Raw genomic sequence first — 72,089 nt, 5'->3', positions numbered from 1 at the left:
ATATTTCTGCATTGTCATGTGCATTTATTTATTCATTTTTTGAACGGCAAACATTAATAATAGGGAAAATTTTATATAGAGCCGAGGCTCTAAACAATCAAATTAGAGCCTACATCAAAAAATTTACTAGAAGAGGTTGTTTTGATGTCCAAATATCTTCAAATCGATCATCTCGACATCAAGATGCATGGACATAACGCCGGCTCTATGCAGAGGGAAAAAAAAATTGCGATGTGCATCTTATCTCTCTCTGTATTTGCATCTCTCTCAATGGGTGATACTCTCTCTCTCTGTATTTGCATCTCTCTCAATGGGTGATACTGACACATCATCTCTTTGAGTTCCTGTTAATGCAATTGAACGGCAAAGGGACCTGGTCGCAATGGCTTTTGCTTGGTGGGCCAATTCTTGATTTATTTCTTGTGTTTGGTAGATGGATAGGGTTTCTATGAGTGGGCTTACTCATCAATCATTTACATGAATGCGGTCACTCTTCAAAACTATTGTAAAAGTATAGAACGGGACCATGTACCTTTTGTACAAAGTGGTCTCAATTAATCTTGACCTTTGGATGTGAAACTAGGTGGTTGTATTTATTCCGTTGACCAAGCACAATGTCTAAAAGTAATTTTTTCAAACTTTGTGACACATTCAAGCTATCAAATTTCACATTAGATAGTTATATACAATTGTGATTTTTTTGCGCAGTTGGTAAATGATCACATTATATACAATTCTAAATCTATTTTAAAGATAGATTTTATATTCAAAATTTTAAAGAATTAACATTTCTAACATGATGTGCGAGTTTTTGAATTTTTTGTTTAAGAAAAATTACTTAAAACCCCCAATTTCAACTTTTTAAACATCCTAAAAAAAAATTTTGGTAATAAGAGCTTGCATTCATCTGAATAATTTTTTGAGTAATTGGGCATTCTCTGACGGGATGCGTAAAATAAGGACAAGGACAATGATGGGATGCATAAAAGATGGGCAAGGGCAAGGGCAAATTCCCAAGTTTCTTTCCAAATCCATAACATTTTCTAAATCCATAACATCGACATTTTGATTGATCGTATCCCAACCGGTCTTTTAGATCCTAGAACTTTTTTTAGATCCTACAACTGGGAGATAGCAATCTCATATACATATTTTTCCATGTAGGTGTGGGTTGGGTCGCACAGATACATTCCCCATCATTCACAGCACATAGCAACCAGGTCCTAGCAGCACATAGCAACCAGGTCCACTAAAAATCCCAAAAATTGCACCCAAGTCCAGATTTCACTCAGGACACTGCCTCTCTCTCTCACACATCATTCACAGCACCGAACAACCCCCCCCCACTCATTTCCCCCAAGTCCAGTCTTCTCTCTCTCACACCATTCATAGCACCCAGCGACCAGGTCCACTAAACTCCCCAAAAATCTCATCAAAGCACACTCACACTCACACAAGCACAGTGCAATCGATGTAAACAGCAACACAAAGCAAATAACACAGATTAAACACTCCGGACGAAGATCACAGATATGAAACAAATAATATCTCAATAGCTCCAAAATATAATGAAATTCTCTACAACTCTGTAATAAACTACCAGCTCCATAACGATGTCTATGTAGTAATCAATCATCATAACAAAGCCCATAACCTACCTACAACAGCAGAGAAATCAAATGTATGGTACCCCGTCTGTACATCAAAAAGAAGATACAAAACAAAGAACCAAATAGACACAGAATTTTAGAGAGTGAGAGAGAGAATCAAGGGTAGCCCTTGTATTGGGGGTAACCATTATCGGCCCTGTTGTTCCTGAAAGCGCAGCAGCCTATGGAGTAAACGATGATGAGGAAGACGAGGAAGATTATGTTAACAATTGCCACCTTTCTCCAGTCACTTTTAAGGTTGGCTAAGACACCAGCCTTGCAAGATTCGCAGTTGAAACATAGAGTGGTGGGTTCATTGTTCCATAGATTGCAATCTCCGAGTGGAGCTGCTGATGTTGTTGTCCAGTTGGTGGGGCTAACATATGTGAAGTTGCAGCTTGTTGGGGGCTTGCAGCAACCAGACTGTGTACACAACAAAAGGAGAACACTTGTTAGATTTGAAGTAGAAATTATTTCTCATATCCACAGAGAGAGAGATCGATTAGATGATGAATGACAGTTTTATTAGGGAAAAAGAGCAATAAAGAACCACTGACTCCTCAGAGAGAGAGAGAGAGAGAGCGCAATAAAGAAAGGCTTCTCAGACAGAGAGAGAGATCAATTACAGGTTGAATGAGCAATTTTATTGGGGAAAACAAAATTAAAGAAACCCAATTTCTCAAAGGGAATTTTCAGAGAGAGAGAGAGAGAGAGAGAGAGAAAGTGAGTGATAAATTGCTGGTTGAATGCGCAGTTCTATTGGGAAAAACCAAAATAGAAGGGAACCCAAGTTCTCAGGGAGAGAGGAGGAGGAGAGGGGGGGGGGGGGGGGGGGGAGCGAGCAGAGAGAGAGAGATCAATTGCTGGTTGAATGGGCAGTTCTATTGGGAAAAACATAATTGTAGGAACCTAATTTCTGAGAGAGAGAGAGAGAGAGAGAGAAACATCTATTTTAAAAGAACAAAATTTAAGAAACCCAATTTTACACACACGGATCAATAGCAGACTAAAAACGAAATAACGAAAGAAACCAGAATAAAAGAAAAAAAAACAAAACCCTGTTTCAGGAGAGAGAGAGAGAGAGAGAGAGAGAGAGAGAGAGAGAGAGAGAGAGAGAGAGAGTAAACTAAGACAAATAAAAGAGCACAATAGACAAAGACCAAAGATAGAAGGGGCGAAAGGAGGGACAGTCGTTGAGAAAGTGAACCATCTTTAGGGAAAATCATGAGACATTTTCTTTCGAAAAGGAAAAACGGCATGAATGAATCATGAGATATCAACGGTCAATAAACCAAAACACTAAGAGCCCAAATACACAAAGATGATCTCTGATGAAGTATAGGCGGCATGAAATTAGGAAAAAAAACCAACCTTTTCTTGATTGAAAAGAAAAAAACACTTGGTAAGATCACAAAAAGATAATAAATCGAAACCTTTTTTTCTTGTTGAAATGAAATTAATTTTCCAAGATGAAAGAACCTGATTACCTAGTATCGGATACATGGAAAACCTCCCAAACCTTTTAGATGGGTGGTTCCATGCAGATGGTTAAAGATTGGGGAAAATCCCCTTAGTAAATAACTACCCATGAAATAACACAGGTATTAAAAACAAAAAACAAAAAAATCACGAAAACCCACAATCAATTGCAATGCATTTTTTTTTTACAGAGAGAGAGAGAGAGTTCATGTCACAAGCCCAAGCAAATCTTAGGAAGAAGTTAAAAACCCGATCACAAAATAGTGGTCAAAACCCTAAAAAGGGACTTCCCAAGAGAAAAATAGAAAAGGAAAAAAAAAAAAATGGAAGCCCAAAACTAAACCAGGAAATTCTGCAAATTTAGTACAATATGAGAGAGAGAGAGAGAGAGAGAGAGAGAGAGAGAGAGAGAGAGAGAGAGAGTTTCATATAGAGAGAAAAAATTAAAACAACCCAAAATCAAAAAATTCATCAGACCCTAAAATCAAACCATAAAAAAAAAAAAATCCAAGTCTAAGCCACCGAGAAATTCATCGAACCCTAGAATCAAACACATGAAACTCAAACCCCCAGATCCAACCCACCAAATCAATAAACCCCCAAAATTAGAAACCAAATGAGTCATAATTTCCATGAAAAGTTGAAAACAAACCTGAATCGGAGAGAGATGCTTAGCATAGAAAATGGCTTCAGGCTCGTTCTTTTCATCCTCTGCAAGGCTCTTGCAAACCTTCGCATCACTCAAGCAACTCTTGATCTTGTTCCAGTTCTTGGTATTGCTCACTCTCTTCTGCAACCAATTCGAGTAATCTCCAAGCTTATACTCCTTGTAACCTTTCCCTGAAACCACTTCTCCTACGCCTTTGTTTGTCACCACGAAAGCGAAAATGGTGAAGCAAAAGAGGAGAACGATGAGCAAGAACATAACCAGAAGATAGAACCACAGAAGCCATGTGACTTTACAGCAAGATCCAACAAGACCAGCAAGAGAAACCACCATGAGAAAAACTCCCAAAGCTATGATAGGGCCATCCAAAAACTTTTCACAGTCAGTGCTAGCCCTGTGGCTAAGCCATATCCCACCCCCAAGAATGGGGATTGAGAGGAGGAAGGTGATGAAGTTCAGGATCCCAATCAGGTTATTGCTCAAACGAAACATGGTGAAGAGATGGTGAGAGAAAGATCGGTTTGATCAGGGAGTTAGAGAGAGAAAGATGGTGTGATGAAGGATTGGGGAGAAATGAAGATATGGGTTTTGATGATAACGGGACTGGTAAGAGGTTTAAATACAGGAAAACCGAAGAAACAGAGTTGGAAGTCTATCTTCTAGAGAGAGAAAGAGAGACGATGAAGGAAATGGAGACTGGAAGGGTGTTTATAACGGGAGGACAACGCGGTCAGTTGACAATGGGAGTTTCAGAGCACGTTCCCAATAACTGAGCTACTCATTAATTGATAGTTTTTGTTTACCCCTAACGATTTTCTGAATGCCTACCGGACCCTTTATTACCCTTAATTACGAAAAAAAATGCATATTTAAGGTACACTTCCAAAATCCTTCAAAAAATGGCTGTTGTGATGTTAGAAAAAATATCAAATTGATCATCTTGACGTCTAGATGTATAGACATAGAAAAAAATAGATTTTAATCTTAAAAATAATATATCTTGTAACATTATTTGGAAGGACTTTCATGTGTTTAAGATCTACATGTTTTGAATCGTTTTTGGAATTCAAAATTTTATAATTAGAGATAAAAATAAATTATCATGCTATCCTAAAGATTTTTAATTTCAAAATTACATCTTAAGACAAAGGTTGAGTTATACTTTAATTTAATCATTGAAGGTTGCAACCTTATGCAAACCACAACCATTTTTATTTAGAAAAATAAATTCCTTAAATAATACTATATTTTGTGGAATTTAAAAACGTTTATCATATTTCACACATACAATATGCGTGCTCCCCCTTACAAAACACCAATTTAGAAAGATAATTTTAGTCTAAAATTTTGGGAACCACAATAAGATCTATCAATTACCATTTTTAAAAGGAAAAATCTCAAATTTTTAGTTTATAGCACTTAAACAAGCGCTTTAAAAATTGGATGATCTATATTCAATCTTCAGGCATTATTTTTTATTTTTTAGTACATAGAGAGTTTATTTTGAAAACGTTTTTATTGAGATTAGTTTCGAAATTTGAGATATAAAAGGTATTCCCAACATGTGTTATACTTGAGGTGTAAATGATAGTATACTCCCATCAAAGTGGGAAATCTTTTAACTTTCATATATGTCTTTTATTTTTTTCTAAATCCAGTCAAGATCAAATTTAGGATGTCTATTCTATTCATTATTACACATCTAAAAAAAAACCAGAAAAGTTATTTGAAAGAAATAATATGACAAAATAGCCCCTAAAAATAGAAGTAAACTTTGGTCAATTTATTTTTAAACAAAGTATACAAAAAGACCGTTTACTTTTAATACAAGGAGATCATAATCTCTCCCATCTGTCAAATTTCAGATCAGGTGGTTTATTAGTATGTCATTGACTATACTCACATTTCAAATAAGATTTTCTCGCACTTTATGACACACCTCAAGCAATTTAATTGATATCTAATGACTTGTAGTAACTAGGACCCCTTTGGAACAAAGATAAATGGCTACATAGTATACAATCTTTTTTTTTATTGACAAAAATAATGATATTTTCAAGTTGATATTTGATTTTGGACACTGGAGTACATAGAAACTTCAAATCAATTCATAAATAAGATTATAATGGGAAATTTAAGTATGACACCAATAGACAATAAAATGAGAGAGAATAGACTTTAGGTGAGCTGATCATGTTTGGTGCCGACCAAGTACAACACAATAAAAAAAATTTGAAACTTTGTGACACTTTTAAACTATTAAATTTTACATCGGATGATTGTAAATAATTGTGACCTACCTGTATCAAAAGTAAATGTATTCATTATATACCATCTCCTAAAATAACCCTAATGAATTTTCTAACCTAATAAATAAACTTGTTCAACATATTGGCCTTGGATAAATAGGATGACAAAGGAAAGGAGAGGCAATATTTAAAAATTATTATGTGGGGAAAGAAGGGTATTGTGACTATTGTCAGATTTAGTAAGGACTAAGGAATATATTTTTGAGACAAATATCGTGAGTCACCGTCAAGAGAGAGAAAGCCACAGAGTGAGAGAGAGAGAGAGGATAATTTTGTTGGGATGGAGCAGCAGCGGAGCGTAAGGGCAGCTACGCTCGTTCAACACGCGGTTGCGTGCCGGATCCATGCGAATGTTGATCGCCGCCATCCTTTTCTTATAAATGGAAAAAGATCGTATAGAGCCGACGCTCTAAACAATCAAATTGGAGTCTACATTAAAAATTTTACTAAAAAAAGTTATTTTTGATGTTAAATATTTTTAAATTAATCATATTTCCATCTAAATACATGGACATAAAAAAAAAAGATTTCAAGTTTTAAAAGTAATGCATCTTGAAACGCATTTTTTGACTGTCAATTTTTTAGATTAGATTTTTAAGTTTTTATTGATCCGCACGATCTAGGGTATTTTTTAAATTATAAAAATTATAATTAAAGATGAAAACATATTTTACTGTTACAAAACTTTCCAATATTGAAACCACATTTGACGATACTATTTGAAAACACTTGGCTCCATACAAACTGCACCCTGTACAAATATCGGTACTTCTTAGTTTTAACCCTTATAGAATGCATTAAATGTAATTAGTGACACCATAATATGCCCAAGAACACCAGCAATTAAAATTGGACGTTAACCATTCAATGGACACTCGGTATTCATTAAAACCTCATTTGGTATCTCAAAGTTTGGAAACGTAACTTCTTGAACCCCGGTGGACTACTTTCAAAAAAATAATCTACGTCAGCTCTATATACTTGAAAAAATAATATTGCGAAATTATTTTAAAAATAATCACCTAAGTATTCTTATAGTTGCTTCCTTGAATTTCAGATTGAAAAAATAATAACATGTTACACAAATAAATTATTGGAAGCAATAATAAATTGATGCTGCCCAATAAAAAACTCTTCTAGAAAGGATACCAGCTTTTGAAGCCTTCCTCATATGCAAGCGCGTGTGAGTCAAACGAGGCCAAAGTCGCTTACACTATATCCCATATGATAATGGGAAAATTACTAAAACCTCCCTATCTGACTCAGCTTTTATATCCCATATAATAATGGAAAAATTACTAAAACCCCCTCTTTGACTCAGCTTTCTTTAACATCCTCCCTTAAAAAACTTTTGGAAAAATTACTAAAACCCATTGTTTTAAAAAACGTCCGGTTCGACTCGAAAATCGTAAAAAATGGATCGAATCGGTTAAAAAATCGGAAATCGTTCGGTTCTAGAGAGAACCGGACGATTCTGCACAGTGACTCACCGAGTCACTGTGAGGAATCGGCGAGTCCGTGAAGAACACGGGTTGCACAGTGTTCTTCACGGGATTCTTTGAAATTTGTCATTTTTTGATCATTTTTCTTGTTTTTTTTGGCATGTGATCTAATTTGCAGGCTGTAAACAGCTTTATTCAGCTTTTTCAAGGATTAAATGGTTGAAAAATTTGGTGTTTTTGCATCACGAAACTTGCTTTTCTAGGGTTTCCGCCTTTTCTGAAAGTTTCATGCCAAATAGGGCATGAATCTTTCAAAATTTGTAGGCATTTTGATCGTAAAGCCGTGAATCAAAACCTTTTGTTATTAATTTGTGATATTCGTTGAAAAAAACAGAGTTTTTTGGAGATTGAAGGCTTCGGTTCACAAAATCAGGTAAAAAGTTTGGGTTTTTTTTTTTTCCGCCATTTGATTTATTTCACGGCATATTTTGAACATAATGAGTTCAATAATTAGGGTTTTAATCTTTATTGTGTCTAGTATGATTTAAAATTTTCAATTTTACGTAATCTGGTCAATTACAGCATGAAATTTGAGATGAACACTGAGATGTCTGCGGAACAAAAATTCCGCTGTTTTTTTTTTTTTTTTCCGCCTTTTGATTTTGTTTTCATGATATAATAGAAATAATGTGTTAAAAATTTAGGGTTTTGATTCCTTATATTGTTGTTTATCAGAAAATATACTCAATTGGATGTTATTTATTCACTTAGAGGTGGATTTTTGAGTTAAAATCGCTTATGTAAAATGGCTCTGTGAAGAACAGAATTTTTTTTTTTTTTTTTTTTTTTTTTTTTTTTTTTTTTTTTTTTTTTTTTTTTTTTTTTTTTTATAATCCATGATCAAATGTTTTGTAATACTTGATCGATTTTTTTCTAATCCATGATCGAATTGTTTTTTTTTTTTTTTTTGTAATCCATGATCGAATTTTTTGTTCTTTTTTTTTTTTTGTAACCCATGATAGAATTTTTTGTAATCCATGATCGAATTTTTTGTAATCCATGATCGAAATGTTTGTTTTTTTTTCTTGTAATCCATGATCGAATTTTATTTTTTATTTTTTATTTTTGTAACCCATGATAGAATTTTTTGTAATCCATGATCGAATGTTTTGTAATCCATGATCGAAATGTTTGTTTTTTTTTTTTGTAATCCATGATCGAAATGTCTGTTTTTTTTTTTGTAATCCATGGTCGAATTTTTTGTTTTTTTTTTTTATGTAACACATGATAGAGTTTTTTGTAATCCATGATTGAATTTTTTGTAATCCATGATCTAATTGTTTTTTTCTTTTTTTGTAATCCACTATCAAATTTTTTGTTTTTTTTTGTTTTTTTTTTGTAATCCATGATTGAATTTTATGTAATCCATGATAGAATTTTTTGTAATCCATGATAGAATTTTCTGTAATCCATGATCGACTTTTTTGTAATCCATGATCGAAATGTTTGTTTTTTTTTCTTGTAATCCATGATCGAATTTTTTGTTTTTTTTTTTTTTTGTAACCCATGATTGAATTTTTTGTAATCCATGATCGAATTGTTTTTTTCTGTTCTTGTAATCCACGATCGAATTTTATGTTTTTTTATGTTTTTTTTTTTTTGTAATCCATGATCGAATTTTATGTAATCCATGATCGAATTTTATGTAATCCATGATCAAATTTTTTGAAATCCATGATCGAATTTTTTGTAATCCATGATCGAATTTTTTGTAATCCATGATTGAATTTTTTGAAAATTTGTGTTTTTTTTTTTTAATCCATGATCGAATTTTTTTTTGTAATCCATGATCGAATTTTTTGAAAATTTGTGATTTTTTTTTTTTAATCCATGATCAAACTTTTTGAAAATTTGTTAATTTTTTTTTTTAATCCATGATCGAATTTTTTTTTGTAATCCATGATCGAATTTTTTGAAAATTTGCTATACTTTTTTTTTTTATTTCTTTTTATCCATGATCGAATATTTTGAAAAATGATGATTTTCCGAAAAGATGTGAAAATCGTGATAAAGTTTTGATTATCATGATGTATTAAACCCAATTTTTAATTTTTATTGTTTGAGTTTGCTGTAATTTTTTTTTTTTTTTTCCATGATCGAATTTTTTGAAAAATGATGATTTTCCGAAAAGATGTGAAAATCGTGACAAGGTTTTAATTATCATGAGGTATTAAACCATATTTTAAATTTTTATGTTAAAGTTTTTGTTGAAAAAATTGTATGTTGATGGATTATTTATGCACAAAAATGCATGTTATTATATTTTTAATGCAAAACTGTATTTTTTTTATCTGTTGTTCATGGATTTTTTAGTTAGAATGACTGATGTTAGCTGGCTCTTTGAAGAATTGTTTTATTATTAATTTTTTAATGCAAAAAATGTATGTTCTTGATAATTGAGTTGTAGCCATGTTTGGAGCTTGCATTTTGTATTATATTATTTTGAATGTTTGTAATTGATATGTAAGAAAATATTATTAATAACAAATAACAACGAATATGACTACATGAACTACCGCAACATATTATCACTACACATGGTGATTATTTTTTTTTTTGAACTGTCAGGTTAATTTTATACTTTTTACATCTTAAAACAGTTGAATCATGTCAAGATCTGCAGAAGACCCTGCATGGCAACATCGGGTCAGACTTGATCCCAACAAGAAAGACAAAATTATTTGTAATTACTGTCAAAGAGTGATAAGTAGTGGGGTACATAGGTTCAAGCAACACTTGGCAGTGGTTAAGGGAGAAGTTTCTGCATGCACTAGTGTCCCTAGTAATGTAAAAAAACAGATGGTGGCAATTCTTAATGCTAAAAAAGGTAAAAAAATTGCCAAACATAGGATGAATGAGGAGATAGCTAGTTTATATACACCATCAAGCAGGAATGATACAGAAGAGCAATATAATAATGACCTAGAAGAGCAATAGAATAATGAGCTGGATATGGCCACAATATTGAGTTTACATGAACAATATCAGAGGGAACGTGGGTTTAGAATGCCCGGTAGGTCTAGCTCAGACATGCATGGTGGGCCTAGCTCCGATATACATGGTGGGTCTAGTTCAGATATGTATGACGGGCCCAGCTCAAATATGTATGGAGGGGTTGGTGGCAACATGTATCAAGGAGAATCAGTTGTTGAAGAAATTGTTTCTAGGTTACCTAGGAGTGCCAGTATTGCAGGTCATGGTCGTAAAGACCCATTTCTCTCAAAGCCTAAGTCACAACAGATGACCCTAAAAGGTATGGTTAAAGGTACAAGAAACATGTTAGGGAGATATGTTGGTAAATGGTTCTACGATAAAGGGATTTCCTTTGATGCAGCCAATAGCCCATATTTTCCACCTATGATTAGTGCAATCCAGAGAGTCGGGCCCGGGGTAAAACCCCCCACGGCATATGAGCTCAATGGGCCAATATTAGATGAAGAGGTAGAGGAAGTTAAAAAGTGGATTGAAGAATATAAACAGAGTTGGCCAAGGACAGGAATTACTCTCATGAGTGATGGTTGGTTGAATAAAGTTAGCAAAAATGAGTTTTTAAACTTCTTGGCCTATTCCCCAAAAGGTACAGCTTCTTTGTCTAGCAAAGACGTATCAGGTACGAAGAAGGATGCAAACTTCTATGTACGACTATATGATCAGATAGTGGAGGAGGTGGGAGATAAGCATGTAGTCCAGTTTATTACGGACAATGCGCGTGCATGTGTTTCTGCGGGCAGCAAGTTGATGGATAAGATGAAGCATCTAGTATGGACCTCGTGTGCTGCACACAGCATCGATCTTATGTTAGAGGAGATCGGTGAGATCAAAATTGTGAAGGAGACTCTAGATGAAGCAAGGTTGGTGTCGAGATTTATATACAACCACTCTAAAATTTTATTTCTGTTTAGAGAACACTCTAAGAAAAAAGAGATAATCAGGTCTGCCATAACCCGCTTTGCGACCGATTACTTAGCTGTGGATTCCATTCGAGAATTTGAAGGTGCATTAAAGAGATTGTTTACTTGTGAAGAGTGGTTAAATGACCGCCTCTCGAAGTCCAGTACCGGTATAAAAGTGGATAACATAATCTCAAATAGGCTGTTCTGGTCTCGATGTTCCAGTGTTGTAGAGGCCACTGCCCCTTTGGTCACGGTGTTAAGAATGGTGGATGCTGATAAGAAAGCTACCATGGGTATCCTTTATGAAGGTATTGAGAGGGCGAAATCAGCTATTGGGGAGAAGTGTAATTTTGCTAGCAAAGTGATCGAGATTATAGAAAAGAGGTGGAACACCAAATTTGGACGTCTAATTCATTATGCTGGTAAATATATATTTATATCATTACAATGTTTCAGTTTAAATCATTTTTTTATGAAATTGTAAATGACATTTTTCTACCTATATATTTTTTAGGTTACTACTTCAACCCAAAATTTTTCTATTTGACACCTGAACAACCCCACAAGATTATGGAAGGGGTCAGATACATTATTGCAAGGTTAGAGAGAAGCCATCGAAACCAAGTAGCAGCAATACAAGAGGTATTATTTAATGTTTGGGTAAGAACTTCATTGAGTTGTTATATTTGTGAGGAATAATGCATTAAAACGTAATATATTTGTTTTAGCTTGCTATGTATAGGGATGCTATATGATCCTTCGGAACTAGACTTGCCAGAAATTCTCGAACTATGATGGATCCAGGTTATCCCCTCGCTAATATTTTGTTCATTCATATATTTAATCTTATGAATTGTTCTTGCCCTTACAATGCTTTTTACATTTTAATCCAGCTGAATGGTGGGAGATATATGGTACTGATGCACCTCACCTAAAGAGGATAGCAATCAAGGTGCTCTCCCAGACATGTTCTGCTACTAGTTGTGAGCGCAACTGGAGTACGTTCCAATGGTTGCACACTACTAGGAGGAATCGACTCGCTTCTGAGAAGCTTCATAAACTAGTCTACGTTCATTATAATTTAAACCTCAGAAAGCGACAAATAAGAAGGAAGCTTGAAGACTATGGGTCGATAGACTTAGACACAATATTTGTCACAGACACAGCAGACCAATGGGTAGTAGAAAAGGAGGAGCCAGTGTTGCACAAGAGAGCGTTCCTTAAGGCTATTGGTGATGAAGATATTGAAGAAAGTGATGAGTAGCATGAAAGAGGAAGCAGCCAGCCAATGTATCCACAATATGTCGGTGATATTGCACCTAATGAGGGAGAGTGGGAAGGGAGTCCAAAAGAAAATGAGAGAGATGATGATTCTGAGGCCACCCTATCCAAGCCATATTATTCACATATCGAGTCCCAACAGCAACAGTGTAGGGATGAGCACGACAGTGCAGGTGAGCATGAAGGATAGACAAGCTTCGGGGATTTTGGATTGGGAACACAACAAAACACTAACACTCAGGGATTTGGATCGTATGTTACTAATTTTATACTTTGTTGTAGTCCATGTATGTTGATATACTTATTTCATGATAATTCTATGTTTATCCTTTTGTGTGATGTAAATTAAATGCTGAATGGCGGTTCATGCAGGGAAAGAACATATCAATATTCGCATATTCATTCAAAAACATGAAAATTCTTAATGGAGTACCCTCATTTCTTATTGAATTCCTAAAAAACAATATTTATAATGAATTTTAATAATTTTTTCGGATTTTTTTGAAGCTTTATTCTGACCGATTCACCCGATTCCAGATCCGGATCGCCGATTCGCCGATCCGAATCGATTTTTTGGAAGCCCGATCCGGATCACCGATCCGTTTTTTAAACCATTGCTAAAACCCCATCTTTGACTCAGCTTTCTTTAACATCCTCCCTTAAAAACCTTTCTTAAACACTAAAAAACACCAATGTTGTTACATTCCCCCCCTCCCCCCTCATCAAAGATTTAATAAAATTACGATTAAAATTACCCTCTCTTGCTTTCTACCCATGTTTTCATATCATGAAATCCATGTGTTGGACCGGTTTGACGCATTTTGGTATCGGTTCAATACACAATTGTTGTATTGGCGTGAGCTTACTTTTCAGTCTGTCTATCGGATCATTGCTTTAAAATCAATATGTCGGACCAGTCTGACACATTTTTTGTGTCGGTCAGGCACATTTTTTTTTGCTAGACCAGCATGGGTTCTTTTTTTAGTCCTACAAAAAAAAAACGTGTTGTAAATAGGGCTCAAATAGAGCATTTGGCTCCAAAAATAGTACCTATTTATATTGGTAAGTAATTGGAAAAGAAAACAATGTTGGGTATTTTTAGTGTTTTAAAAAGTTGGGAGCAGGAGGGAAGGGGGAGCGTAGCGGGTATTACGAAAGTTGAGTTAAAGGGAGTTTTAATAATTTTTCCTATAATAATTCATCCATACACTTGCAATATTGTTTAAGATTTTTCCCTTACTGCTATAGTACAACAATGCGATCTTATATAATGAATATAAAAATCCAAATATGGGATTGTTTTTACATAGAGGTCATAATTATTCTTATCTCTTAAATTTCAAAATATGTGGTTGTAAGAGTGTCATTGAATAGACACAAAGATCTAAAAAAACAAAACTCTTAGACTCCATAACTCATTTCAAGCCATCTAACTTGACATTTAATGAGTGGAAATGATTGTGACCTCCATGTACAAAAGATAAATGGTCTCTTTGTAGACAAGGGGAAAGTTTGTATACTTTCTCTACCATATAAAAGATATATACCTCACATCTATCCAGCCGTCCAATTTAAATCAAGTGAGCCACTAACCGTTTGATCTAGATCTGACGCCTTAGAGTATTTTATTTTAATTTTTTTTTACAAATTATATGAGTATGAGATTTGGTATGTGCCATCATCTCAATGGTGCACATCTAAAAACAATATTACAAAAATATTTTTGATAAAATATAACAATCAATATAACCCTGAAACTTTTAGGGGCATTTAGGTCATTTTATTTTATTGATAATATTTATTTGTATTTTTAGCAAGTGCGAGTTTAAGAGAAGAGTAGACATCCAAAATTTGGTGTCAAAAAATTTCGAAAAAAATAGTAAAAAAAGAAATAGTTTAGAGGCATGACATTGTTATTGGGACCTTCTCAGCTATCCACTAAAAATAGAGGGTTGGATAGGGGGGAAGTATATAAGTTTTATATAGTAGAAGAAGTATAGAAATCCTGTAGACAATCCCCTAATAATTCTCAAAAATTGGAAAAATTAAGAGAAAACATTTAGTCCTCAAGCTATATTTTGCCAGGTAAAGCCTAGCCAACCGATGTGGATATGCTTATCTTCATAGAAAGCAGACTCAGTTTACTTCCTTTTAAGATTAGGAGTCAAACATGGAGTTGTTATTTGTTGAGACTTAAAGGCAAACATCGAGGTGATGTATAGCATGAGTTTGAGGCCTCCATGTTGCTCCTTGATCGCATTGGAAGGTGACAAAATGGTGTACATCATATATATCTATAAAATCTTGAAATATAGAAAATAGATAATCCAAATATTATATTACAAGATATTTAGGATTTGAAATCATTTTTCCCCCTTATTTAAACATCACAAGATTGATATATTCCCTCTGAGGTTTTTTACCATCATAACAACTTTTTTAGATGAATTTTTGAAGTGCACCTTACTTGCAGTATGGGGTTGATGCTTTCGATAAACTTTTTCCAAAAAGACATTTTTCCTAAAAGAGAAAAAAAAATAAAGAACTTTACGTACTTCTTTGTGAGATTTCAAAGCAAACATGCATGTGTTATATGACATCATTTTAAGGTTCCCACATGGCTCCTATTGGACGGTGGAGATTGTATGTGTTATTCGATTTTTATCCGAGCATTGGACAGATGATATTGAACCTGGTGCAAATGAGAAGGTACCCCAATTAAATATTAGGAATGGCCTTGTGTTCATGGAGGCTTAAAGGGTACGCACACTTCCGATTGAACACAACCTTATTCAAGGGCTGTAAAGCTATTTTATTTTTAAATTTTTAGTACTTGTTTTATAATTTTTATTGAGATAAAAATGGGATAGTATATTATGAGCTGTTTATCACTATTACAAGGAGGTCATTAACACCATGGCCATTAAATATCAAATTGAATGGCTTGGGGTGTGTTTTGAAGTTTGAGAACTTTTTTTTGAATTCTAACTCTAGTCAAAGACATACCAACAACCATCCAATTTAAAATTTGATGGACAAGATTGATTGTGTATACTTTTCCAATAAAAATTGTGGATAAATAAATAAAGCAAAGAAAATTGTTTCAGCTGGCTGGACAGCATTACTACATATGCGGTCCAAAAGTGTAATTTGAAAGATGGATGCAATTAGATGTTCCATCTAAAAACAATGGAAACTAACGGTTCAAATATTTTCTTAGTATATTATTTCCAGTTTTTAAAATTTACTTATTTTTTCATATTCGTGATCTTCATATTAGACATTACATGTCTTTAAAATTAAGTAAAAAAACCCATCTCAAAAATATATTTATTAATATGCGCAAATTTCTACATATGTAGGCTTGGCCGCATAGAAACCGAGTCCATAAATCAATACAAGACCACAATAGTACAAAATTTGTTTCGAACAAAAAACAAAAAAAGTTGAACAAAATTTCTTTGAAAGTTGAAACATTGATGAGTATTTTGGTCATTTTTTTGTTCAAAATATTGTTTATTATTTTATTTGTTGTGCCTATCAAAATAGATTTAGGCCCCAAATAATTGGTAAAATAAAAATAAAACAATAAAATTACAAGTGAATTTTTATCCCAAGGATTGGAACATTCACGGGTACTTTCCTTAAATATTAAATGAGTGCACTTACATAAGCTCATTGGTTCACAATTCATAAGGATTTTCTTTGGGCACCCCAGACCAGCCCAGCCCCTAAAAAAAGGGCGTACGGGATGGTAATTGGGTTGGGTTGATCGAACAAGAATTTGGATTTGGGACCAAATATTGGACCTGGTGGTCAAGTCGGGTTTGGTCCAGGTCTAAATAACTTGATCCTGGCCTAGGTCAAGTCCAAATGCATGAACCCTATGTGGGTCAGGTCTAGGTATGGATCCATCTTAAAGCATATTGGGTCAGGTCAAGCTGACCCAACCCAATAGATTGGGGTAAGCACAATGATCTAGACATGATCTGGGTCTAGCAAGGACTTAGTCAGCTTGAATCTAGGTTGAGGTCGTCTCATAACCAACTCGATTCACTAACACCCATACTAGGCCCTAGGCCACAAAAATATGGCCTGCGGGCTAGAGAAGGCCTAACGACCATGACTGGAGTTCCAAGCCGGGGCAAAGCTAGCCCTCTAAAGACCCATGCTAGGCCCCGGCCAGGACTAGCCCGGCCCATTTTCGGCTCCTTCCCACCCTCAATGGCGGTAGGTTTGTTCTATTGAATTTACAGAAACCACTATCATACATACGAAATATGGATATAGGTAAGAATGAAGGTTCTGTAAGGCCTAGGCTTTATGAAAACCAAATAAAACTTCACCTCAAATCCTCAATCTCAAAAGCACTATCGGTGTCGAAGGAAAATATCCATGATAACTTTAAAATCAATTTCCGACACTAAAAATAAAATTTATACTCAAAAAATCTACAGCTATCGTCGATATGTGATATTTATTTTTAAACAAAATAGATAGTTTAGAAGATTTGTTGTAATATATACATTATTTTTAAAATTTAAAATTCTAATTTTTTTTCACAACCATAATAATATTTCAAGTGGATCATTAATTTAAAAGTAAAAATTTGAGCGAATGAGATGAAGGTTTACTTATTTTAATAAAACTGCAGCCCCATCAAACTATTTTCCCTTAGCTATTCCTCGTAAGACCTAACCTATGCCATCGTCTAGTGGAAATATAGAACCTTTCCAAGGTCCACGTGTCGTGCGTTACAACGGTTGCACCTACCAGAACAGAAGATGAGGCCTGAGGTTCCTCAGATTCTTTAGCCATAACTTTGTTGAAAAGGTTGACGATGCTGACTGATCAAAATCCATCTTCTCAAAAAACCTGGCAAGGTTTATATGGTACAGATTGTTTTTTAAAAAAATAACATTTTAAATATAAAAAAATTATTTTATATTTTTCACGTTCATGTTCCCCTTAACCTAGATAGTGAGCCTTTAAAATTTTAGTTTGAAAGTCTATTTCTTTGATCGTTTTATACTACGAGTCGGCTGACTCATGGAAACCCATCCTTCTTATTTTTTTTTGTCGCATATGCTACTATTAGGAGGCAGAAATACAACGAAAATGGGCCAAGTGTAAGCAGCAGCACTGCGTTGCTGCTAATGGAAACCGCGTGGCCGATTTCATACAACTTCGTACCGGATCAAGCTACAACAAGACGGTGATATGCAATGAAGCTTCGTAGCAAATTGCACGACGATTCTATGCAAATAAGGCTGGCAATGGGCTACGTGGCCCGGCCGGGCTCTGTTGGTGGCCATATATAATTAGTGCTTGGGCCATAAATTGTGGTTGGTGGCCATATATAATTAGTGCTTGGGCCATAAATTGTGGCCCGAGGTTTGGACTTGGGGCAAGGCCATGACAGGCCCACCTGGCTCAGCACTGCCCTTTTTCACTTTTCGGTTTTGCTTTTTTTCTTGAAGTGTATTAGGCTAAGCTCAACTCGGATCCAGGCTGGGCTTGGGCTAGGCTTCTTTGTCCCGATCAAGGCTGGACCGAGGCTAACCTAGGTTAGGCTTTTTTGGCCCTATTAGGCCCGGGCTGGGCTAGGGCAGGCCGGACTGGGCAGCCCTACATGCAAATTGCCTTTCATTGCTTCTCAAAGAGTTAAGGGAGCATTTTCTCCATTTACTCCCTTTAGTGAAACCCGTGCCTTACAATGCACAACCATATTGTGGTTCACCAATCCTGATTCGAGTAATAGAGAAAATATTAAAAAAAAAATGATGGGATCGCTTACTTATGGTATTTGATCCAGATTAGGTGATTCCAATCCATATTTTTAAAATCCAATCTCACCAATTTTGTTTGCCCTCAAATTCTTCTAAACCTCGACGCTAACCTAAAAGATTAAAAAAATAAATGCACTTGGTATGTGCCCAAAAAAAAGTAATGCTTAAGATTGAAAAGAGACTATCCAATCTTTGGCAATCAAAATCATAACATTTGAGGACTCAAAATCTAGTTTCTTTATTTGTTTAAAAGTAATTATCTAGTGATTCCTAGGCGTATTATAGACTGGGGAAGTTGATGTATAGATGCTCCCACGAGAGCATGCTACATACAATCCAAACAAAAAAATGGTCTCTATCAGTGTTTGCAAAATATGGTTAACCAGACATCGGTCTGGAAGCGGTTTAATTGGCCTAACCGATAAACCGATCGATTCAACTGCTTTAACTAGACAAGTCCCCGACAGTCAAAAAAGTATTGAAAAAAAAGAAAAAAATACAAAGAATTGTACTAAAATATGAAAATCATAGAAAGAATGATTAAAACAAAACACATTCAAATGAAGTCAAAAATTAATGAAAAAAATGGATTTTATATTTCCCAATAGCAATTTTTAAAATTTTCTAAAAAAAGATGGGAAAATATAAAAGTGAGTATTAATGACCAAATCAATTTTTAACTTTTACCATAATGTAAAGCATATTTAAAAATGCATTACAAATCAAATTTCTTATTTTTTGAGAATTTATATATATATATATATATATATATATATATATATATATATATATATATATATATATATATATATATATATATATATATATATATTATTTTATTATTTTTATTTTATTAATATTATTATTATTTTTTTAAATACAGATTGATCACCCTAACCGCTCAAAAACTGGTTAGTTTCGATCTAACAAGGCAATTAGCGGTTAGATCGGGCGATTTTGCAAACAACGATCTCTATATATATTAAAACAAGGAGTCAATTTGTTTCCTTCACAAAAGGAAAAAAAGTCTTCACAAGAGAACCTACCTCAGATGATCCTATGGGACTATCTAATCTATGTAGGGATTTCCTCCCCATAATATAAGATAGAAGGGCCAAAATGCTCTTCCACCTATTTGTTTTTTGAGTATTTCTTAGTTTCTTTTTATTTTATTTATTCTTTTCAGCGTGAAAGGGTATACACATACAACGATAAATTTGGGTTGGCAATATATGAAGAAGGTTGAAAACTTCAAATAAATGTAACTGCAATTTTTAGGGAGTCCAAATATTTTCATGTGGAAGGAAATTCCAAACCTGTTTCAATCCACGAGATTCTTCAATGTTAAACTCTGATAGCATCTCTATGTGTTTTGCTCATGGGTAAGGTTTGTATGAGGCGTCACCTTATACTACAAAAGTAAGGCGAACATTTTAATTTTGTTGAAAGATGTAGCTTTGGTGCCGGAAATCTTATGATGACTTAAAAATCCATGTTCAACTCTAATTATGAAATTTGAGATTCAAAAAATTATGCAGATTAAACAGATCTATAAACACATCAAAATCTTAAAAATAGACAGTCCAAATAGCTTATACAAGATGAACTATTTTTAAGACTTGAATTTTTTTTCTTATATCTCAAGGTATCGTGGTGCATGTTGTTCGTAGATGATATAACTTTGATTAATGAGACTTGAAATGGAGTCAACACAAAGTAAGAACTTTGGAGGGATACTCTAGAATCGAAAAGCTTTAAAATTAGTTGGACTAAGATAGAGTATATGGAGTGCAAGTTTAGTAATAATAAGAGTAGAGATGAGGAAGTAGTTAAAATTGATGGTCATGACTTAAAAAAAAAGATCGCAATTTCGATATCTAGGGTCGATAATCTAAGAAAATTGACAGATCGATGAAGCACACAGAATTAGAGCTAGATAGGCGAAGTGGAGATGTGAAAGTGGAATTTTATATGATTGACACATACCAATGATGCTAAAAGGCAAGTTCTATAAGACAACAGTGAGACCAGCTTTGCTCTATGGGCAGAATGTTAGGCAAACAAAAAAAATATACTCATAGAATGAGTATAGCGGAGATGAAGATGTTGAGATGGATGAGTGGCAAGACCAGAAGGGATAAAATTCAAAATGAATCTATTCGAGAGAATTTAAGTGTGGCACCAATAGACAATAGAATGAGAGATAATAGACTTAGGTGGGCTGGCCATGTGTGGCCGACCAAGTACAACACCTGTTAGGAGGTACGAGTTAGTTCAAGTGGAAGGACATAAAATAATAAGGGGTAGACTCAAAAGGATGTGGTTGGAAGTAGTCTAAAAAGATATGGAAATTTATAGCCTCATTGAGGATATGACTTTTAATAGAGCAGAATAGAAAACCAAGATCCTTATAAACCCAATTAATTGGAAAAAGGCTAAAATTATAATGTTGATATCTCAAGGTTGATTCAATTGGAAGGTTTTCTAACTCTAGAGCACCCTTTGCTATTGGATTTTTGAGGGGCACCTTATTTCTAAATAAGGTTGCAACCTTATACAAACTTTTTTTCTTTTCTCATTAGGATTATATTAAGGGTGAGGTTTCCATAACGTCGCAACCGTAAACAATCCAATTAAGGCGCACCTCTAAATTTTATCATCAATATAAATTTGGTATGCAAAATTCTTAGCATGGCTTGAGAATCTATTGTTATCTGCACCTTTAATTCTACATTTTAAGATTGCAACCTTATATAAACTTTTTCCTTCTATTAATTAGGATTCAATTTTCTCTAGTATGTACAATCCCCATTCTTCATTGTTGAAAATATAATTATTATTTACATGAAAATGGCAGTCGTTGTCAAGATAACACGCCATCTTGCATGGTTTAATACCAGCAAGGTATTTAAAATCATGATTGTTCTAACCGATTGAACTTGTTAAAATTGTTAAAGCGCATTTCCTAGAAAGTATATTAGTTTTTATGTTATTTTATCATGAGTGATGTAGTAAGGTTGCACTTGTAAGTTTGTGTAGTAGGAAGTTGTAAAACTACTAAGTGGTTAATAATTATTCTTGCAAGTGGGTAATTATTGTAGGAAATATAATTGTAAAAACCTCTATTTAAAGAGAGGCTTGTGGTGAGAAAATTGGATCACATGAAGGTTAATATTGGGTGTCAAATTTGTAATGCCTGTGTACCTTGGGGCAAATATGTTAAAGTTAATATTGTATATCAAGATTGTAATGTTTTTGTGTACCCCATATTTTTCTTTAATGAATATTTTTCTTCCACCTCTTTTTTTTTTTTGTTCTTCTTTTTATTTGCTTGTGAATCTTGGACTAGTGTAACATTGTACACTAATTAAAAAGTGGATTGTTCGGGAGTTGTGGCATCCATCTTTATCTACATGGTATCAGAGCTACAAGGGTGGTGGTGATGTTGTCTTGACTCCCTTGGTGAAGAAGATTAATTTTTTTTTAAGATGAATTCGGGTGGAATGATGAATGATTTTAGCATTGAGTTGCTCAACCAATCAAACTACAAGATATGGAAGTCATGTACGGATACTTACCTTGTTGGTGAAGACTTATGAGAAGTTGTAGGTGGAAATAATAAGGATGCTCTTACACCAAAAAATACTGATACATTCAAAAAATGGAGGGTAACAAATGGAAAGGCTGAGTCTATCTTGAAGAGATCTATTTCTCATAATCTATTTATTCATATTGTGAACTTCAAATCGGCTTGTGATATTTGGATTACTCTTGAATGGTTATTCAATAAGAAAGATGTGGCTCGATTGCAATTGTTGGAGAATGAGTTAGATCTTTTCATTTCCCAATTCTTCTTGAAGATCAAGAATATTTGTTCGGAGATTTCTCTTCTTGATATGGAGTAAATGAAGCGGCACATCATTCGTGGTTTAAAAAAGGAATATATTCCCAATGTTACGTCTATTCAAGGGCAGGATATGCAGCCCTACTTGATGGAATTTGATAATCTCTTTGGTAGCTTGCTGAATTGCCAGATTTTTAATTTCGGAAAATGATAGAGATGATCGTGTATGCATAGTCTTCTTTCTAGAAAATCACTTTAAGAGGGAATGCTAAAATTGTTAAAGTGTATTTTCTATAAAATATATTAGTTTTTATATTATTTTATCGTGATATAATACGGTTGTACTTGTAAGTTTGTGTAGTAGGAAGTTGTAAAACTACTAGGTTAGTAGTTAGTGTTGCAAGTAGGTGGTGGTTGTAGTAAATATGGTTGTAAAAACCTCTATTTAAAGAAAAGTATGTGGCGAAAAAATTGGGTAACATGTTGAAAGTTAATAAATATTGAGTGTCAAGATTGTAATACCTTTGTATACCCTAGGGCACATATGTTAAGGTAATCTTGGGTGTCAAGATTGTAATGCCTTGGTGTATCTCATATTTTTCTTTAATGAATGTTTTTCTGCCACCTCTTCTTGATTGTTCTTCTTCTTTTTATTTTCTTGTGAGTCTTGGGCTAGTGTTCTGGTGTTGTGGCATCCGTCTTTCTCTGCAACAAACTAGTGTCATGTCAGTCTAGTTGAAAGAAAAAATAAAGTTTAATTGGAAACCCCAAAAACCAATATTTGACTTATTTTGATTCGTCGGACCAACCGGTGTCATGTCAATCCGGTCGAAAGAAAAAATAAGGTTTAGTTGGAAACCAATATTTTACTTATTTTGATTCGTTGGACCAACCGATTTTGATCGGTCGGACCAATTAAACAAATTTGGGCAATTGTTATTGTAATGTATTTTACATTACTAAACCAGTATTCCTATTTTTTATTTTATAAAATTTCGGTCCAAATCCAATAGTTGAAGCAAATTTGAAAACCAATTCCCTCATAAAGATAGTAGCAAGCCCAATCGTAACAGCGTTACCAAAAAGGAAAGCTTGCTCTATGCCACTGGGGATGGGAAATTTACATATGCCATCCCTCCGCTCTCTCAACCGTCCGATCCAAATAGATGGCTTAAATGGCCGTAATCACAATATCACGCTTAAGCATTAGTTTATTTTTATAAAAATCATATTGATACCAAATTTTGGGCATTCCATCCTCTCATAGAGTCACACCTACAAAAAATATTTAAAAGATATTTTTTAAAAAATAAAATGACCAAAAATCCCTAACCGTTTTAAGGATATTTTTTATATTTTCTCATAGATGTGCCCAATTGAGATGATGACACACATCAAATTTCATGTTCGTATAATTTGTAGCAAGGTTTTTTTTAAAAAATTATCATCCCAAAAACTGAGTTGGATCGATGGATTGGCGATCCAGATCGGAGAATCAATCGGATTGGCCGGTTTCAGCCTCAATTTTTTTTTAAACATTTCTAAAAAATTTTAAAAATCGAGTTCTTTAGGTTTTCCAAAAAAAATTGGGTAATTGCATTATGGATTTTACTAGTTTATCAAAAATATATAAATATTGAGAACCACCGTCATGTCTGAGTTTTTGTTGACCATTATATTCATTTTGTAATCAAAATAAAATTGAAAATGCAACTTATTGCAGTAAAATAGATATTTTTAACTCATTATTTTTTATTTTTATAATCTTCAATGGTACTTGTGGTTGTAAAGATAGGGGTCTTACCAACTCATTTTTTTTTTTTGCCCCTTTTCCTTAAAATAATTTATTAAATTAATTATATTTTTCTATTGTACATTTATCAGTGTATTACTGCATCCATTTATATTTAATTTCGGGCTTTTAAGAGAAAAACCTTAGAAGCTAATTATTTTTTAATGAAAATGAGCTCGTTAAGAATTTATTTTTCATTTTGGCTCTACTAATTATAATAATTTAGATCCAACCTCAAAGATGCACCATTACAACAATTTATTGCGTTTTTCTTATGTTTCATCGAAAAATAGCCCCCTTTTTTTTTTTTTCACATTCACATAGATATCGAAAGAAATGGCACCCAATATGGGCAATTCCCCCAAAAAATAGAGGGAGTGATTTATCGATGATCAAAGTTGGGCTAAGAGAGAAAATATGAAGCATTTGTTGTAGAAGATCATTCTATATAGCCAAGACTTTGCATGCTCCTATCGAGATGTCTTGGTTCTAAATTCTCTCTCCCCTTCTTACTTCTCTCTCTACAAAACCCATTTCTCACAAACCTCAAATTCTTATAGAAACTTTATATTTCAAACAATCCAAATGTGAAAATCCATAACTTAAAGAACTTTGTATAGTAGTGATTGTGAATATGGCCTGATCCTATAGAATCTGGAAGGGCCTTGACAATTTATTATTGGGATCGACGATTTTTAAAATCATGATTGATAGAAAAATTAAAAATAAAATATTTAAGACGTCAATTCTATATCAAACGGTGAGAAGCTCACTTGTGACATTATAACTAAAGTTGTTCCAGCTATCCAAATATTATATCTAATGTTGTCCCAACTATCCATTCAAACTTGGACAACTCCGAGAAAGTGGCATATAAATTATCTATGCGTAGTGGTATATAAAAAGCTTTCTCTTACTTAAAATAATGTGTTATATAAGATAATGGCCCCAAGGCTTCATAATGGATTTGCATTTTAAAATTGAGAGTGCATAAGAAATGAGTAGTAATCATCAAATATAAAATTTAAAAAGTTCATATAAAGCCTCAACCTTATTCTATTAAACCAAGGTGCACGTTAAAACTCCTCAGAAATGGTTCTTTTGATGTTAGAGAACTCTCAAATTGATCATCTAGATCTCAAGATACAGGAATATGAAACAAAAAAATATCCATTTATAAAAAAAAATGCATCTTGTAACACACTATAGACTTTCTATTTTCAAAATTTTAAATTGATAATAGATTTGCAGGAGCTGCACTATTTTGAAAGCTTTAATGTCAAAATCAGGTATAGCAATAGATTATCATGCCATTGCAAGACTTTCTAACACCGAAGTTGCATCTTTCAACATAATTTTGAGGCAATGGCTTATACAAACCCCACCCACATAAAATACCAGATATGATAACGACCATTATCTTCAAAAAATGGCATTCTACCTCCCTTGTTTTGCCTTTTCTCTCGCATGTGCATTTCCACGAGTTTCTGTTATAACAAAACGTAACAATCACATGGAGACAACGGCTATCTTTCGTCACAAGCAAACTTAATCACTGAAATCAACTACAAAGCTGAATCCATGGCTTATTCATAAGTTTCCATGGTTATTCAGAGGTTTCCAATGCATCTGCCAGTTTAGAGTCGCAAATTTCAAAATTCAAGAAATGAGAAGTGTCCTGAAGAACCAAACAAGTTTCTCTCTGCTTACAGGGGACCAGGAAAAGATCCATTCTCTCTCTGCTCGTTCCATCTCTCAACCTGCAGAACACAAGTATTGGATTAGTAATCCTTAACTTGGAGCCTCATATAACTCACATAAATTATTAAGGGATTGTTAACTATCGTACCATTTTCCTATTGTACAAGAGGGTCATAACATTCCTAACCATCAGATTTCAAATCACATGGCTAAGGTTGTCACAAATTTCAGGAAAATTTTGGTGGACCTTGAGCGTTGTCAACAGTGCATCCCCAGCTATTTCAAATTCACATCAAATGGCTAAGGGCAGTTGTGACCTTCTTAATTTTAAAAGTAAACAGTCTGATTGTATAGTTTTCCAGTTATTAATTAGGAGTACCATTATAAATAAAAGTAATGGCTTAATATGATGAAATTGACATGATAAAAAACTTGAAAAGAAAACATATTGCTGACACCCCAATAAAACTTAGAAAGTTCCATCACATGAAAATGATGCATAAGACCTTAGTCAATGTGCCTAAAATTGACTTCTAAAATTGAAGTTGATGCATTAACTAAAGGCAAAGTATACAATGGGGGTGTTTACATTCTATACAAAATGGTCACAAGCACTCCGAGCCATCAGATGTGAAATCACGCAGCTACGGGTATACACTAATGACCGTCCAAGAAAACTCTCCTCAGACTTTGTAAACACACCCCAGTCGTCCAATTATTACATTTGATAGCTTCAAGTGTTTGTGACCTTTGTTCAACAAAGCAATGATCTCATTATATGTAATCCTTCAACCAAATACCATCTCATTTCGTAATATTTTCCAGCACCAACTCGCATGAGATTCAGGAGTATCTTTTTCTCATTTTTCGCAGCTTTTCAATAGTAATCCTAAAATCAGACTGTCTCATCCAAGAAAGGGCAACCTGACCTAGCTCTTTTGATAATTGAAATCTAAGGTCATTCTAGATGGCCTTGACTACCCTTTAGCTATGCAATTGCCAAGGTTCCTATATGAAACACACATAACAAAGACTCCTCAAAACACATGGATCGCGCAGACTTTGCACACCTGATGTTGAATTTGTAATCTCATCATAGTCTGACCTAATCCAATTTCCAAAGAAATTTTTTAAAAAAATTGTAGATATTTTACGTTTTCCTTCTCAAAAATTAATATGGTGAAGAGCTCTACCTGCTCATGCTATAATCCTTTTCCTTTTCAAAATCTTCATTAATTATTTCACAAGTCAAATCTAGCAAATGACAAAGCTCTAACATTGGTAAACAACAGCACTGAACAATATAATTGTTTAGGCCTTGCTGGCATTTTCTTAGTGAAATTCAATTTAGACAAATATTCAGCAGATTTCACTCAATATTCAGACCATTTTGAACCATTTACAATTCATATTGACTGGATAAGATGAAAAACACAAGAGCCAATTTCTTATCTAGTTCACAGCCCATTTAACTAAAACAACCTAGTTCAGTGAGCAAGGCAATTTGGTGATGTATACAAATTTAATGTCATTATTTATATGCACAAAACTAAAAATAAAAAATAAATAAAAATCCAATAAGGAAAACCCTAACCTAGACACAAGACCAATGCCCAAAGACTTGGACCAATCAAGACAAGATCAAATTGATCTAGCTCTATGGATCACTAAAATATCCAATTCATTTCTGTTCTCGCCAGTGGTGGGTCAGGTTTTCAGCTGCTTTTAGACTGCTCTTCAAAGACTTTTCCAAAGCAATACACTTCCCATTCACCAGTAGTTTGGAAACGATACCCTTCTCAGGAAAAACCCTATTCTCTCTTTTTTATTTGTACTTTTTTTTGCTATCCATCTTTTTCTTTCTTGGAAGAAAAACCCTAGTTCAACCACCAGCATAGCATCCTGCATAGGCAAATGCTGCAATGTTGATTATATAAAACATAAAGAGGAGCCAACTTCTCAACCAGTGCAGGCTGCCAAAGTAAATCAGATCCCCTACTAAACTCAATTTATTCATCAACCTGACACAAAGAGCATAATTCTTCTCATTGACAAGAGAGTTAAGATAAAATTCCAAATAAAGACCCAGTAACAGAGGCAGATAAAGCTGTATATGGCTTGTTCCATTATTAAAAACCACAATGACTCATGAGTGTCCAGGCCTCCCTTAATACTTTTGATCAAACTTCAGATTGAGGCAGAGTCAAATTGCAATGGGGAATGAAAATTATAACATGGCATATTGCTACATAGTATATGTGATGTAGAACAGAGAGAAAAGAGAGAGAAATAGCTCATAATCAGGTAGAAAATAAGGGAACGTAACTGAGATTCAAAGACAACAGGTTAAAGCTAACAAAGCCTGGCTTTAATGCTTGTATGAGGATCCAAGGACACCCTAAATGGGAACTAAGTTCCTGATTCTCTGAGATCTACAGAAAAACACTGATTTCCAGCAGGGTAAGGTCTCCCCTTTTAATAGATTTGGCTTTAAGTCAAAGCTCTCTTAACTTTCCTAGAACATTAAATGGACTCTACCCTCTCCCATGTCATGCAAAATACACTTTCCCAAGTCATGCAAAATACCACTTCCCAGGCAAGATTTCAAATTCAAATTCAAATTCAAACATTTCCCTCCTAATCTTTCCCACACCCAAAATTTAAAAGAACCACCTCGATTACAGGGAAGTCCATTACAGAGAAAAATCCCCAAAATACCCCTGCAAATCCAAAAAAAGAAAATGCAGTCCAAAATAAATCAAGACCTTTCTTTTATTTTCTACATCAATCTACCTGGGTTAAAGAGAACTCATCCTCGGTTTCAAACCGACAAAAAACTCCTCGAGGGCTTTTGAATCATTCTTTAGAAATCCACGAACTCTCTGAATTGGGCTAGCCCTCCCACTGTACTAAATACTAACTATAATTCCCTTGGCGGGTAGAAATGATGCAACTGTCCAAGATGCTTTCCACCTTGTCTCCCTTTTGCTTAGGCAGATGTGCTTCCCACCTAGCATCACCTTCCATATCAACCTCAACATGATGCTTATATAGGTCAGAAATGTTGAAAATAGGAGAAATTTCATATCCTTCAGGAAGCTTGACCTTGTACGGATTCTACCCCATCTTTTGAAGTACTTGACAACCAGTCTTCTTACATTTAGGCTTATGGTAAGTGCCTCTTGGAATGTACTCACGCCTAAGGCACACCATTACCAAGTCTCCTACTTCAAAGGTTTTTCACATCGGTGCAAGTCAGCATCAGCTTTGTACTTGTCATAGCATTTTTGTAGTCTTCCCTAAACTTCTTGATGGAGAACTTGAATGTGCTCAGCCAAAGCTCCTGCATTATCACTAGCTCGCACCCCTTCAGGCAAAGGGACTAGGTCAAGCAACTTGCTTGGTGATGACCATATACCACCCAAATTGGAGCTTTCCTTGTGGACCGATTAAGGGAACTGTTGTAGGTAAATTCCGCTTGAGGTAAAACTCAAACCCATTGAGAAAGCTTGTCACTGACAAGGCTTCTCAACAAATCTCCAAGGCTCCAGTTGACAACCATCGTTTGGCCATGAGTTTGAGAGTCATAGGACCTGCTATATTACAGTTTAGTGCCTACCTTTTTCCACAAGGTTTTCCAAAAGTGGCCCACAAATCTCAAATCTCATGTCTTGATTGGGGGTGATGGTATTGGGCACACCATGAAGACGGACCACCTCCTTAAAGAAAATATCAGCTGCTTAACTTGACTCGCATCTAAAGGGTTTCGGTAAGGAATGAAGTAGGCCATTTTAGAGAACCTATCGACCACCACAAAGATAGAATCACACCATCTAGACCACCTCCTTAAAGAAAAGATCAGCCGCTTGAGTCTCATAAAGTGTTTCGATAAGGGATGAAGTAGGCCATTTTAGAGAACCTATCTACCACCACAAAGATAGAGTCAAACCCTCTCGAGGTGCGTGGAAGCCCCACCACAAAGTCCATACTTACATCTGTCCATGGTTGGTCAGAGATGAGTAAGGGTGTAAAGACCGGTGTTTTGAGACCGACCCTATGCCAAGTGGCACACTCAGCAACGCTCGACGAACCAGCTGACATATCCCTTTACTTTGGGCCAAAAGTACTTCTCTTCCACAAGGGCTGTGGTCTTATCCCGCCCAACGTGATCACCAAAGTTGTCACCGTGCATCTCACTCATGATTTAGATGCGAAGTGACCCCTCAAGGATGCAAAGCCGACTCCCTTTGAAGAGAAAGAGATCCTGCAAAACAAAAACAACATATGTTTCCCTTTGTCCTTGTGCAAGTTGCTCAAGGATCTTAGATAAGTATGGGTCAATAGTATAACCTGTGGTAGGGAATCAAAACTTGTTGCAAAAGTACCATAGGGGACACCTCCTGAGGGCATCAGCCAGTTTGCTTTGGCTGCTTGATTTGCGGCAGATTACAAAAGTGAACTCTCGTAAGTAAGAGACTCACTTAGCATGCCTATGGTTCACGATTCAGTTTCTTTTGAGCACTCAAATACTGTAAGGCTTCATTGTCTGAGAATAAGATAAATTCTCTTTGGATGAGGTAGTGCCTCCAATATCTCAAGGCTTGAACCACCGCATCAAACTCCACATTCTCACTAAAGAAGGCTACGGGTCTGCCCACTTGACTTAGGACACCTGAATTCACACCGTCAAAGCATCACACTCCACTTGCAAGACCTTTTCAAAGTCTGGAAGTGAAGGACATGAGCACTCGTCATCCTTTCTTTCACCAATTTGAAGCCGTTTTCAGCAGCCAAAGTCCACTCAAACACCACTTTCTTAATACAATCAATTATGGGAGCTATCATGCTGCTGAAATAGCTGAATAACCTCCTATAAAATGTTGCTACACCGTGAAAACTTCTCACCCGAGTCACTGTTTGGGGAGTCAGCCAGTCCCCAATGGCTTGTACTTTGGTACAATCCATCTTAAACCTCTTCGTATGACACCACAAAACCAAAAAATAGTAAGTAATTAGTAAAAAAGGATCATTTTTTGGGGTTTACAAAGAAGTTTTATTTCCAAAGGATCTCTAACACCTGCTGTAAATGCAACAAATGATGGGCAGTGCTTTCACTGTAAATGAGGATATCATCAAAATACACCACTACAAACTTGCCAATGAATGGGTGAAGCCCTTGGTTCATTACTCTCATGAAAGTGCTAAGAACATTAGAGAGCCCAAAGGGCATGACCAACCACTCATATAAGCCCTCTCGTGTCTTAAATGCAGTCTTCCACTTGTCTCCGAGCCTCATACAAATCTGGTTTAACCACTTTTCAAGTCAATTTTGGAAGAGACCCTTGATCCCAACAACATATCAAGCATGTCATCAAGTTGAGGGATTGGAAAATGGTATTTGACCGTGATTTTATTAATTGCCCTACTATCCACACACATTCTCCATGAGCCATCTTTCTTTGGGGTTAACAAGTCAGGGACAAGACATAGGCACATACTCTCTCTTATCACTTTCTCCAACAATTCCATTACTTGTCTATGTAACTCCTCATGTTCTTTGGGACTCATTCGATAATGTGACAAGTTAGGGAGAGTGGCACCCGGAACCAAGTCAATGCAATGTTGAATCGTTCTTATAGGTGGCAACTCAGTAAATAATTCATCGGGTATCACATCCTTAAACTTTTTGACTAGGGGCTTAACCATTGTGGGGATTTCACTAAGGACCCTTCTTTGGCTACCAAAGCATACCCTACCCCTTGTTCTTTGCTTTCTTCAACAAACCGGTTCAAAGTAAGGACCAAATCTCCTTTCCCACTCTTGGGTTCAGGCTTGTTCTCCTCTAACTATTTCAAAAAAAAATTCAACCCATCCTTCCAAAAAGAGTTTGTATTGTGTCGCCAATGGTGTATCGCAGCTCAGTCATACTGCCAAAGACGACCCAAAAGGATATGGCATGCATCCATGGGAAGGACATCACACCAAACTGAATCATTAAAAGTTTTTCCAATGGAAAAATTAATTAAGCAACCAGAAGTTATCGGAGTCTCGTTACCCATCCAAGACCATGCTATTTTGTTGGGCTGTGGGTGTTTCTTGCATGTAAACTTCAACTTGTCAACAACTTCTTGAGATGCCATATTACTGCAGCCGCCACTATTAATGATAATGGAGCACACCTTCCCAAGGACTGTACAACGAATCCAGAAGATGTTGGTTCGGAGCCACGGCTCTTTTAAAACCTTGGGGGTAGTGAGTAGTTGTCTAATGACAAGAAAGTCCCCTCATCAGCCTCAATTTAATTAACATCTTGCTCATTTTCCCCTACTAGCTCCTCATCGAATACTGGCCCAATGACAAGGTCTCCATTTGCATGATCCCCATCTAGGAAATGTCTTTCAGCTTGCCATTTTCAGCACTCATACAACTGGTGGTCAACCTCGCCATATTTATAACATTTTACACCCTGTTCTCTAGTTTGGAGAGGTCTATTGGCAGTCGGAGCTTTGGCCTTAGATGCCTCATTTGGGTGTGAACTAGACCCAACTTCTCATGGTTTTTGATTTGCCACTTGTACTCTTTGAACTTTGATTGATTTCCAGCCACTCGTTCGACAAGTTTTCAACTTTGTTTTCAGCTTTTAATGCCATTTGATAAGCCTCATCAAGACTGAAAATCTGGTTTAGAGTTAGTTTGTTTGCATTTGAGGTTTCAGTCCACTCACTGTGCAACGAGCTGGTAATCGCTTTTATTGGCATCATTCCGGCTCATAAGGAGGAAGAATTCATCCTTATATTCTTGGACACCCTCCTTTTGCCGTAAATGATGGAATCATTGGTCTAATTCTTGTGCATAACTAGAGGGTACAAATTTCTTCTTAAGATGCAACTTCATTTTCCTCCAAGTCACTATCTTGTCTTTCTCCTTTTGCACTTGACTGACTTGCCACCTGCTGCCACCATATCTGGGCCTGCCCTTTCAGTCAGGTAGCCACAAATTTTGACCTTCCTTCTGGGAAATCTTTCCACTCGAAGAAGGCCTCCACACTATCTAACCAGTCCAAAAATTCATCGGGCTGAAATTTTCCTCAAATTCAGGGACATCCACTCTCACTACTTGATCAAACCCGGCTAGAGCACGAACCAAACTATCCTCCAATGAAGGGTTCTCCCTTAGGTTGTGGAAAGGATTTATACTTCGTTCGCTCGATTCCTCACTTTCGTGAGTGACTGACTCTTGATCGAAGTGGGTAAGCCAACCCCAGTTCCATTTCATTCAATCTCCTCAATAAGTCCTCATATTCTGCCCTTGGCACAACACCTCTTCCTCCTCCTTGGCCTCCACGTCCTCCTTTATTGGCCACAATTCACGGTCAAAAAGAGAGGATTCCTACTCTGATACTACTTGATGTAGAACAGATAAAAGAGAGAGAAATAGCTCAAAGCAGTTAGAAAACAAGGGAACTTCACAATGATTCAAAGACAAGGGTTGAAGCTAACAAAGCCTAGTTTCAATGGCTTGTATGAGCATCCAAAGACATCCCAAATGGGAATTGAGTTCCTGATTATCTGAGATTTACAGAAAAACATTAATTTCCAGCAGTGTAACATCTCCCCTTTTAATACATTTGGCTTGGCTTTTAAGTAAAAGCCCTCTTAACTTTCCTAAGGATATTAAATGGACTCTACCCTTCCAAAGTCATGCAAAATACACTTTCCCAAGCCCTGCACAATACTACTTCCCAAGCAAGAATTCAAATTGAAATTCAAACATTTCCGTCCTAATTTTTCCCATGCCCAAAATTTAAAAGAACGCCTCACCTTTCTGTAAATTCAAGAAAAGTCCATTACAAAGAAAAATCCCCAAAATACCTTTGCAAAACAAAAAAAGAAAATACTGTCCAAAAGAAATAAAAACTTTATTTTATTTTCTACATCAATATGAAAAAAATATTGATAACGGAAATCCCAAAGGCAGCCAAATTAAAGAAATCTTGAAAGACCAACACAAACGCATTAAATGCCTCAGTCCACAAATGAGCTTGACACCACGACTTCTCATTGGTATCATTGGTACCATTATAAATGGGTGATAGCAACAAACAAGGGAAGCATCATTTAAATCCTGATGTCAAAAGATAGACAACACCAACTGCTAAGATAAGGGACTACCAGTCACGCAAAATTGGTCAACCACTAAAAGAAGGAAGCAACAAAAAAAGAGTGAATAGAATTTGATGGCTAGGGAACTCAACTCACCCATTCACCAGGGCAGAGGGACCGATAGTATTTAGCAAATTTGTTACATTCACCAGAATCCGCACCTTTTGCTGTCATACATCTGCATTTGATACAGGGCACGTGTCATGTTGCTTCAAATCATTTAAGTAAATCACTATATTCAGTACGTAGAGACTACACAACAGCCATGTATCTTACTTGTGATACTCAACATAACGCGTAAAACAGTGCCGGGTTTGATTCGTAGTGGGGAAACGAAAATCTGCAGGTGCTGTTTTGATATCTCCAACCTAAAAGTCAAATCCAATTATCCAACAGAACAGCATCATGACATATTGATTATGTAAAGCAGATATGAATTTATCCATGACTAAGGGAAATGAGTCAAACTAAAACATGTAAACACTAATAAAAAAAACCACGCAATAATTTGAGGAGTCAAACCCATAAAAAGGCACAAAAATTAGGAACAAGCAATTATTTGTTGTGTAAGTAACAAAACATTTGCTGATTTTCATAAGTTCGCACTTGTAGATAACAGAATTTTGAGATTCTGAAGTCCACTGTTTAGACCAAAATACCCTCACTCTTTACTGCTGTAAATAGGGACTTAAACTCTAAGGGTAAACTAGAAACCCAGGATATCCAAAGCCCGTGCATGACTAAAATTCCCTTAAAATCTTGAACAATGGTAAATACCTGTTTCGAATATGGCCACAACATCAAGATGCCAGTTCAAATCTTCTAAAATGCCCCAAATTCAATCCCACGTCTTTGCCCGTTAATAATCCAGCAACCTAAAGGCATTAAACTCCTAGCAGCCATAAGCTCCTGGACCACATGATAGAAACCTTTCAAACATTCTCTTTATAAAACTTTTGCCTCACAACTGGGACACACCTAGCCTTCCTCAAGTTCCATTCAAGATGTGGTGAGCCAAGGGTACCGGATCAAGCTTAATACCCTCAGGGACCAAGGGTTCTCCCTAATTCAGCCAGAGACTTAGAGAGTTGTAGTCAATCATAAAACATGCCCAACACTCTCACTTGGCTGCTTGCTGATATTTGTAAAATGGAGTCCTAGTGATATTGAAGGAGGCGCACTTGCTTAGGCTTTTGCAATGTGTGCGTGTGTGGTTTTATTTTCAATTTTCAGCTTTCCTTTTGAACACCAATATAGGACACTGGAATAGGTGAGATGAACTTTTATTTCTTTATTTCCATATTAATAATGCTGGGTGGAGAGTGGAGAGGGAGGTTGTGAAGGATACTTGGCTTTTGCAGGCAAAAATAAGATGGGTTGGATTTCAAACTGGTATGAAGATGGGGAATGGTGGGATGTGATATGGGTTTCAGGAGGAAAGTAAGACAAGTAAAGGTAACAAGTTTGAACTTCTTGAAGATAGTGAGAGAACAACTATATATACATGGTTCAAGGTATAGATTGCTTCAAAGCAGTGTAAAGTCATAGATTTGGGTGGGAACTAGGAGGTTGACAGTTCAAGGTATAGATTTGCTTCAAAGCAGTGTAAAGTCATAGGTTTGGGTGGGAACTAGGAGGTTGATAGGATGGCTAGACTCTGCAAGAATTTCAAACAAGACTTCTGTACTTCTGTTCTATTGGAAAATTTTACACTAGGTATCTGATCTCAATAGTGGGGTGAATATCGCACTGAATATGGTGATCCGCAATTTTTGGAAGGCATGGTCAATGTAATCTATGTGATATCTCAAATCCCTAGTATATACCTAAACGTTATTGACAAATGCCACAAGTTTTATGCCTGTAAAGAAAACCTGACAAGTCCATCATCAGCATCCGAGCCTTATCCTAATTATTTGGGGCTAGTTACACGAATCATATTTAGTCATTCCGCTCTATCAAGGGTCATACCCTCAGTCAAACCATGATTCACTATATCTCTTTTCGCTACTTCCATCCATGTCCATTGAGCCTTCTTCTTGTTCTTTTAAAGCCTTCCACTTAAACCACATAGCCCCTCCTAATCAGTGTTGTTCTAGGTCGACGTTGTTCATGGCCAGACAACTTAAGTGTACTTTACCTCATCTTATCGCCTATTAAAGCTACCCTTAAGTGCCCTATGATGTATTCATTCCAAATTCTATCTTTTATTGTCTTGCTACTGATCTATCTCAACATTCTCGCCTCAGCTACACTCATTTTATGGATATGTTATTTCTTGATCACAAAATATTCCATACCATAAAGTATGGCTGGTCTTACAGCCGTCCTGAACTTTAGCTTCATTGGTATGCAACAATCATATAAGACCACATCTCTACTTTGTCCACCCGGCTCTAATTCTACGCACGACATCTCCCTCAATCTTTCTATTCTCATAGATTATCGACACAAGATATCAAAAATAATCTCTTTTAGGTACTTCTCGGTCATCAATCTTAATTAATTCATCATTTTCTCCTATATATTTTGTCTTAGTCTGGTTAATTTTAAAATCTTTAGATTCTAGAGCATCCTCGAAAGTTCTAACTTTGTGTTGACGCAGTCTCTGGTTATATCCATTAAAGTTATGTCATCCTCAAACAACATAACACCAAGGTAACTCATCCTGTAGATGTCTAGTTAACTCATCCATAACCAAAACAAATAGATACGGGCTCAATGCTAATCCCAGATGCAAACCTACTGCCATTGAAAACTCACTTCTCTCTCCCCACTTGCTGTCATCACACTAGTTAGCACTCCCTCATACATATCTCCCTCCATGTCAATATATCCTCTAGAGACTCCTTTCGTTTCCAACACGCATCAAATTAACTCTCTGGATACCCTATCATATTCTTTCTCTAAATCAACAAAAATCATGTGGACATCTTTTCAATTCTTCTTGAAGTTCTCAATCAAATGCCTAAGTAGGAAAATAGTCTCGATTGTTGACCTCCCTGGCACAAAACCAAATTGATTTTCTGATACATTTGTTCCATGCCGCAGTCGTTACTCAATCCCTCTTTCCCACAACTTCATAGTATGGCCCATAAGTCACCATATCTCTTTACTACTTTCATCCATGTCCTTTTGAGCCTTTCACTTGCCCTTTTAGAGCCTTCCACTTGAACCAAATTGGCCTTCTTGACTGGTGTTGTTCTAGATCTATGTTGCATATGGCCAAACCACTTAAGTCTACTTTTCCCTCATCTTATTGCTTATTGGAGCTAACCCTAAGTGCCCTTGGATGCATTCATTCCGGATTTTATCCTTTCTTATCTTGCTACTCATCCATCTCAACATCATCATCTCAGCTACAATCATTCTATGGATAATATTTTTTCTTGATCGCCCAACATTTCATCTCATAAAGTATGGCTGGTTTTGTAGACATCCTATAGAACTTCCCCTCCAGTTTTATTAGTATGCAACAATCACACAAGACTCTAGAAGCACATCTCCACTTCGTCCTCCCAGCTCCAAATCTATGTGCGACATCTTCCTCAATCTCTCCATTCTCATGGATTATTAACCCAAGCTATCGAAAATAATCACTTTTAGGTACTTCTTGGCCATCAATCGTAACTAATTCCTCATTTTCTCCTACTATTACTAAACTTGCACTCCACATATTTTGTCTTAGTCCAACTAATTTTAAAACCTTTAGATTTTAGAGCATCCTTCCAAAGTTTTGACTTGTGTTAATGACGTATATGGTTTCATCAATCAAAGTTATGTCATCGTCAAACAATATACACCATAGTACCTCATTTTGTAGATGCCAAGTTAACTTGTCCATAACCAAAACGAAGAGATTTGGGCTCAATACCGATCCCTGATGTAGATCTATTATCACTTAAAACTCACTTATCTCTCCACTAGTTGTCCTCACACTAGTTAGCTCTCTCTCGCACATATCTCTCATCATGTCAATATATCCTCTTAAGACACTTTTCTTTTTCAACACCCACCAAATTAACTCTAAGTTATCATATACTTTCTCTAAACCAATAATGACCATATGGAGTTCTTTCCTCTCCTTCCTAAAATTTTCAATCAAATGCCCATGTAGGAAATCAGCCTCAATTTTGACCTCTCTGGCATAAAACTAAACTAATTTTTTGATAAACTTGTTCGTAGTTTGCTCAATCACTCTCTCAGTCTCTCCCACAGCTTCATAGTATGGCTCATAAGAGGTATTCCTTGATAGTTCATACAATTTTGTATGTCTCCTTTCCTCTTGCAAATAGGTACTACAATACTTTTTCTCTATTTGTCTGATATTTTCTTTGTTCTCAAAATATGTTGAACAACTTGGTCAATCAGAATACACCAATCTCTCCATGCACCTCCTAAATCTCAATTCGCATACCATCTAGTTCTAAAGCCTCTCCTATCTCCATCTTTCTCAAAGCTTCTTTCAATCTCTATATTTTTTATTATTCTTTAAAGAAAATCGCATCTTTATACAAGAGAAAGTTCAATTTGAGGGGTCCTAGACGAGATTAATTCAAATGTGACATTGTATAAAACTATAAGTTATAAGATAATCTCCATAGAACTGATCAAGTGTTTCCAACCAAATTCCACCTCCTCTATCAGTACAACTAATTAATTTTCAGATTTGAATGTAAGCCATCGAATAGATCGAACCTTTCAATTCTTTAGGAAGGAATCCAAATAATCATCAACAGACTGGTATTATCTTCCTCTCATTGACAATCAAAGGATGTGCAAGAATGAACGACAAGTAACAGAGAATGTTTTTGCATCATAAGAGATATCGTCTGTAGCTCTGAATTTGTAAAACCATGTCATACAACTAGAAATAAACCCTTCCCTACTGAACTGACTAAAAAAAAAGTTTTCAGAAGGTTGCTTGTTCGTTACACGTTGGGTTCAAAACCCCAATCCAATTCCTCAGTACCTGATTAAATTTTTAATTACTCAAAAAAAATCATACAAATAAAAAGACGATTTATATTACTGTACAAACCTTCCATCTGAACTACTAGAGCACCATACTGAGATTGTCCAACCATACACTCATTAAGCATAAAGTATTTACAAATAAAAGCTGGAAAAAAGATAAATGTTACACTACTCAGTTTGAAATGAAAGGCTACAACGGACTCATTTGTACGAAAAATTCATGGAGTACATCTTTATTTTTAAAACAGTGTCCTCCAGTTGGTCATTACAAAGGAGATATCAATAAGGCATATGCATAAAATTACAATAAAAATGAAAAGATGATAAATTCAAAAACCACGCAATGAAAAGTGCAATTCAAGTACCATACCATCGAAATTCACCGAATAAAGAGAACAAACAATAAACCTAACATGAAAACATTAACAGACGACATAATATCCACAAAAACATTTCCCAACAAAGCCATAGGATTATTGATAGATAATGCCAGTCATATAACTAATTGTTCATTTATTGTCTCAATCAAGCCCCAATAATCACCATGCAATAGAAATCAATGCAATAAATCCATGTATAGTATGGTTTAACAAAATTGCTATGACAACAGGGTTTTGGTCACTGAATAAGATAAGATAAAATAAAAAAGTTACAAGGAAATTAATATGTAGAATGACAAAGAGACTTTTTTTTTCCCCACTGGTTAAGAGGGAGAAAACGAATTTCGACATTAAATTGAAGGCTCTGAAATCCACGAAAGAAAAACAGAGAAATAGAGAGAGAAAGAGGGAGAAAAATATATTGGACGAGAAATAAATTAGGGTTTCTTACTGTGATGATTGATCCAATGTCCACCTCAACTTCCGCCATTGTTGGATCCGCGAGCTCCCAAATTCAGAGAGAGGCAAAGATGCCTGCGACTTTAAAATCAACAATGAATGACCGTATACGCCCCGTGAATTTTAAAAATATAACATTAACATCCTCAAGGTGGAAATCTTCTACATATATAAAAGACGAGCAGGACGAGAATGGGGTTTGCGGTTGGGGTTACGGTTGGGTTCGGGGTCTGGGCCTTTATTCTCACATAAAGCACTAAAAAACCACGACCTACACGTCATCCCATCTGAATTATCCTAAAAAACAAAAGATGAGAGCAAATGTGGATCGAGATATTGCTTTTAAGGTTGAGTTGGTTCGAAGCTTGGGATAAACTTTTATTTTATCATGTACTCAGTGTGATGATATATATCATAAGGTAATTTTGACCCATGTGAAATTGGGTGGCTTACTAATTTTATCGACTAAATTTAAAGTTCAAAAAAATATTCTCGAACTTTGTAATGCACTTAAAACTGTGTAGAAAAGTATATAATGAAACCAATTATCATTGGTACAAGGTAATCACAATTAATCTTGATCTTTGGATGTGAGATTGAGTGGCTACATTTATTTCATTGAACGAAGTTTAAAGTTTAAAAGAAATTTTTTCGAACTTTATGACACACCCAAGCTATCAGCTTTTATATTGAATAGTTGTGCTCTCTTTATCCCAAAGGTAAATGGTCTTATTGTGCACAATCCCTTAAATAAATTTTATATGATATCTTTTTTAAAATAAATTTGACACAAGTTGAGCGGATAGCACAATATAGTGTCACCACGTAGATGACACATTGTACTAATGTAAAATTAATTGAAGTCAAACTTAAAATATAATCTAGCAAAACCACAATAAAAGAACTTCCATTATTTAACTTCAAGGTAATCCAACAAACATGCCTATTTAAACTCTGTAGAAAAAATATATAAAGCTTAAATAAATTATACATTTATTTTAACTTCTTTAAAATAAATTTTACACAAGCATAGTGCTACTACAAAAAAAATGCATTACACTGTTCAAATCCTAGGACCGCACTGCGACCGATTTAAATTCAAAAACATTTTCTTTCCTCCCTTCCATTTACCTTTTCTGAAACTTCTCTCTCTCTTTCTCTCTCTCTCGTCGATCGGCCCGAGCAAGGAGAATTTCTAGCCACAATTAGGTTTTTGAAATGGGATATTACATTATGGAAAATGTTTATATAGGGATGCTACCTTATAATGTAGAACTACGGATGCCCCTCAAAAATCCATCAGAAAAAAGTAGTTTAATGTTGAAAAACCCTTTGATAGATCATCTCGACATCGAGATGTATGCCTATGAAAAAAAAAATATTTTAAATATAAAAAATAGTGTATTTTACAACATATTATCTACACCGTCCATTTTCAAGATTTTCGTATGTTTATAGATCTTTTGATTTTAACCATTTTTTAAATTTAAAATTTTATAATTAGATATAAAAATATATTTTGCGATAATCCTAAGAACATTTTACATCAAAATTATATACCATGATAAAATTTGAAGGAAGGTGCACCTATCCTCTACACCTATTGATGCGTCTGTATGCAAATTGCACCCTTACATTATTCTGGCAATCTGATAATCATGGGTTTTTAAATGGGAAATTACATTGTTCTAATTAGGGTTGCAAAAAAGGAGACGATTCGGGTTTTTAGAATCTATAACATCACCTTAATAAACAACTGAAAATCACTAAAAATTAGCATGGGAAATCAACGAATTTAGTGTTTTTTTTCCTAGTTGGACGGGAAATCTTTCTTCTTTTATTTGGTTTTCTTGGAGAAATTATTGTGTTAATTACGATTTTCAGGTGCCATTCTTTTGTGACTGTGTTCTTGAGCTTGTATCCAATCATGTTTTGGTGTAAATTCATTCTATTATTTCACGTTCTGCTGATAAGCGGTGACCTCTCTGATCTATTATTCATCTGTTTACAATAGTGTTTATTGTGTGATCTCTTTCTTGGTGCTCATTTTTTTCTTTTGGCACTTTTTTTTGAAATTTTTTCCATGGATAAGTTGATGAGTCAATTATTTTTTTCCATAATTTTTGTTTCAAATTATTGCTATTCTTGTGGTTCAACTTAGTGGTTGGATTGAAATATGTTCCGGTTATCTGGGAGAAGTTATCGGGGTGATTCCATTTTTTGGATTAGATACGGTGTTTCGCTTCTAGTTGTCGATATGCTCTATTTGTTCAATGAATATAAGAACATACTTCAATCTCAACCATTACATTTTATAAGAGAGATCCGTATTTGATTTGAATGGATGATCTCATGCAAGGATCCATACTTAATTATATAGAATTGGACGAAGTTTTATTACTCTCCATATATGTTCCAGTTTTCTGAAATGACATATATTCTGACCATTAATTTCAATTGCATTGTTGATATTGCTCTTCTCATAAATGTTTGTAATGCTTATAACTTATTCTTTTAGGATATAATTGATGCCAAAGGCATTTTGTAATTTGTTTCTTTATTGGATATTTAGTGTTTGAGTTCATGGCACACCAAGGAAATAATGATGGAGGAGCAGAGGACGAGGTCCTATTGTACTCGAAAGAGAAACGTGTCTCAGAATTAGTTGGTTCGGCGAAAAGGAAAAAGCCGGGTTGTTACACCCTAGAAGTATTGATCATCCACTGATGATGGTGGCTATAGCAGAGACGTAACGCTCATTTCACAATATATATTGGAGAGATGATGTTAACATTGTATGATATGTGATGGATTCACCGTCTCAAGGTTGATGGCAAGCCTGTACTGACTAGAAACTACGGGGATTACCATGAATATTTACTTGAGTGGCTCGGAGATTGCCTAGAAGAGGAAAACCTCATGAAACTGAAGTATACTCAGTTGAGGGAGAATTTTATGCAGTTACTGGAGGATGCCACAAAGGCAGATATTGAACGGCGTACGAAGGCCTACTTAATATATTTAGTCGGTAAAACTATATTTTGTGATCCAAACAGCAATGAAGTACCTAACTTTGTTCGAGGATTTTGATTAGGTGGGATCGTATGCCTGAGGGCTGCAGCTCTAGCATATCTGTTCTGCTCACTAGCCAAGTTTGCAACCCTCAAAGTCAAAGACCCAAATGTGCCGATTAAGGACATTACTACCCATTTAGGAGTGATAAGAAGTGCAATTTGGTCGAGTGGAGGGTTCACGGTTCACCTACTCGTCACTCACATCAAAATATTTTTGCCAAATAAAAAGGAAAAACTATACTTCCCATATTTACATACTTATTAACGGCTCCCTTTCTAAATATAACATATAGGATTTGAATGGGTGTGAACAATAAAAAAACCCATTATATATAAAACTATTAGTTTATAAAAAAGAAAACACCATTATATATAAAACTATTAGTTTATAAAAAAGCAAGTGAAAATGTGAAATATAAGTTTAAGGTGTGAAGAATAGAAAACCCCATTATATATAAAACTATTAGTTTACAAAAAGCAAGTGAAAATGTGAAATTGAAAAGTTTTAATTATGTAAGTAAAAGCTAAGCTTTATTTTCACTAAATTCAAATTTTAATTGTCATTTTATTTTAGATCACTGAGAACTCTTAAAAGACTTACAAAAATAGCATGCTATATGTGCATTTGCAAGGGGATAAAGCTCGGATGATCATGATGATGATTTGATGTGATATTATAATTATAAATAGTTAAATTAATATTTAATATTTTATTATTAAGAATAATTTTAGAAATTTTGGCAACTTTTAAAATTTATTTTTCCAATTCCAAGTGACAACACTACAATAACTACTAATTTGACCACCTAAAGCACCATGTAGATTTTAGAAAATGTAAGTGATCCAATGTTCTCCCTCTATGATTAAAAATAGCTATATTTTAAATTATTTCTATTTATTAATGGACCTAGTTTCTATGAGGCCAAGCTCACGTATGTAGAAATGCGGGCCTCTTAATAAATCTATTTTTGAGATGGATTTTAAGACTTAATTTTTAAGGACATATAATCTCTAACATGGAGATCATGAATATGAAAAATAAATAAATTTTTAAAAATAGAAATAATGATTCTAGTAAAAAAACAATTGGACCGTTAGTTCCATTGTCTTTAGAGGGAACTCCTACCTGCATCCATCTTTAAGATGGATGCTTTACACTTTTTTGGACCGCATATGTAGAAATGCGGTCCAGCCCGTGTGAAACAATTTTCCTTTATTAATTAGTGATATTATATAATATATTTTTTAGAGTATAGGTGTAGTTTTGAACTCACTTAGATTTATTGATTAAACTTTTAATGATTGCCTTTTAAGATAATGCTTGGAATTCTTATTCTAATCATGATTTAACTTCACAATAACTTACGCTTCTCTAAAATTTATATTTTAAAATAAATATTGGAAAATAAAAATAATATGAAAATGACTTTTACTTGTAAATAAGATTAAAAGAGATAATTTTAGAAGTGAGATTTTTTTATCAGAATGTGTGAGATATTTTCTTATAGTGACAAACAAAATTCAGAAGTGTATCCTTTTCGATAAGATCAACTTATTTTATAATTAACATATTTCAATAAAATATGTTGATTTTTAACATTCAAAATTATAGAATCAAAATAAAAAAATTGTCTCATGCGAGCTGGACCGCATACCTAAATATGCGGTAAAAAAAGTGTAAAGAATCCATCTTAAAGATGGATGCTAGTAGGTGTTTCATCTAAAAACAATGGAAACCAACGGTTCAAATGTTTTCCTACTAAAATTATTATTTCTAATATTTTTTTTTTTTCATATTCATGATATTTGTGTTAGAGATTACACATCCTTAAAAATTAAGTCAAAAAATCCATCTCAAAAATCCATTTATTGATATGCTCTATTTCTACATAGGGAAAAGTTTATATAGAGCTGAGTCAAACTCAAGTTTACCTCAAAAATTTCACTAGAATAGGCTGTTTTGATGGCCAAATATCCTCAAATTGATCATCTCGACATCAAGATGCATGGACATGAGAAAAAAATGGATTTCAAGTTTTTGAAATAGTGCATTTTGTAACGCATATTTGAACCGTCAATTTTCAATATTTTCAACTTTTCATTTATATGTTGATTTATACTATTTTTAAAACTTAAAATTTTATAAATAAAAATAAATATATATTTTATAAGATTTTGAGTATTGAAACCACATTTCTCAATATTATTTGAAAGTAGGCTCCAATTTTTTATTGTTTAGAGCTTAGGCCCTATACAATCCGCACCCTTTCTACATATGCTTGACTGCATAGAAACCGAATTCACGTTTTCAATCTAATTTTTCAAAGAAATCGCCCTTTATCCCTCTCTCTCTGTCTTTCGCATGCCTCTCTCTCTCTCTGGAACTTGAGGAAGGCAGGGTTTGCGAAACCATCCATTGCCTCTCTCTCCTCAATAGTTGGTGAGATTTAGGTTTTCTTTGGGTCATCAGCACGCCTTATGAATTGTGGGGATTGTATTTCTCTCTCATCTTGGTGATTTATTTTGGTTACATTTCTCTTTCCTCTCCTTTAGACGAGACTGTTGTTAAGGGAGGCTTAATCTGCGCTAGGGTTTGATTTTAGGTTATGCCTTGTTACAATCTGGGCACTAGCTAAGATTCAGAGAATTTGAGAGATGCGTTTTGGATGTAAATTTTTTGAACTTCTTCAAAGTTGCAGAGGTTTGCATCGTAAAAAAAGGAAGATGAAGCGAGGGAGATTTTACCTTTGCCCAATCTTTCCTTGCGGTGAAATTTGTGTGAAAAAATATAAAAAACGCCATGTTTTGTATTTTAAGAAAAGTCCTTGCTATCAAAAGTTGTTCCCAAATGATAGGGAGAGAGGGACAGCAGCCAAGTCAAAACTCTGTAATAACGGATCTAAGAACGATTCTTCTCCCTTGACCTCATCACACTCCTACACATTTTTACTACCACACTCAACTGATACAAGTTCATATACATACCCATCTCTCTCTTTCTCTCTCTCTCTCTCTCTCGCCATGGATGACGTCAAGGTAGTGATCGCAAAATTGAAGATTTGTGCGACTCTTTTCTCGTTTCCAATTTTGGGAGTAGGGATATGGATGCTATGCATGACCGATGCCGATTGCGAATACCTTCTTCGAATGCCGAAGCTTAAGATCATCTTAGGAGTGATGTTGATTATCATCTTTGTTTTCAGTAATGTGGCAGCGGTCTCACCAGTTAGGATGCTGTTGTTTACATGTTTGTTTGTGATGTTTTTGCTCATAGTGATTCTCATTCTAGGTATCTTATTAGTAGGGTCTGATGGAGCTGAGAGTAGAGGAGTGAGTGGCTCACCTCGCTGGCTACAGATGAGGGTAAGGAATACAGAGAACTGGCAAAATGTGAAGAGCTGCATTTTCACTCTTGATATGTGCGGTGATCTCGCACAAAGAACCATGCACATGACGTCGTATGATTTCAACATGATGAAGCTTACTCCGATTGAGGTAGCCATAGTCTCTCTCTCTCTCTCTGGGTGGTGATCATCGAATGAAATCATGAAGAGAAAGTGGAACCGCACCGAACTGGGTCCTATCCTGGTCAGGTGGGTCTTACTTTCTCCTCACTACGACGATTTGGGGGGGTCCAAATCTCTAGGCGTCCATGGTTTCATCGGATGGCCACTGGCCCAGTGAGTACTGTTTTTCAGTCTGATGGACTGTGAAGCGTGTTTTCTACTAGTACACCAACTGGGGATTATAGTTGTTAAGATTTTTTTTTTTTTTTTTTTTGGGTAAGTAGTTGTTAAGACTCGGACCGAAAACCATTGATAGATAACTAGTCAAAATAGATATCTGAACAAATTTCTCTTGGTTTTGAAGCAAACATAGCTGGACAAAAAATTTAATAAAAAAAGTTTATATAAAGTTGCAACTTTAAATTATAGAATTATAGTGCACCTCAAAAATCCATAGAAATATTGTTTTGATAGTTCATTTTACAACATATTATTTGATTATTTTCAAGATTTTCATATTTTTATAGATCTACTTAAGTTGAACAATTTCTAAATTTTAAAATTTTATAATTAGATACGAAAATAGATTCTCAAATCATCCTAATATTTGATACCAAAATTACATCAAAATTCGAAGGTGCGCCTTACACTTTTCAACGGTTTAAGATTGAAACCTTACCCACGAAACACCCTTATTGTTTAATGTTTTATACTTTTAAATTATGATTATTATTATTTGATCTAATAGATTATAATCTCCTATGAAATTGGTTTTGAGCTGTGATCCAATTTTACTCTCTAACTTTTGGGGCCCTCTCTCTCTCAATGGCTACAACAGTCAGGGTGTTGCAAGCCTCCCTTGTCATGTGGCATGATAGGCGTTAACGCTACCTATTGGGAACCGGAGCCCACAGGAGAGCAAGAACTTAGTAATATGGAGGATTCAGATTGTGCCACGTGGAGCAACCAGAGGAACATCCTGTGCTACAACTGCAACTCTTGTAAAGCCGGTTTTTTACAGAGCCTACAAAAAAGGTGGCAAAAAATCGGCATAATCCTAATTACCATGGTTGTCCTCGAGCTCCTCCTCCATACCCTCATTTTTGTTGCCGTTAGATGGAAACCTCACCCTAAGTCATAAAAATGTGATAATTTTCTCTCTTTGTTATTACTTGTTTGCTTGTATTCATTTCCTGCAATAAGAGTGTGAACATGTTGAATTTCATACATTTTCTGCAGTTTTCATCACATGCAAACGATGCTTTAAAAACAGGAATCTGGGTCCGTGAGGCCTTCCGAAAAACTGAGCCTGGGCCAATTCTGCTAGAGATCATTTGACTCGGGGCATACATATGAAAAAAATAAAAAAAAAATATGAAATTCCTCAAACTAGAACAGCTTGCATCCTGATCTCAATCCAACTACGGCGATTACGAGTCGGATCGGTAATTTTTCAAACAATGCGTAGAATTGACAAACTTTTTATTATAAAGCCGGACTCCATAAAAGCTCGGACATATGAATAACTCGGTATCCACTCTCCCTATTTACATATACCATCCTATACTCCCACTAAATCCACATCCTTCTCCTTGCCCCCTCTTTTCACACCAACACTACGAGCTACAACCTCTACTTTCACACCCAAAAATTCAAGGCAAGAAAGAGGGTACTCTTGCTTCTTCACCGTCTATGATTGTTTCAACAGAGAAAAGCACAACGTTTGAGAGAGGTTTACTTATGCCCTAGAAAACGATTAAGAACAGGTATTATTTGATTCCGCAATTGAGAGGGCCATGGCCACCATCATCTGACCTTCGAAGCTATCAGTGCTCGCACCTGAGATCTGAGATGCTAGAGAGCAAGACCCGTCTCTCTCTCTAAGACCTTCAATAGGTTTAGGGCTAGTGCATGGTGAATCAGAGAGAGAGTGGGTACTACTTGAACAAGTGGTCTCACCCTCTATCTCTCCTATTGGCTCAGTCTGATCAACCAATGACCCACTCTGCGTAGAGTTTGAGCAGCTTGAAATGCGGTCTAGGCAACCGGTTTCATGGTCCACTTCATTGGAATCATGGTCAGGAGCCTCATCTAGGCTCCTGGTTTCATGGTCCGCTTCATCAGACTCATGGTCTGAAGCCCCTACTACAGAACCCAGTTGATGTGAATTCTTGATTTGGCGGTTCGAACTTGATGGCTCTGGTCTGGTGATGTTTTGTTCAGCTAGGGTTGCAATGGCAAAAGCAAGACCTCCAGTCACTGATGTTTCTAATGCAGTTTCACCATTGGTGGTAACTGGGGATGGTCCCGATTGACTCTCAGGATGAGCAGGCGTACGTGTTACACTTCTTTGAAGGCTAGGATCCTGGAGAACAAGGATTGAGAAAAGGAGTGGTCAAGGAACTGAGCAATAGAAGTGCGAGCACAACTTCAATAGACTGGACAAACAAATAGTAAACCAGCATAACTCACACTCACACACATAGAGAGAGAGAGAGAGAGCTTGTAAAAGCTTAAGATGTTTTCCCATAAGAACCATTTGAAATATTACCTAATTCTATGAGACACAGCTTCACAAATCATAATCAAGTATAAACGAATGTCAAAGCAGACCTGAATTGAGTGCCATATAGCTTCCATCACCATGATACCTTCAAGATCATCCAGATCAAATTCTTCATTTCTGCATAAGCCAAGAGCAATTTATACAAACTTGCTTCGACTATAGAGACAAACAAGTACATGTAACACATAAACCTGATATTCTAGTTTATCTGTTTTGGATCAAAGTCCTCTAGGCAAATGCAGATGGATATTACCTAAAATGCCAAGCAAATTGGCTCCCAATTAAGAGCATAGCATAGCATCACGATTTCCATTATGTATTTGGATGCACTTATAAGTTCTAAAGACTAATAGAGGAAAATAAAACAATAGAAAAATAGAAGTCCCAAAACAGCCATATTTTAAAGGGTGCAGTTTGTATAGAGCCTAGGCTCTAAACAATCAAATTAGAGACTACTTTCAAATAGTGTCGAGAAATGTGGTTCCAACACCGGAAATCTTTGTGATAGCCTTAAAATATATTTTAAACTTTATTTATAAAGTTTAAAGCTTCAAAAATACTGTAGATCAACAGATCTATGAAAACTTGAAAATTGACAGTCCTAAAATGCATTACAAAATACACTATTTCCAAAACTTGAAATCCAGTTTTGTCTCATGTCAATGCATATTGATGTCGAGATGATCAAATTGAGGATATTTGGGCATCAAAACAATCTCTTTTAGTGAAATTTTTCAGGTAGGCCCTAATTTGATTGTTTAGAACCTCAGCTCTACATAAACTTTTCCCTATTTTAAAGGACTTTTCAAAAAACAAAAAATGTCAAATGAAACCCAATACACCCATTTCGTAATTAGTAATACACAAAATCAGAATCACATGTCTCCAGGAGTAGTTGTGACACGAGCTTTTCTATTTTTTCAGTTTAATTTATGCAAGACAAACAAGTACAAGCAAGTAAACATTGGAAACTCTAAACATCAATAGCAGGTAACCCATGGACCTCCAAGGTCAAATATTGTTGAATTATCTGCAACAATGTTAGCCATCAGAACATGAAACCCAATCAAATACTCGTTCCTTGACCACTTAACTTTCAAAGCTAGAGGGGCCCAATGTAACATCAAAGATCTTTACAAGTTTATTCATAAAAAGTTGCCAAACCTGGCCAAGATCAAGCTCCCTTAAAGAGCATCTGTCAAGATAAAGTGTAAAACCAGGTCAATCAAACAGCAAGAAACCGAAACACCTATCACCTAGCAGCAAAATCAATCCACGTGTTTTGCTCCTACAAGCCTAAAACATCCATAACCAGTCTTAGTTACAACTAAACCTTGCCCTGAATTACAAAGCATACATGCTCCCCACAACATCAATCCCATAATATTCAACTCAAGTTCATTAACAAGTGTGGCATTACTTGGTAACGTAGAAACAAGAGAGTTAAGAAACTTGTGAGAGGGACAGATCAGCAGAAACTCAGGCGAAAAGTTTCTAAAAGGTTTGGCAAAATACCAGAAAAGCTACTATAGTTTAAAAAGAGAAAGGCAAAAAACACAAATCTCAAGCAAAAACTGCAATGACCTCTTAGTTTAAAAAGGGTTTTAAAATTTGTAGCTTATATTTGTAGCTTATATGGAGGAAAATATTTTAAGCTGCTCAATCTTTTAAAGCTTATATGGAGGAAAATATTTCTTGTACTATGCAAAGAAGACCAATACCTTACCTTCTTAGTAACATTGTTAGATGGACTTACAAAGACATTTCACAAGCATGATGTGATGTTTCACGTCAACCAGTAAAACACACTCCTTAAACCCTGTTCTTTTAGTATATGACACCTCTCGGACATTGCTGAAAATGGTTGCATTACATCATCTTTCTAGTGGTGGCAAAAAAGGGTCACATTTTACTTCGAATACTCCCACTTGGGCTGCTTGACAAATTCTGGCCCACTTCCACCAGTGGTTTTTATCTCTACAATGAAAAAATTAGGCTTTTGTAGATGAAAATTGCAAGCAAAGAAAAAAGGGATTTCTAGGACCGATATATATAAATGAGTGTCTTAATAAACCCAGAAAACTACCATAGAAAGAAGGCAATCATCAATAGAAGAGTTTTTTTTTTTTTTTTTTTTTTCTTTTTATGATCAGTTGTCAATAAAAGACTGCCACACTTAATAGAATGCAAATCAAAATTTATCGTTATTTTATATTCAAAACCCCAAAAAATGGGCTTAAACAATGATCTTACCCAAAAATGGGTTCAAACAGATTATTGTCTTTTTCCATTATAAGAAACACAAAAATCATTTTCAAAGGGCCATGTGCCTCACATAAGGCACAAAGCCCATATCCTTCAAGGGACAAAAGCACAGGGCCTTACAGCTCTGCTTTTTTAGGCTTCGTTTTTCCTAACAATGATCATGTCGCATCGAACCATTTGCTTTTAAAAAAGACACATAAACAATTAACACCTCTTCTCAACTTTAAAGTAGCCCGATTTCTTTACTCCCCCTTATTGAAAATGTGTCTGCTTTTTGGGGGGAGGAGAGAATGCAGATAGTTCAGTTATAGGAATCTCAGGAAGGACTTCAAAACAGGGTCGTCTGCAATCATCCAGTCATTTTACCATGCAATAATTTTTAATTTATAGCTCCCCGTACAAAATTCAGCTGTACGCTATCTAAAATGCAATTATTCCAAAGTGCCCACCTCATGGATGCCATAGTTCTTACTTAACTCATTTGTCATGAGACCACAATTTAGTCCACTCGCAACTATTTGGTCAAAAATAAAATATATTAATACGTTCCCATGATGATAGACAACATCCAGCGTACTCGGCTTACCGGTCCTGTCTATGCATGCTTAGGGGCCTGAACACCTCAACAGTTTCCCCTCTCGAAGAAGCATCCAAGTCCTGCACATCTTGGGTATCACCTGATCCTATTGATGAGCTTCCGGATGATCCTGCAAACCCAAGAAAAACAAACAAATAAGTAAAAAGAGGTTCAACATGTATATGGAACAAATAGAATCCCAAGAAAAACAAGAAGACTAAATTATCAAAAGAGGAAAAAAAAAGAAAAAAGTGAAACCAGCACAAGACAAATCAACATGAAAGGAACCAATAAACAGATTCAATTAGAAAGCACAACCAGATGGCTCCTCTACACATGGACTTGGAGATGGACGCCCAGTTTGGGACCTAATCAGTTCTTGTTCTGTCAGCACCTTATTTTCTGCAGCTTGACGTTCTCGGCATTGCATCCTTATCTTAGCCTCAATGAATTTTTGCTCTTCCTACCATCCAAAATCAACGAGAATCAATATTTCATGTGACCCAACACTCAACTTTATCAAGATATGATACCCCTACAACCACTCTCAATCTGAAGAGATTCCAAAAACTATTCCTACTACAGAAAGAAAGGAAGTAGTCATCATAATTTAAGGCTCCCAAAAAACCATACCGCCTGTTCAAGGCCCTTCTCCTCCTGTGTTCTAGCCCCGCGGAACTCAACCGCATAACTGGAGGTTTTACAAAATGGGCATCTATCAAAGATAAGAAATCACAATATGAAGATAAACCTCATCCAGTGCCCTGAGGAAAATTAGACTAAACCCATGGACATGAAAAAATTTACCCAAAGAACCAACATCTTATTTGAGAACTAGCCCATTGCTTTTTGAATTCAATTCGATGTTAACTAAACAAAAGAAATCACAAGGACCAACTATTCTTGGTCACTGTGCAAACAAGTAGAAGAACAGCTATCATTGATAAAACTCAAGAGAATAAATCCCAACAAAAATGGACATCCACTTATACAACCACTTAATGGGCACATGAAACCCACCTAAATCACCAAGAATAATAAAGAACACAACCAACAAACTGTTGAATCAGAAACCAGACAACCCTAATTGACCAGAGACCAGATAAGCAAAGTGATACAAGGAAAGTTGTAAGGATACTGTGCTGGACGAACAGAATTTGAAGGCTTCATCTGCAAGAAGCATTCTGCAAATCAACAGAACCATTCCTTCTCAGCAACAAGTATGAACCATGAAATTATACAAGTAAAGCAGAAACATAATAACAATAAGAAGAAGAAGACATAGAAGAATGATGCAAAACAGACAAATGAAACCAGTTTTGAAACTCCAAAACCAGGAGAGAGAGAGAGAGAGAGAGAGAGAGAGAGAGATCATTCTAATAATAAACTTGTGTAGAAATCAATTATGAATTAAAAACAAGTACACTCCTTCACAGTCCTTAGAAAAGGATTTAAAGAGATCACAAAACCAGGCTCACAAAATTACAAAGGCACCTAAATTATAATCAAATATCAATGTTATATCATAGTACCAATTACCAATCATGATATACACAGGAAATGCAGCCCAAATGGGATGGATACAGCCAAGGAATGTAGTAACCCAGTTATTATCGAGGAATTCTCTCAACATGATCATAATGGCTCAATAGAGTTCCTGGACACCCAAGGTAAATGGATGAAATTTTCTCAGAAATAAAAAATCTTTTGTGTAAGTTTTACATTCTAAATTTTGTTCATGTACTTAAATAGCCAAACCAATGGCAGATAAAGATGCAAATATGGGTGCAAATAGGGAATTTTCAGGGTACAAAGTATTTTCCTCGAAAACTGAATATCTTATAGTAATTTCCACATTCTAGGTTTGGTTAGTATACCAAGGGAGGCCAATTTGTTCGCAGAGAGATGGCATACATGGGTGTAAATAGGGATACCTTGGGGATATGAACTCCCTAAGAATGTTTACATCTTCTATAAGGATTTTTTTCCCCCCATCCATATCTTTTATATAGATTATTGATTACACATTCTGATGTTCTAGGAAAACAGAGAAGGAAAGTAAAGAGAACTGGAAACATGAAAATGAAAAACCAAAGAAACAATGTTGAGGATCTTCAAAAACTTGAAAGAGAAAACAAAAAAGCCAAAGAAACAACTTGATGATACCCAGAACCTATAGCATCAGCAATTCAGCAGTCACAACTCTGAGAACTGATACCACCATCTCTCCATATAAACCATGGTTACCTCATTAATAGTTAAACCAAAACCATCAAAGAATAAATAATCCAATACACAAAATACATGAAATTAAACAAGCACAATGATCAGAAATACCGAAACTTACCTGTGCAAATACTCTTTGCACAACATCTCGATCTGTTCAAACTTGGATAATACTGCAATCACCAAAAGAAATAAAAGAAAATCAAAAAAATGGAAAACAACAAAGAATTTAATATAATCACCCAAATAAGAGACAGTTCTAGCAAGGGAAACACCAAAACGTTTTATGGTGGTTCTTGCAATTTCATAATTATATAGTGAGGGATAGTTGAGAAATCTAACTATTTTTAAGAAATTCTAATGAAATTCATTCCCTAATACTTCGTCTGGATTTTCTAACCCTTTGCAGGTCTTAGATGGACGGGCTCTCCATTGAAGACCTCCACGGCCTTGGACTCTCATGCTCAGCTGCAGGTCCATCCAAGCAGCACTTCTCTCTCGTGTATCCAAGTATCTCGCAGCGCCACCTTGCTAAGACGTCAGTTCACCAAGAAAGCCACTCTTCAGCAGAGTCTCACCCAGCTGCGCCTCCCCTTTTATTTTCAATTTCTGCTGTATTTTTTCCATATTTTGTCTATTCTCCCAACCCCTTTCTCTTGTTCTCTAGAACCGATCTTGTGGGATGCCTTCTTTATATATTTTACTGTAATTTTCCATTTTCAGTTTAAAGAGTCAACAGTTCCTCAAAAAAAAATATTTTTTCTTAAACAAAAACTGACAATATTTTTATTTTTATTTTCCTTTTTTCACCATTTCATTCCAATCTTCACAAAATCACAAATACCTGGCGTATGTTGTTCCAAATTTCCAAATGATTACAGAGAAATATGAAATGCAACTCCAAATTGGAACGAAGAAAACCAATGAAACAATTCAAAAAAAATCTAAAGAAAAAAAAAAACAGATGAAGTGCTAAAAAGAACCAGAAAGTAAGTACCAACTAATTGTCATGCAATTGTTATGCGGATTTAAAAAACCCAATGAAACAATGCAACAAAAAATTGGAGGGGGAGGTGATCTGAAGCATCACAATAAACGCAAGGGAGAGATTTATAACTCTACCGAAACATCATAAGAAACCAATTTGAGCAAGAGTGAGAGAATCAAATGGAGATAGAGAAAGAGACATACAAAGCAGCAGATAGGGCACTCTTCAAGATCAGGCAAGGCGTCCTCAGAGCCAGGAAAGCAAGGGGCGAGCTTCGAGTGCAATATGAGCCTCCTTAGTTTCTTGTAATCGACATTTGCGTGCTCATAAAGCTTGCCTTGAGGTCTCGTGTACCTCTCATCCACTCTGCTCCTTCTCACTAGAGCATTTCCCATGGCTGATGGTCCTCTGTTTCTCTCCACGTCCGCTAAACCCTAGACTTTCATGGCGACGCTCTGCAGGCGAAGGTAACTTTAGAGTAAGAAAGAGGGTATATATCTTGGAAAACAGCAAGCAGGTGATAGGGCAAAACGACAGATGTAGAGAAGGGATTTTTAGAGAGAGAAAGACAGGGATTCAATTCTTTGCTCAACGATCACGCTGGCCCACCTGCTAGAATTAGAGGAAGGGTAGAGAGAGAGAAAGTAAAATTCTTGGCTGAAGCAGCACGTAGTCCTGGAGAGAGAAAGAGAGGGGAGGTTAGAAAGCGGTGGGAGCTTCGCCTACGAATCAAGGTGCCCTAGTGTCGGTAGGCCAATTGGAATTCCATTTCCGGTAAAGCCGCTTTACCAAAAGCACAGAGACACATTTCTCTACCCAAAGGAATGGAGAGAGAGAAAGATTTCTCTAATCGAAAGAATAGAGAGAGATAGGGGGGGAGAGAGATTTCTCTGCAAAAAAAAAATAAGAGAGAAAAAGCGGGAGTCGAGACTCTCGAGACCCGAGCATCAATCCGCTTGTCCACCCAACGTGAAGCTTGAAATGTGATGTGAGAGCAGAGGGACGAAAATGGACCCCAACAAACTGCTTAATTTCCTTTGCAGTCAAGTCAGTCAGTCTTATTGTTCGTGTGTTTTTCTATTCTTTATCTAATAATTATTTTGGTGGACCCACTTACGCTCATGGAGTGGTGAAAGGAGGTGCACGTTGTTAAATGGAACCGGTAGATGTGGGGCATTGACAAGTTTGGCCGTAGTAGGAAAACCATGCCCTCTCTCTCTAAAGGTTGCAACCTAGGTTCAAACTTCGTCAAATGAGAAGCAATTTTAGTGTTGATTTTTTAAAATGGCTTGAGATTCTATTTTCATCTCTATTACAAAATTTTGAATTCTAAAATAGTTCAAATCTAACATATCTGTATGCGTATAAAAATCATGAAATAGACAATCTAGATAATGTGTTGCAAGATGTATTATTTTTAAAACTTGAAAATTTTATTTTATTTTTTCATGTTAATATATTTTGATATCAAGATAATCAATGGGATATTTTTCTAATGTCAAAATAGCCTTTCTTGATGGATTTTTGAGGTGCATCTCGATTCTACAATTTAAGATGTCAACTTTTTATAAATTTTTTCTCTATTTTCTTAATTTTTCCCCCTCTTGTAATCCACTTGCAAGGAGAGAGACTCAAAGATAAACTTATTTGGAAGAATGAAAAAATAAATGAAATTCACGGTTACCAATGAGATAGAATGAGACCTATGCAATATGTTACAAAAATCCACCATTAATTTCGTTGTGTTTTAGACATTTCGAAATGAAGATTTTCTAATAACTTTTACTATTACTTTTCGAAATGTAAAGGGCATTTGGTGGTCCTTGACAATGGCACAGTTCTTTCTCTCTACAAAGAGTGCCAATGCATATGGGAGGTTCTCTTTTTGTGCATTTGGCAAGCGATAACGAAATCAATGTCTTCTACGTTGTTTATCCCTTTTCCTCACAATCAAACACTCCCGGTTTTGTCCCTTTAAACTTCTTGATCTCACTCGAGCGAGCCGGGTCTTAGTCGAACCCGGTTATATTTCGTAAAAGTATATAAACAATAAAAAATTGAGAAACACGGGCAATTGTAGGATTCTTCGGCTCAAAGCTTAGTTTAGGGGGCTTAAATATATGGTAATTTTTTATTTATTAGAAGAAAAAAGACCCTTTATATTTTTTAAGGATGCTGTTTCTATTAGGTTGCAACCTTAAACAATCCAATTAAAGGCCACCTTAAAATTTTATCATAACATTTAATTTTGTTGTAAAAAATTCTCAGTATTATCTTAACAATCTGTTTTCATACCTAATTAAAAAATATTAAATTCCAAAATAGTTAAAATGAAATAGATCTATATGTGAGGATTGATGTCTTGTATTATGAAGAAATAGATCCGTCAAGGTAGAGACAAAAGGACAACTCCAGGGGGCCGTTAGAGCCCGGAAGGCTGAAGGCCCGAAGGATTTGAGGCTCAGAGGAGTGTCTGGCGCAGGTAGACTTTGCCCATACGGAGTTCGAGTGTGGCAGCCCCCGAGGAAAATTTCGGATATATCCGTATATGAGATTCGATATATCTGGGACTCGATATATATCCGTACAAGAATATTTCAATAATTTGTACCATCTATCTAGGACTTGATATATATTGTTGCAATGGGGTTTTTAGGATCAATGAAAAAATGCATATTTCTTTGTAATCAGAGAGAATAGAGAGGCGTGAGGAAGAGAGCTATTGTAATCCTACTCTCCATTGCCATTAAAGAAGCTATCGTCTCCTGTAGACGTAGGCACGTTGCCGAACCACGTATATCTTTGAGTTGTAGTTGGTTGTCTCTTTCTTTTGTGTTTGTTTCTTCTTTCTTGTTTTTATGGATTGCTTTTTGTTTTTACACTATAAATATATGAAAATCTTGAAAATGGATGGTTTAAATAATGTATTGCACTGTGCACTATACTGGGACTCAAAAACTTTTTTTTTTTCATATTCATACATCTCGATGTCGAGATGATCGATTAGAGTGTTTTTCCAATATTAAAACAATATTTTCGATAGATTTTTGAGGTGTATTTGTGACTCTACATTTTAATGTTGCAACCTTATATAAACTTTTATCATTCTTTAAACAATCGCCCGTATCCTTTTTTTTTTTAGTTTTTTTAACCAAAATAGCCTTCACAGTAGACATATGACCGTGAAGGCATCACGGTACTTAAAATACGGTGATGACTATAATAAGTATTACAGTACTTAAAATACCTTAATAACCATAAGGTGTATCGTGTTATTTTAACTACTGTGATAGGTATGTTATAACAGTATTTTAACTACTCCCCAAGCTGTGCTAATCGGTTCTTGCCATCTGTTCTCTCCTTCTATCCTCTGAAAGGCTTTCTAATCGGTCTCAGATCTAATCAATCCAAGCTTCGATTCTACTAGCACAGATATAATGATTCCCCCATTTGTTCAGCTGATTTCAAATAGTAGAATTGATTTGTTCGTTGATTTCAAATCCTAGAGATAGTCGGATGAGTTCAGGCCTTCCACCCGTTCCTTTCTTGAATTCAAGTTCTGGTACTCTTTATCACAAAACCCTTGCATAGCTTTTGTAGTGACATTCTTTGTGTTTGATGTATCGGTCTGTTGGCGAATATCGCTTTTCTATTGGCTGGTGTTACATGCTCCCTATCCTAGTGATAAAGTAGTGTTCCCCTTAGTGGGCTTGGTTCTTTTCATCACCAGTGATGGGATGTTGTGGTGTAGTGGATATCCGTCCGAGTTGCTTTCGTAACAAATATTTTGTTTTTTGAGTATATGTTATAAGTTCTATTCATATACGTTCTAATAGTCAGCGCATACTAGATCAAGTTGTATTCTATTGAAATTGAGAAAGTGACTAAACTTTATTTTATTCTTTTGACTTCTAAAGTAATTCTCATCAACTAGCACCATCAGGAGTGAACTATCAAGAACAACTCATCAAATGAGTTACTATTAATTTGGAAGTACCCAAATTTACAATATTCCAAATGATAAGAAAAAAATATTGAGATAAAAGGTACGAACAGTTTGGATAACCTCAAAAAAATTTATTAGTTCATTAAATAAGATGTCACTTTACCCTCAAATCTTTTTTTAGCTGGAGTCGTGTTTCTCGTCGAACTTTACCCTCTTATGGCTCTCTCTCTCTCTCTCTCTCTCTAACCCTCACGCTCATTCCATTCCTTCCTGCTTTTCCCTCATCTCCTTCCGCGCCTCTCTCTCTCTCTAACCCTCTCAAAGCTCCTCAATCTCTGTAAGAAAAAAACAAGCTGGTTTTTCTTGGTTTTGAGAATCCTCAAATCTCTGTGAAGAAAATGAACTGGTTTTTCTTTTCCTTTGTCGTTTAGATTGACCTGAATATTTGGGTTTTCAAGAATCGCTGATCAAAACCACCAGGTGAGACGAGATTGACCTGAATATTTGGGTTTTCGAGAATCGCTGATCAAACGAGCTGGTTTTTCTTTTCGTCTTCCATTTAGGAATGCATCAGTTTTTTCTTTCTTTTTTAGGTGGACGAGAAGAAAAACACCTGGTGGGACATCAAATCTCTGTAAATTTACAGTTGGGTTTCCTTCTTTGCATTTGAAGTGACCAGGGTTGCGTTCTTGAGATTCTTGAAGCTCATCAAATCTCTGTAGTGAATTTGGTTGGGTTTTCTTTTACTCCATGGTATTAGTTAACTCTGTATTTCTTGGCAGTACCTGATAAATCCGGCTTGGGTTTGATGGTTGGAGAAGTTAGTTTTTAGGGTTTTGAGGATTGAGTTTGAAATGGGTAGCAGGAAAGCAAGGTGGACAATCTCTCTGAAGTTTCTTTTCAGCCATTGAAGTTTCGACGAGAATGGCGATCGGAGTTCCTGTACCCCATCGCCATGGCTCTAATGGTTGACCCATTCATTGTTTCTTCTGGACGGACCTTTGAGAGGAGATGCATCGAGGCCTTCAAGGAAATGGGCGCCATGGCCATGACCTCCGCCCAATTAGACGTTTTAGCCCTAATCCCTAATCTTGCTCTCAAACCTGCCATTTCCTACTTGTGTGATGAATCGGGCTTGAAGAAGCCTAGTACCCTGTTCCCAAAAACTGCCAAGATGGGGTAGACAAATCAACGAAATTAGACATCAAAATAGATTACCATCATAATACAATAAGTTGCGAATGTTTCTCAATTGAGGTGGAAAAAACTCGTACTTTATTCGCTGTGAATATTTTTTTCTTTGCCATTCAAATTAGCCCTTAGGTATGAATAATCCAGAGCTTGCTTTCCTCTATTTGAAAATCTCACTTCTAGGTTATCTTGATAATATCGGCGGAGGTTATATATATTTTCTCCTCTGTAAGAGCAATAGCAGTTTACATCCACTCAAGCAGTGTTATCCAAGAGGCAATCTGATTAGGTCATCTGCAATGACCTTGTGATGACCACAAAGGAATACATAAGAGAAATTATTGTTATTGATCATAAATGGTGACCATCAAGGTAATTAAAATATCGAGATACATCTTGGTATTTTAAGTATTGTGATATTTTTTATGGTTGTTTTCAAGTACAGTGATGCTTTCACGATCATACAATGACCATGATGGCTATTCTGATAAATGCAAAAAGAGCAACAAAAAAAAAGATAAAAAGTACGGACGAAGTTTAAGAAAGTATATGTTTTTTTTTTTAATAATAAAAAATTTAGATGTATTTCTAATAATTTCCCAATTTTGAGTCACACCCTTGAGTTACAAGAGAGATCCAAACCACCATAGACTGCGTGGGATAAAGATTTCAAGAATTTTGAAAGGAATAGAAAGAGAGAGAGAGAGAGTCTTCAACACGTCTCCTAAGTAAGGGCCAAACAAGGCGGGCTTGGGCTGGGCCCTAGATAAATTCCAGTTCCAAGTCCGAGTCCTTGTCCAAGTCCAGATATTTTGGACCCGGTCAGGTTTCGGTCCACATATGTATCCCATGTATGAATTTTTGTCAAGTTTGGGCTTGCATCTGGGTCCCATGTACGAATTTTGTCAGGTTTGGGCTTGCATTTGTGTGCCATGTACGAATTTTGGGTTTGGGTCCGGGTCCGGGTCCACATCCAGCCGTACCTGAACCCTATTCGACCTGTTCCCACCCCTAACTAACGCAAAGAATATCAAGCTCCTCCCCCACTAACACTTTTGCTTCCTCTTGAGAGTTGAAAGATTCAAGGTGGAAAGACTATATATATTCCTCTAGAGAGTTGAAAGATTCAAGGTGGAAAGACCATATATATATATATATATATATATATATATATATATATATATATATATATATATATATATATATATATATATATATATATATATACTAGCTCATATCTACAAATAAGCGCAATGGCTTAGATTTATATTTTACGAATGATTTGAATTTCAAGTGATTTGAATTTGTAAAAAATATTTTAAACAAAACAAAATATTGATTTGAATTTCAAGTTAATATTTTATATGGTGTGTAATAGTGTTAGGTATATACTTCAAAATTTCATCATAATCAGCTGCTTTATATAAAAAAATTAAAATTTATATGACGATATACATTCTGAACCACATGATGAAAATCTGATGGCCGAAATTCTACCTATATTACTATTCAAATAGATTTGAAAGAGAGCCCACATATGTACAATACAAATCGGCTTACTCATAGGCTCCTCTTTGTCCCTCTATCTCTCTTCAAGGCATACATAGTGAGATAGTTCTATTAGATGGGTGGGCAATCTGAGTCTCTCTCATAAGCATTTTACATTATATTTTAACAACTTTTTTTTCCAGTGTTCGAAGGACGAGCCAATCTAGAGCACTGAGCCGGCCAATGCAGATTAATACAGTGAGTGGACGAACCAACTTGCAATTTCGTGTTTTAGTGAAATGCTACTATTTCTCTCTCAAGGTAGAATAATGGAATATAAAAAAAAAAAAAAGTACAGTAACTGAAACACAACCGGTCGCTCTAGTGAGCTCCAATTGCCTTTCATTTCTGATATCATCTTTGGTTTTTGTTAAAAGAAAAACTCTTTTATGCTGGCTGGAAACGCATTTCTATATATGTGGTCCAGAAAGTGCAAAGCATCCATCTTATTCAAGTAAGTGTTCTCTCTAAAAACAATAAAAACTAGCGGTCCAAATGTTTTTTTATTAGAATTATTATTTTTAAATTTTTAAATTTATTTATTTTTCCATATTCATGATCTCTACGTTAGAGATTAAATATCCTTAAAAATTAAATCTTAAAATCCATCTAAAAAATAGATCTATTTAGAAACCCGCATTTCTACGTATGCTGGTGTGGCTGCATAAAAGTCAAGTACTTGTTAAAAATGCACAGAACTCCAATACTTGGCGAAGGGTGGAGTTCGATATTATTCTCGAGAAAAAGGTGTAGTAGTTGTACAGTTAGGATACATTTTGATTACGTTTTTGTTCTTCTCGCTTGAAGGGTTCTCATCCCGATCTGGGCCAAGTATTGGAAGCAAGAAGTATTAGCTTTTGGCCGAAGATTGAGCGCATTTGGCTGAAACTATTTCCTAAGACTACTATCACAGGTCAAACGGGTGTTTTCAATTACGGAGTGGGATGGATCGCCCACTCACCAATTTCGATGTGGATTGGCGAACCGAAGACTTAATAAAATCTGAAAAAAAAAAAAAAATTGAATTTTAGGGTTATAAAACTTTAAGTAATAACAAATAATATTAGAAAAGCAACCAAAAGATAGGAAGAAAAATAAGAAAACGGGGTTTGAGGGACAACTTTCCCAAAGTCGAACAGACCTCGGAGGACTCCTTGTACAGACCAGCAGTTCTTGATCTAGATTTACCAATCAAGAGCTGCCGCATACCAATTTCTTAAATGCAATTTTGGTATATAAACCACTAAATACTCATAATAGATGAAAAATTCCAAAAAGAAAGAATAAAAAAGACAATTGTTTTATAATAGAAACTCACGGGGCTAATTCTTTGACTCAGCAAACCGTGCGACCTTGGCTTTTAGCCCAGTTGCTAAGGGTCAAGTTGAGGTTCTCACACATCTTGGATCCAAAATGCATGGCGTGCTTCTAATTTGACTTCAGACTGGAGCCCGCCAAGCCTAGGCACCCTGGTCATTGATCTGCCCACTGTCCACTGGTGCAACCTCAAGGTCGCGAGGCTCCAACCCACACACACCATTCTGCTCACAAGCCTTGCCTGCTGCGGCCATCCGATGACCCAAAGCTGAACTTCCCCCTGCATATACGAACGTATGTTTAAAATAACATGAAATGACGCTATTTGCTGCCCAGTAGCACTAGCGCGGATGGTCAGTGGCTACGTCTAGGGGGAGTTTCCTGACTGATCCAATGGAAGATACTTGCAGTTCACCAACAAGCATTGTAATTTTTTTGAATATGGGACGAATGTGTTTATAAGAATTAAGAAAAATATGGGTAAGAAATTTATTTGGGTAATTTATAAAAGGGTGCAGTTAGCATACTGATGCATCCGTAGATGTAGAGGTAAGATGCACCTACAAATTTTATCAGGGTATATAATTTTGATATAAAATGTTCTTAAGATTATCTCAAAATCTATTTTTATATCTAATTATAAAATTTTAAATTTAAAAAATGGTTAAAATCAAGTAGATCTATAAACATATGAAAATCTTTAAAATAGACGGTGTAGATAATATGTTGTAAAATGCACTATTTTTTAGGCTTAAAATTTTTTTATTTTTCATGGCCATACATCTCGATGTCAAGATGATCAATCAAAGGGTTTTCAACATTAAAACTACCTTTTTCGATGGATTTTTGAGGTGCATCCGTAGTACTATATATGAGGTTGCAACCTTATATAAACTTTTTAAAAATACCCATTCGTAATGAAGTATTTATGAACTTTTTAAAAATACCCATTAGTAATGAAGTATTTGAAATTTCTCTATAAAAATACCCATTAGTAATGAAGTAGTTAAAATTTTGCCCATTTGAAATTATTCCAACTCAAGTGTGTTTTTCTATGGGTAACTTGAAATTAAAAAAAAAAATGTGGGAGAAATGTTAGCCAAGTTGCTAAGGGTGAAGTTCAGTTTCAACCACATAATGGGTCGCACATGCATGGCATGGTTTTAATTTGAATCCAAACTTGGCGCCCGTTCAGCCCACGCACCGATGGTCATTGATCTGTCCACTCGTGTAACCTGTCGACCCAAGGCTAGGCTTCCCCTGCATATAGGAATATAATTTTTAAATATAGACCAGTGTTCGATTGCACGAACCAGCTTTGGAACTTGACCATGCGCTAAGTTTGAGTAACTAGGAACCCGTCCAAGTAATTGGCCCTAACCAAGTAGGTCCCAACTGGGTTAGAAAATATAAAAAAAACTCAAAAAATTGAAAGAAAGATCTATGTAGTCTTGTACCTGGGAATTATATATATATATATATATATATATGTTTGTTTTGGTAAAAGATCATTTACAAATGGTCTTATTACAATACCATGAACTTTAAGGATTAAAATTAATATAACAATAAAACCAAGATCTTAAAACTGAATGCCATTGAAATAAGTATGCATTATGCTTGAGAATATAAAGATAAGATTGTAAGAAAGAGAAGAGAAGACTCACCACCATCCGATGGTGCGGGATCGACGATCTAGTTTCAATTTCAATCCAAGAAAGCAAGTTTAGGCCAAACTAATTCTATGGAACTTTTTTAGAATTTATCAGACCCAGATCCTAACCCCAAGACTTATTTTGGCATATCCCATACTACCCAACCCTTAGGCTATTCAAGATGAGAGAGGGACTTAGGAGGCGGCTTAGGGTTGGGGCGTGGCCCTCTAGAGATAGGCTAAGAGAGAGAGAGGAGCTTTAGAGGGAGGAGAGAGAAAGTCTTGAGAGGGAGGAGAGAGAGTGGGGTGTATCCCTTAGAGATAGAGTAGAGAGATGTATAGAGAATAAAGAGGTACACCCCTATTTATAATGCAAAATTAGGTTGAGGGTTTTTTAAAGTTTATTATAGTTTGTCTCGTGAGATTGAACATGGACCGTCGATCAAGGGTAACTTGTGGGGTGAGATATCTGAGTCATCAATTCCATAGATAGGCCATCAACATTATGGAATGTGCATGAACTATTATCCCCCTTTTCTAAACTATTTTCCCATCAATAGAAATTAAGTCAAATTAAATCCAATCAAAATATTATGCATACCAATAAATAGCATAAACGTTATCTTACTTTCACAAAATCTTTCAAAGATACATCAAGTCAGTATTTGCTTTAATATTTAGTCAACATATTTCTAAGTCACATTTGACCGCATGTCACAATTGACTATTACCATAACATAAGGTCACATGGACTGCAAAACAAAATCTTTGCATAAAATAGAAAGTGGTAAGAGGTGGGGCGTGCCACTTCAAGGAACGCATACATCGGCCCCACCTTTTAGAACATGGCGGGCTCATGTGTACAATGGGCTCCTATAAAATTTATTTTATATTTAAAAATAATTTTAGAATATTTATTTGAATATTTAAACCATTATAAATTCAATATCTTTAATTTTAGAAATCCAAATTTCATAAATAAAATATCCAGAATTTCATAAAAATTTAAATAATAATTCTAAAATAATTTCTATCATAAAACAAATATAATAAAATTAATTTGATAGGAAATAGATTCATATAGCTTAGGAATTAAATCAACAATCATGGGGCACTCCACCTTCAACTGTGGACTACAAATCACACTTGCTTTATCGAACTGACCCAGTGTTTTTCATAACCCACAGTCCAAGCAATGGCTCATTAGCGAGTCACCAAAGTATGACCGATAAACCAAGGGATCGCAACCCCAGTATATGGACTTCAGGTCCTCCCTTAGAGAAGAGTCAAGATCACCTAGACCTGATGCAACCATAGCTCCTATGGTGCATAGGGGTATCTCTCGCACATGCATACGCTTCACCCTGAAAGGTGATTTGCTTTCCAAAACGGTATTTCGATAGGCATACCATGTGATGGTATATAGATGAGGTTTTGGTTCCCGTCTCTGAAAGCCACTATCACATACAAGGGTCACACAGTCCCGCGGCTCATTCATCCGGGAATATTCTGACCTCATAAAGGGGTGACTTATTAAAACCCTTATCAATTGATATTATATGCCCAGGTAATATGGGTTTGTCCCAATCGACTGGCCTAGACCGTCAAGCACAATCCGGTGTCTGCAAACACTGTTTGCATAGGTCCACAAGGGACCACACTCCCACTGCATTTGTGATCTACTATATCAAATATTTTATTACAATCACTCATAAGGCCTTTAATGACCACACAAACCCAATAAAATCCCTAAAAATATAAAAAATAAAGTATAACTAAACAAAATACATCAAAATGAGATTCAAAAGTAGTGTAACAGCTGATTTTAAAAAATCAATTTGTGTCCAAGAGTATGTTTGAAATAATCTAGAAAAGATGAAAAAATATACAACTAAGTTTATAACCAAAATGCTTCCCAATCTTTTTCAAAATAATAGAAAACATTAAGAAATCTATTACAAATAAATTTGTGATTTTTTATTTTTTATAATTTCTTTTATTTTTTATTTTTTAAATTACGGTAGTCAAGTTGATTGACTACCCTAAACGGCCAAAACTGAGCATGGCCAGTTTGAGTTCAATCTTGTTCAATCTGGCCGGCTTGGTCAAATACTAAATTGTACTAAGTTGCCGTCAAGTAGCACACGCTGCCTATGCACGAGGCAAGGTGGCTGGGTAGTGGCTAAGTCACGGTGGAGTTTCTTGACCGTGCCAAAGCAAGCAGCAAGTTGGCGCCCAGTTAGTAGGGTGGCTTCTGCCCACTGTTCCAATGGCAGGTATTTGCACTTGACCGTTCGTAAAGGTTTTGAACAATGGGCGAATATATACAATGAAACCATTTACTGTTGAAATTGTCGAAAACTCTATTTCTGTATATTTAGGTTTTAAGCTTATGTATTTCAGAGCTTATCGAAGATGTGAACAAGAGTATCAATTTATAGACTTACAAAGTTGTGTACTACTAAAGAAACTAATATATGCAATTAACCACCTTCTTAATATGGATACACATAAAAAGAAAAAAAATATTGAACCAAAAAATAAGTACAGGTTTCTATATCTTTCACATAAGGTGGTAACAATTACTTACAACCAGCCGATGTGAAATTTGATAGCTTGGATGTGTCACAAAGTTCGAGATATTTTTTTTTGAAATTTGAGCTTAATCAATAGACTAAATGTAGCCACCTAATGTCACATCCAACAGTCAAGATTAATCATGACCACCTTGTATCAAAGGTGAATGGTCTCATTTTATACTTTTTCAATATAAAATATGAGGAAGAAATTTATTTTGGAAACTTATCAAAATACCCATTGGTAAATAAGTATTTACAGTTTCGAAAAAGTTTCTATAAGGTGTTAGATAAACTTATAACATTGAAATAAGGCGCACCTCAAAAAACCATTGACCATTGAGAAAAGTTGTTCTAATGCTAAAAAGACTCTTAAATTGATAATCTCAACCTCCATAATGAATGTGAAAAGAATAATTATGAATGTGAAAAGAATAATTTCTAGTCTACAACTTGTAACACATTATCTAGATCGTTCATTTTCAAAGTTTTAATTGCTTATAAATTTGCTCAATCTGCATCAGTTTTGGACCTTAATATTTCATAATAAAGGGTGGCAATATATTCTCATGGCATCACAAGGCTTCTGGCACCAAAATTGCGTTTTTTGGCAATAATATTGAGGTCACCTTACTTCAATAACATAAGGTTGATACCTTATAACAAACCTCACCCTTAAAATTTTACCCCTTTGAAACTATTTTACCTCAAGTTCATGTGTTTTTCTATAGGTATTTTGAAATTAAATAAAAAATGTGGGAGAACTATTAATGTGTTAATCTCTCATTAGTAATTTGATAAATTTCCCAATTCTTTATAATAATATAGATTAAAAACTATAAAAAGTATATGTCCATGAAAACTTAAATGGTGCGATTTATATAGAGCCGAGGCTATAAAAACTTGAAAATCTTAGATCGAGCAAATCTATGAAAACTTAAAAATCTTGAAAATTGATGGTCCAAAAATACGTTACAAGACACACTATTTCCAAAAATCCATTTTTTTTGTCATGTCCATGCATCTTGATGTCTAGATGAACAATTTGAGGATATTTGAGCATCAAAACAACCTCTTCTATTGAGGTGGTCTCTAATTTGATTGTTTTGAGCCTCCTCTGTATATAAAATTTTCTCAAACTGAAATTAGAAAAGAGTAGACTCATCTATTTAAATGTGCCCGCTTCAAAATCCATCTATTTAAAGGTTGAGAATCTCTACCATCCTGAACAGGTTGAAAAAAAAAAATCAAAATGTTAAAAGAAAATTTATCACAATAGTTATAAGAGATGAACTAACATTTTAACATAAAATTTGATTTAAGTTCAAAATAGAAAAGGGTTATATAAGGTGTCAACCTTAAAAATGTAGAAATAAGGTGCACCTAAAAAAATCCATCTTAAAAGGTTGTTTTGAAGTTGGAAAACCTTCTAATTTATCATCTCAACTTCGACATGTATGAATATAAAAATATTAAATAAAAAAGATTTTGAGTCCCAAATATACTGTATCTTGCAACACATTACGTGGACTGTCCATTTTCAAGATTTTCATGTGTTTATAGAGCTACTTGTTTTGAACCATTTTTTAGTCTAAAACTTTATAATTGAAGATGAAAATGGATTAGCAAGCCATCCTAAACATTTTTTAGACCAAAATTATATCTTAGCATAAAATTTGGTGGTGTACCTTTGATTATTTAAAGTTGTAACCTTAGCAAATTACACCCTTTGAAAATACCATCAAAGGTGGCATAATTATGAGTTGGAATAATTGAAAATATGTAACATGTTAAGCTATGCATCTCTCATATGTAGTTTGATAACTTTCTCAATTTAAAATAACTGTTCATTATTTTTAGCACCATTTATTGTAGTTTTTGGGAAGGCGATTTTCAAAAATTTATTTTCAATATGGAAGTGTAATGCATTGGGGGACGTAGTTCTTGAACTGCATGTCCTGTTGCATCAAATACTTTTTCTTTTTTTAATTTCTGCATCTTTTTTATTTTCTTTTGGAAAAAGTTTATACAAGGTTGTAACCTTAAATGTAGAATTATAGATGCATCTCAAAAATCCATCAAAAAAGTTGTTTTAATATTGAAAAATCCTCTATTTGATCATCTCGATATCAAGATATATGAATATGAAAAAAAAAAGATTTTGAGTTAGAAATAATGCATCTTGCAACAACACATTATCTAAGACCGTCCATTTTCAAGATTTTATGTTTATAGATCTACTTGATTTTAACCATTTTTTGAGTTTAATATTTTATAATTAGATATGGAAATAGATATTTAGATAATCCCAATAATGTTTTGCACTAAAATTACATGTTACAATAAAATTTGGAGGTGCACTTTAATTGGGCTTGTTTAAGGTTGCAACTTTATAAAAACTGCACCCCTTTTCTTTTTTTTAAAAAAAGAAGTTTATATAAGGTTGCATCCTTAAAATGTAGAAATATGGATGCACCTCAAAAATCCATAGGAGAAGATTGTTTTAATGTTGAAAAACCCTCTAGTTGATTATCTCAATATAGAGATGTATGAATATGACAAAAAAAGATCTGAGTCCCGAAAATAGTGCATCTTACAATATATTATCTAGATCGTCCATTTTCAAGATTTTCATATGTTTGTCGATCTACTTGATTTTAACTATTTTTGGAGCTTATAATCTTATAATTATATGTAAAAATAGATTTTCAGACAAGGAAAAAGTTTTATATAAGGTTGCAACCTTAAAATGTAGAATTACAGATGCACCTCAAAAATCCATCGAAAAGAGTTGTTTTAATGTTTAAAAAACCTCTATTAGATCATCTTGATATCGAGATGTATGAATATGAAAGAAAAGAAAGATTTTGAGTCCCAAAAAGTGCATCTTGCAATACATTATCTAGACCATCTATTTTCAAGATTTTCATATGTTTATAGATCTACTTGATTTTAAACATTTTTGGGATTTTGAGATAATCCTAAGAGTTTTTTTCACCAAAATTACATGTTATGATATAATTTGGAGGTGTACCTTAATTGGATTGTTTAAGGTTGCAACCGTATAGAAACCACACCTTTCAGACAATCCTAATAGATTTTTACACCAAAATGATATGTTTTGATAAAATTTAAAAGTAAACCTTAATTGGATTATTTAAAGTTGCAACCTTATAGAAACCACACCCTATATCGTATGTGTATAATGTATCTTTACATCACAAATCCAGCATGTTTTGATCGATGGTTAATTAAAGAGCTTAATAGGGTTCAACTGTTGATTAGGCATTACGGTAGATGTACGCACGTTTCATGCATAAGCAGTGTTCGCAAACTCGCCGGTCCAACTCAGAACTGGCCAGTCAAATCGAAAGAGGGTATTAGTCGATTTGGTGGTCCAGCCGGGTATTTTAAGAAACAACTCAAAAAATATATATCAAATTCCAAGAAAATAAGAGATTTGTTTTTTAATGTATTTTTTAATACTTTATTATTATTTGGGCAAAGATTGGAAAGTATTTTGTTTTATATTTTCTCATATTTTATAAAAAAATGCCAAAAGCTACTCCTGGGCACAAATCACTTTTTAAAATCCATTGTTTTCACTGCTTTTCAACATTATTTGGATACATTTTATTTAATCATGCTTGAATATATTTTTTTGGATTTTTTTTACATTTGTAACACTTTTTAGACTAGCCAAACCTGCCCGATTAGGCCGGTTTATTGGTTACTCGAACCCAGCCCTTGGCCGGGTTGATTTTTCAAACATCGTGCATAAGCACAAACATTGCGGCCAATTTCTAATTATTTATTTTCTGTAGTTGTTATTTTGAAAATTTAACTGAATTCCCTAGAAAATTTTGAAAAGCTCCTAAAATATTATCTCCCCCAGAAATTCCTAATAATTATATAATGCATGCTCGAAAAATGAAATAGCAAGTAAGATAGCTACGAAGGGAATATATTAAGGAAAAGTCTATCGTAAGATCATTTATTTCTTGTACTTCGAGCTTACAATTATAACTTGGATATAAAATTTAGCAATAGGGGTTATATCATTGACAAAGTTCAAAATCTAAAAAAAAGTTTCAAATATTTTATGGTACACCACGAACTCTTAGATATTAATAATAATTAGGGATGATTGTGACCTCCTTGTATCATATATACTCGTCTTCAATCCCATAAATTAAACTCTTATATATGTCAAGTCATGTGAATTGTGAAAAAGAAAAGAAATCTATATCTAAATCAATAAAAAACAAAGAAAAGTTCACAAGCGAGCCATCTTTTCAATATTGATCACTTCTCCCTTTGCTCCTCCACTTCCTGTGGCCATGCCATTGACATTAGGTTTATCTCAATTATTTGGAGAGCAATGATCTAATGCAACGGTTGTATCATAGTATAATATAACGACACTTCTAGAAAACCATGTTTGTGCTATTCATATGACCCCAAATTTTGCACACACACTCTCTTCATCTCAATAATCAATCTAAAAAAAAAAAAGTTCAATTTGACTACTAGATATGATCAAAATGAGTCCTCTCCAAAAACGAATCTAGACCATTCTTTTTGTGAATTTCAAGATCTTAGTCTTTATAAACTTGAAATCATTTTTTTTATTTTTTAAAATTATTTATTTAATGATAATAAAGCCATCCAAAAATATTAGAAATGAAAAAATCCTTCTAAGGCCTAGATCTAAGCATCTCACTAAAATGAACGGCCTATGTTAATTGGGCTAAAAAAATACTTTTTAGAT

General features: G+C 35.1%; 4 protein-coding genes and 2 long non-coding RNA genes across 11 annotated transcripts in view; 1 reads left to right on the top strand and 5 right to left on the bottom strand.

Annotated features, from left to right (window-relative positions):
* The window catches only part of LOC110007364 (uncharacterized), a 7,318-nt gene extending 5,928 nt beyond the window's left edge, over nucleotides 1-1,390 (bottom strand). The window contains exons 1-2 of one of the 2 annotated variants that reach the window (XM_088853888.1): nucleotides 114-1,390; nucleotides 1-6 (exon numbers count right to left, since the gene is read on the bottom strand). The exon at nucleotides 1-6 is cut by the window's left edge and continues 106 nt beyond it. The gene's annotated coding sequence lies outside the window, so the exon portion shown is untranslated. The other variant, XM_020667910.2, reaches the window with a different exon arrangement.
* A 143-nt stretch (nucleotides 1,391-1,533) lies between these two features.
* On the bottom strand, nucleotides 1,534-4,477 carry LOC18435368 (tetraspanin-8). The gene is made up of 2 exons (XM_011625492.2): nucleotides 3,781-4,477; nucleotides 1,534-2,072 (listed from the first exon to the last, which is right to left on the bottom strand). Exons 1-2 carry the CDS (start codon nucleotides 4,285-4,287, stop codon nucleotides 1,767-1,769), a joined length of 813 nt encoding a protein of 270 aa, XP_011623794.1. The 5' UTR covers nucleotides 4,288-4,477; the 3' UTR covers nucleotides 1,534-1,766.
* A 21,259-nt stretch (nucleotides 4,478-25,736) lies between these two features.
* LOC18435367 (Cytochrome c oxidase, subunit Vib family protein) lies at nucleotides 25,737-40,239 on the bottom strand. Its single transcript, XM_011625491.3, has 4 exons — nucleotides 39,877-40,239; nucleotides 34,345-34,436; nucleotides 34,165-34,246; nucleotides 25,737-25,965 (listed from the first exon to the last, which is right to left on the bottom strand). Exons 1-4 carry the CDS (start codon nucleotides 39,913-39,915, stop codon nucleotides 25,912-25,914), a joined length of 267 nt encoding a protein of 88 aa, XP_011623793.1. The 5' UTR covers nucleotides 39,916-40,239; the 3' UTR covers nucleotides 25,737-25,911.
* LOC148779615 (uncharacterized) lies at nucleotides 27,295-34,155 on the bottom strand. The gene is made up of 2 exons (XR_016045965.1): nucleotides 30,257-34,155; nucleotides 27,295-30,170 (listed from the first exon to the last, which is right to left on the bottom strand). It is a non-coding gene; the product is annotated as an uncharacterized LOC148779615 (long non-coding RNA).
* Nucleotides 40,240-47,925: 7,686 nt separating the features above from the next.
* Nucleotides 47,926-55,819, bottom strand: LOC18435365 (E3 ubiquitin-protein ligase DA2L). 5 transcript variants are annotated; one of them, XR_016045962.1, is made up of 10 exons: nucleotides 55,696-55,819; nucleotides 55,290-55,541; nucleotides 54,220-54,271; nucleotides 53,011-53,056; nucleotides 52,506-52,587; nucleotides 52,191-52,335; nucleotides 51,882-52,002; nucleotides 50,757-51,007; nucleotides 49,078-50,225; nucleotides 47,926-48,829 (listed from the first exon to the last, which is right to left on the bottom strand). XR_016045962.1 is itself a non-coding variant. In XM_006845410.4 (9 exons), the coding sequence occupies exons 2-9, from the start codon at nucleotides 55,479-55,481 to the stop codon at nucleotides 48,221-48,223; spliced, it is 1,317 nt and encodes a 438-aa protein (XP_006845473.1). In that variant the 5' UTR covers nucleotides 55,482-55,541; nucleotides 55,696-55,819; the 3' UTR covers nucleotides 47,926-48,220. The 5 variants fall into 5 exon arrangements, 1 of the variants encoding a protein (XP_006845473.1); XR_016045961.1 differs by having other exon boundaries at nucleotides 49,078-51,007; XR_016045964.1 differs by lacking the exon at nucleotides 55,696-55,819 and having other exon boundaries at nucleotides 55,290-55,555.
* Nucleotides 55,820-59,202: 3,383 nt separating this feature from the next.
* Nucleotides 59,203-60,581, top strand: LOC110007376 (uncharacterized). Its single transcript, XR_002281136.2, has 2 exons — nucleotides 59,203-59,512; nucleotides 59,626-60,581. It is a non-coding gene; the product is annotated as an uncharacterized LOC110007376 (long non-coding RNA).
* The last annotated feature ends 11,508 nt before the right edge of the window (nucleotides 60,582-72,089 follow it).

The sequence above is a fragment of the Amborella trichopoda genome, chromosome 12 (genome assembly GCF_054954075.1).
Source record: "Amborella trichopoda isolate Santa Cruz 75 chromosome 12, AtrichopodaSantaCruz75HAP2 v2.0, whole genome shotgun sequence".
Classification (NCBI taxonomy): Eukaryota; Viridiplantae; Streptophyta; class Magnoliopsida; order Amborellales; family Amborellaceae; genus Amborella; species Amborella trichopoda.
This window is presented reverse-complemented; position numbering and strand designations above follow the sequence as displayed.

What these genes read in the sequence shown, in the direction of transcription:
- LOC18435368 (XM_011625492.2), bottom strand. Translation starts at nt 4,287, where the DNA reads ATGTTTCGTTTGAGCAATAACCTGATTGGGATCCTGAACTTCATCACC. An exon ending in AGCATCTCTCTCCGATTCAG is followed by an intron (nt 2,073 to 3,780) that starts GTTTGTTTTCAA and finishes TTGTGTACACAG; the next exon opens with TCTGGTTGCTGCAAGCCCCC.
- LOC18435367 (XM_011625491.3), bottom strand. Translation starts at nt 39,915, where the DNA reads ATGGCGGAAGTTGAGGTGGACATTGGATCAATCATCACA. An exon ending in ACATTGGATCAATCATCACA is followed by an intron (nt 34,437 to 39,876) that starts GTAAGAAACCCT and finishes TTTGACTTTTAG; the next exon opens with GTTGGAGATATCAAAACAGC. An exon ending in CCCTCTGCCCTGGTGAATGG is followed by an intron (nt 25,966 to 34,164) that starts GTGAGTTGAGTT and finishes TGTGTTCTGCAG; the next exon opens with GTTGAGAGATGGAACGAGCA.
- LOC18435365 (XM_006845410.4), bottom strand. Translation starts at nt 55,481, where the DNA reads ATGGGAAATGCTCTAGTGAGAAGGAGCAGAGTGGATGAGAGGTACACG. An exon ending in AGCATGCATAGACAGGACCG is followed by an intron (nt 49,148 to 51,881) that starts GTAAGCCGAGTA and finishes TGGCTTATGCAG; the next exon opens with AAATGAAGAATTTGATCTGG. An exon ending in CTATATGGCACTCAATTCAG is followed by an intron (nt 48,830 to 49,077) that starts GTCTGCTTTGAC and finishes CTTGTTCTCCAG; the next exon opens with GATCCTAGCCTTCAAAGAAG.